The following is a 72,089-nucleotide window of genomic DNA, read 5'->3' on the forward strand; positions in this document are numbered from 1 at the left end:
GGGGAAAGTTTTCAATAAGGTTTGATCATTCCATTTGCATTTCTCACTTTGGACTTTGAGTCTTTTCCTTCATTCCATCTCCACAGGTCAATGATGAGCTTGTGCATGAAGCATCTTAGAGGTCCAACGTGGGTCCTTCCTCTTAATCCAGGAACCAGTTCCAACATTCAGAGTTATGTACAAGTTTGTCTAAGAATAGTTGCTTGTTTGTTCAGGAATAGCAAAGTAGACTCATTCTGGGTCTGAAACTTGGAAATGGTTAAATGATTAATACAGGACGAATTAGGCAGTAAGTGTTTATAATGTTTTAGAGGAATTTTTATTCAAGCAGAAAAATGTTCATGAGTATTGAGAAAAACACTTTAAGATGATAAATATACACATAGGAAGATCCTGGTAAGAAAAGAGAAATGTAGATATACACATCCTTGGGGAAAATAGGAACAGGAAGAAATAAATCTCAATATTTCATGTTCCTGGAATTTATTATATGTGGGTGTTTCTTTTGTTCATGCTTTTATCAACTTCTTATGAAATTTTAATGAGTGTGCAGTTTCAATAATCAGGAAACATGTTAAGGATTTTTTACCCTACCCAAAGACACATAGACACTTATTCTTAAGAACAAGAGTTTATTTCATATGATTGAAACTCCAAAAATCATTACTGGCTTTTGTCTGAGTGATTTTTTGAGTTGTACATAATTTAAAAAGAGGTGGGGACTGGAAAAACAAAAGAAAAAACAAAAGGAAAAGGTTAATACTAGCTGATGCTGCTATCCTAAAGCCTATCAATTCACTTTCACATTGTCTCGTGCCCCATTTAGCCTCGTTTTCATAAAGTGTTAGCATGCAAAAAATATGGAACTTTGCCACCCTTTCAAAAAATTAAGTTAGTCCAAAATAACTTCATCTATGTGGTAGGAAAGGAGTTAGGATATGCTCTCAGAGTTGTAAAAGAGTGTGTGTGTGTGTGTGTGTGTGTGTGTGTGTGTGTACTCATGTACACTTTAAATAAGACTTCTCTTAAAATAAAAAAGGCTTTTTCCAGTTTTAGTTTCAATGATGGTTTCTTAGAAAATAGCCTTCTTGGTTTGGTTCACAATTCTGAAGTCTTCCCCATTAGGGGCCATACTACAGAGTGTCCTGCCACCTGGGGACAGAAGTCAGGGCCTGTTCTGGGCCCAATCCATCCTCCACTTGCTTGTTGACATTCACATCTGTGTGTGCGAGACGGGATCCAATGTGTAATATGGGTTTTCCGGGTTCTTTTTCTCTTCATCCTTATCAAACTGAGCTTCGATCTCTGCCGGATTGACATAAGTATAGAATCGAGCCATGATGGCAAAGATGACACAGACAACCAGTAGCAATGCAGCAAACAGAATGTACTCGGCCCACTTTGAAGAAGTTGGAGTTGGAGCAAGAAAAAAACAGAAACAATACAAGTTATGTAGTGTATATGGCATGGGTATATTTTCTTGCTGTGTCCGGATGGAAGGTGCTTTTAAATTAAATTGTTATAGAAAATTGGTAGGCCACCGCCATAAATGTCATGGTCAGTTGTTGCCACAGATACAGAAGGGCCAGTTTTTCTTGAATGTGTGAGTTTAAAGATAACTTTTTTTTTTTTTTTTAAATAGCACTGGAATGCAGAAATACAAGACTTTGGGAAGATGAGAGAAAATTTCTGAAAAACCCAAGTCTTAAGGCAGGTAGCTGGCCCCCGGAAGGATGGAGACCAAGAGAGCACCAGGCAGCACTCTTGAAAGGAAAAGAACCTGATGGGACTGTTTGCAGTTGACTCCTGACTTATTTCTCCGCAGTGCCTTGAGGTCATGAGCATGCAGATGCTTTGGTGGGACCCAGCAGGGGAAGTGGTGAAATTGATGGGCTCAGGTAAGAGACAACTCCCTTAGGAGGTAGATATGTTAATGTGCTGAAGGAGGGAGCTTAAGTATCATAAAAAGCCCTTACTTTATTGTAGCTGGAAATATTACAACCACCTTTATGATGGCTTTAACTTTAGGTATTATGACAGTTTCTAGATAACATGTCTGGTTTGAGACCATTAAGTTGCATTCACTGAAGCTGGGAAAGTCTTTTCTTTGATAGTAAACCGCATTAAGGTGTATGCACGTTAACCCAATCTGGTTATGTTGTTTGTCAATTTGCAACTGTGTAACACAGTGAAAATAAGAATCAGCACATGCTTGGCCTGAAGACCATTTTGTAACTGCCCTATCTGGCTGGCCTGGCAGTTTTATTCAGCCACTAGCTGAGATGACTATGTATGTGTAGATGGCTAGGGAGGGTCATCATGATGACCATTAATAGCACAGAGATACATACAATCTCCTTTTCCAGCCCATACCTGTTCATTGAACTGGCCTGCCTCTGCCACGATAAGCACTATGATGTTGCCAACAGCCACTGTCAATAGCCATCCTGCTTGAAGCACCGACTTCATGTTGGAAGGAGCCTGAGGAAGCAAAGAGAATCCCAAACTAGATATCAACCTTAGCAGCAGTACACAACTCACCGAGGCATTCCATTAAACGGTCTACCCTAATAAATGCACATTAAAAGTCAGGCTGGTTTAAATGTAAAAGGGATAATTGCTCGGATAGTCAGATACCCCAAATGCTCAAGTTGCAGGAACATACAAAGATTCCTTTTTCACTCTCCACATACTTGCCAAGTTGCCGTCCTAGTTAAACGAACAAATCTACAGATGAACTGATTCTGTTTCTAAAGAAGCGTGTCCAAGCGAAGCCACCCAGCACGACACCTCTTCCCCACACAGGAGGCTGCTTTCTGAGCCTTGAGCGTGCTCTTCTGTGAGCTTTTTTGACACGTCTCCAAAACCTCTCTTTAAACTCTTGTCACCTATGTTAGAGTCATCTCCTTTATTAGACTGTGAGGTCACTGCACAAAGGGATTATTCAGTTCACATTTACAATCTTTACTGCAAAACTTTACTGCCAAAAAGGTGCTAGATATTGTGGGGATGCAAAACTACTATAACTGTAGTTCTGATAAAATCATTTATCGAAATTAAGAAATTAAGCTCTAAATCAGATATCAGCAAAATTTGCCTCATTAGTGTAATATACATAAAATCAACAATATGTATTTTTTTGTCTTTTAAAAGCTAGGCCTTAATCAGTGTTTATTAGAAGCTACAGAGAGACCTCAACTGAACCTTAAGGATAATGAGGCCACAGACCTGGAAATGAGCACTATTATGACTTACGACTCGCGGATACCATCTGGTTGTTTCAGAAAGCAGTCTACTGACTATTAGGATCTGGTGACAATCAATATAGTTTTTCCTACGTAGGACTATAAACCTCTGTTTATGACTGTGGGGATACAGACACATACGATATATGTACTCACGAAGCTAAACAGTACTATTCTTAGTCAATAAAGACAAGACTTGGTGATCTCAAAAACCTCGTTTGGTAGAACCTACCAGAATGCTTTCTAGAATTATTTAAAACTATAACTATATAGCTACCCCAGATTTACACGAAGTCCCAGCAGCATTTTTGAAAGCAGGGGTGTAGGGCGAGGCTGGTGAAAACAATGAAAAAGAAACCTGAGAATAGGAGAACTCCAATCCCGTGACAGAGAAAACGACCTCGCCACAGGTGAGAAGGAAATACTGTGGGATTTGCAGAGCTATGTTAACTGTGTTGGGTGAAATATCTTCAAACATCTTCGGTTCGGGGCAGCCATCACTCTAAACCAACGAGGCAAAAGTGAGAAGAAGACATTAAAATCGAGATCACTTCGAAAATAAAAATTGCTCGAACAGGCAAATTGAGTTTGGACTTCTAGGGTCACATCGTATGGTTACCAAGTATACATTTTCAATGTAAATACACAACACTACATTTTATACCCGTGATGGCCTTTGGTGAGATTTGAAAGTATCTTCACTAGTGTTTTCCTCTTAAATAAGAGAGTAGATTGGTAGTCAGGTATGTTTAAAACATTGCCATCTCTTTGAACTAAAAGCATCAGATACTGGTCCATGTGAACTTTTTAATAAGAGTTAAGTCAGTCTGTTCGGTCTCATTCTAATGGTGAACTTAAGTCAATGATAAGTTAAAGACTTGGCGATGAACTGAATTAATTCTAAACCTATTTAAAATACACATCCGAATACCACTCTAGTTAAATCATTACTCTAGCCTGAGTGTTTGAGAGGACTCAGATCAAGAAAGTCTGAGTAGAACTTCTGAGATGATGGAATGAGTTACTAACCTTCCTTGTGATTACATAGGTATTTGCACTACCGAATTCAAGGTTGGATGATTCAAAAGAATTTCTACACTGTTCTGAAATCCCTGCTAGGCTTAGTGTGAAGGTTTTTCTATGGGGGAAAAAAAAAAGAATATAGGTTAACATTCTTGTTATTAAAAAGCTTAAATGTATTATTCAAACAAAAAAGACCTGAAATCCTTGAACTTGGTACAGGGTGTCCAGTATAGGTACTTACTTGCCAGAAGAGAAAAACTGATATTCACTGCCAGTGTGAGGGGCGATGTTTATATAAACTTTCCCATCATCCATTGTGACATTTAAAGTCTCATTTAAAGCATTTACAAATCTGAAACAGAAAACCATGTATCTTGTGACTGGACTGTGGAATGATTTGTTCTAAGTCACATATGTGCACCGGAAGTTGGTCTATCAGAATGAATTTAAGGTGTTTACAGAAGATTTTTAGAGTAAAGGCAGAAAGTAAGCAACTCCAGACTTGCCCTTGCTCATCCGCTCATGAGAACACATCTAAAAAAGAATTTGTTTAACACGGTTAAATGCCAGGAACTATTCAAAGTACTTTGTAACTAGGAACTATTTCAATGATGTTTTGGGATGTTAAGTATGGACTGAACTAGGTGATGATTGGTTCCCCTTCAAAAAGGCAGCCATGCCTTTGTTCTTTGCTTCAGAAGCTTTAGAACTAAAGTGGTGAAGGACCAAAAACAGAAGTTGCTGAGAACCTAAAAGACAGCTTCTGACTGGGGCTTCTTTTTGGGGGTTGGTGAAGGAAGCCTATTTATTTCCTTTACCTCTAAAGAGGAGCCTGGGACAGGGAAGCACTCCAAGGACTGGCGAGGAAGAAGTGGACCAGCCCAGCAATCAGAAATGGTTTTGAGGAATTCCCTTCGGGTGGAGGAGAACAGTGCCTGCAGGTCCTGGAGTGACAGTGACCAGCACCACGCTGGAATAGAGCTAGGAATGGAATGCCCCAAAAGACTTCTAGTTTCTGCAAAATCCCCAAGCCCAAGCTTCACATGGAACCAGCTGAACTGTTTGCCTTCAAGGGACCATATAGGTGGTGACAGTGTGGACAGATGACTACAGATCCCTTCCTTAAATGTCCCAGGCTATAGAAGACCCTTACGTTCTTATACTACCCCAGGGAGAAGGGTGCTGCCCAAAATAACACCAGCTCATTTTTCCTACCAAATAGATGAGTGAAGGTTTACAGTAGACTATCCGATTTAGAGAATAAGAGGTACTAATAGAGTACATCTAAGTATAGAAAATAATAACTTAACTTCTATATCCTTAAAATGTGTGGACAAGTTTCATCAACTTATGGCAACAAGTAATGCCGGTAAAAATCTAAGGACTGGAAGAATATCTCTATGAATTAAACTCAGGTCATGATGTCCCTGGAAATTCAACTTGGTATAGTTTGATAAGTTATTAATATAGAAAACTCAAACTGACAGGCAGAATTAATACTGCTCCAAACTGTACAAGCTACTCTTGTCAAAGATTAAGATGAACCACTCAAAAAAAGACAGTGGGAAGAGTATGAAGTTAAGCAGTAGACCTTTCAGCCTAGGTCCTGGCTTTATCACTTATAAGCCATAAGACTCTGAATAAATCCCACTCTTAGACCTATTACTTATCTGACATCTCTCAGGCTGGTACAAATACCACAAAGGATGAAAATAATCTCAAAAAAAAAAAAAAAAAAAGCGCAACATCACACACATCACACGTGTTTTCATATGCACACACAGAAAATAGTAGAGCATAAGCAGCAAACATACTCTGAGTGCTTTGAAGGGTGAGGAGAGCAGAGAGTCAAAATCTATTGTGCTCTTATAGTTTTGGATCCTAGGGTCCCATTAAGGCTAAAGTTAGCTTAGGTCTCTTAGGAATATCAGGATCTAAGACTACAAAGTGATCATGGAATGAGGTATGGAGAATGAAAACCAGCTTAGAAAATGACAAGATGGGACCAGTTCCTTAAAGAACAACCAAGAGGCTAAGAGATTTGTTCCTTCTCATATTTACAAATAAAATGGCTTTGTGAGATAGATTCACATACTACGAAATTCACCCATTTAAAGTGTACAATTCAGTGGCTTTAGTATGTCCACAGGGTTGTGCAACCATCACAACAATCTAATTTTTGTCAAAGAGAAACTCAATGCCCTTTAGCAGTGACTCTCCATGCTGCCTGACTGCAGTCCTTGGCAACCACTAATCTGCTCTGTTTCTATGGATTTGCTTGCCATTTCATGTAAATGGAATCGTACTGTATGGGGTCTTTTGTGTCTGGCTTCTTTCACTTAGTATAATGTTTTTAAGGTGCATTCATGTTATAGCATATATCAGCCCTTCCTTTTTATGGCTGAATAAAATTCCATTGTACGAATATACCATAGTTCATCAGTAGATGGGCATTTGAATTGTTTCCACATTTTGTCTGTTGTGAGTAGTGATGCTATGAATATTCAACTAAAATTTTTTGGGTGGACATATATTTTCATTTTGAGGGGTATATACCTAAGAGTGAAATTGCTGGATGATATGGTAAATATGTTTAACATTTTGAGGAACAGTTTTTCACAGTGGCTACATTTCCACCAGCAGTTTATAAGGATTCAGATTTATCCACATACTCACCAACACTTATTATCTGTTTGTTTTAAAATTAGAGCCCAGTGAGTGTGATGTGGTATCTCACTGTAGTTTTGATTTGCATTAGGCGAATCATAGCCATCTCTAATGACTAATGATGTTTGGAAACTTTTCATACGCTTTTGGGCATTTGTGTATTTTCTTTGGAAAAATATCAATTCAAATACTTTGCCCCTTTAAAAAACTGGGTTATTTGTCCTTTTATTATTGACTTATAAGAATTCTTTATATATTCATCATGTCTCTTATCAGATATATAATTTTCAAATATTTTCTCTCATTCTGAGTTGTCTTTTTACTTTCCTGATGATAACATTTGTAGCACAAAAGTTTTCAATTTTGATGAAGCCCAAGCTGTTGTTGTTGTTATTATTATTTTGTTGCTTGTGCTTTTGGTTTCATATCTAAGAAACCATTGCCTAACCCAAGTTACGAAGGCTTACTCCTATTATTCTTCTATGAATTTTATTGTCGTCGTTATACTAGGTTTATGATCCACTGAGTTAATTTTTGTGTATGGTATCAGGTAGCGAAGGTCTAACTTCAGTCTTTTGTGTGTGGATTTCCAGTTGTTCCAGCATCATTTGTTAAAACCTTCACAACTTTTTAAATTGAGTTTTCTTTTTGAATCTACTTATGGCCAATTATGCCTCGCCCTCTCTTCCTCCTTAAAGTATCTTTATCAGTATGACAGTTATGAAAACCAAGATTGAAATAAACTAAACTTACAACCAGGCTCATGCATAGCTTTTTTCAAATCCTTAAACTGAGATTTCTTTTAGAAATGAATGATGCATACAATCACATTATCTACACTAATGATTTTTGTAAGACACTGGTGTTTTTTTTTACTTTTATTATCCTATTTATATTTCTTTTTTGTATTACTTATGATGCACATATGAATTTGGTATAGTAGTTTATATATAATTTATAAAAGATATCATAGTCATTGTGGGTGCATGCTCAAAATATTTTTATTGAATGTGATAAAAGGTTTAAAGACCACTTCCCTAACTTTCCATATGTGGACAAAGAAACACTTGTGAATGAGGATTGTGGCATTGTTTGGAAAAATGGGAATAACCTAAATTTCCTTGAGTAGAGAAATAGGTAAATAAAAATGTGGTATATCCATGCAATGTAATATTATACAGTGGTTTGAGTGCATGGATAAGGGATATATATATCAATATGGCAAAATATTAAAATAATATTTTATATTATTTATATTATTTCAGAATGACATTCACAGGATAACACATTATTTAAAAACATGCCAAAAACATATTTATAGATACATATGTATGGTGTAATATGTAACATTAAAAAAATGCGTGAAAAAGATCAATATTAAGTTCTCGATCAGTTTTTGACTGCAGTATTGCCACTTTATTTAAAAGGCTCTGTTTAGGGTAGTCTATTTAAATCTTGCAACTTACAGATACCACATAATTAAAAGGACACCATTTTGCTTAAAATTTTGTGTAATCATTCTTTAATTCAAGATTTCTCAGAAATCTTACTTCTTGAAATTCTTGAACTTGTTCTGTTTATCAATTAGTTTCTGACTAGTTGTTCAGAACTTCCCCTTTTTCTATGGGTTGTCTCCTGGATAGTACTGGAATAATAAAACCTTGGATCTATTAAGGATTTGATGTTTTAATGAAAAGAAAAAAGTTTCTGGTGTATCTTTTACCACGCGGGTAGGTTGGTGGGGTAGTGTTGCTGATTTCATGGGTCCTTCTTTCCCAAGATCTCAACAAAGACAATTAAAAAAAAAAAAAAAAGTAGTGTTAACAGCATCGGAAGAAATGATACTGCAACTCAAAGTGTCCAAAGTGATAAAAGTTAGGAGACATTTCTGAAGAAATCAAACAGTGGGTTCTGAGGCACGAAAGCACACTTTGAGGTACAAAGGAAATCCGAGAGGCACGTCCAGCTTTGCATTCAGAATCAAATACAAAGATCAGGAAAAGGCCCAGTGACCATCATCAGCGTATTTCCTTCCACAGCTGATGGGGCAGCGGTGGTATGCGCATGTGTATGAGACAGAGGAACAATCCAGAACACACAAAAGAAGGTGTTATAGACCGAACTGTGTCCCCCTTCAAATTCACGTGATGGAATCCTAACCCTCAGCACTTCAGAATGACTGTATTGAGTAAAATAAGGTCATTAGGGTGGACTTAAATCCTTTTGGTATTGTCAGTTAAAAAAACATATTATAGCCATCCACGAAACTCACTGTGGTTTTAACTTATATTTCCTTAATGGCCAATGATGTTGAACATCTTTTCACGTGTTAATTTGCCATTTGTATATCTTTTTTTGGTAAAATGTCCATTAAAATCTTTTGCTCTGTTTTTTAACTGGGTTATTTTCTTATTATTTGAGTTTTGGGTATGACAAATTCTTTGTCACGTATGTAATTTATAAATATTTTCTACTGGTATGTTGCTTACCCTTTCATTCTCTTAACAGCAAGATTTACAGAACGAATGCTTTTAGTTTGGATAAAATCTAATTTATCAAAATTTTCATATATGTAAAATTTTTTTATAACATATATAATTGAATTATATACACAATAGAATATTACTCAGCCATAAAAAAAAGAAGGAAATCCTGTCATTGTGACAGCATGGAGGGCATTATGGTAAGTTTATTTCACTTATGCTAAGTGAATAATAGCTCCCTTTTTTGGGAGCTATTATAAATATGCTTTTTCTAAATATGCTATTTCACTTAGCATAAGTGAAATAAACTTAGCATAGGGTATTGCTTATATGTGGAATAAAAAAAAATAGTTGAATAAACTCATAGAAAGAGAGTAGAATGGTGGTTGCCAGGGCCTGGGGGGTGGGAAATGGGATATTGATTAAAGGGTGCAAACTTACAGTTCTAAGACGAATAAGCTCTGAGGATTTAATGTACAACATGGTGACTGTAGTTAATAACACTGTATTATTGTATACTTGAAATTTGCTAAGAGATTAGATCTTAAGCATTCTTATCACACACACAAAAAAAGGTTACTGTGAGGTGATGAATGTATTAACTTGACTGTAGTAAGTACTTCACAATGTATACACATATCATCAAATCATCACATTGTATACTTTATTATATACAATTTTATTTATCAATTATAACTCAATAAAACTGGAAAATCATAAACAACAACAAAAACAATGCTATGATTTAATAAGAATTGCACTAAACTCGTAGATTGATTTGGGAAAAATTGACGTCTTTACTATATTAAGTCTTCTAATCAACAAACTCAGCATATCTCTCCATTTATTTAGCCCTTCATTGACTTCTTTCATAAGCCTTTTTCAATTTCAACTCATGAATCCTGTATATTTTTTATTAGGCTTATAACTAGTATTTCATCTTTTTTGGGAGCTATTATAAATATGCTTTTTCTACATCAATTGATATGATGATATGAATTTTCTTCTTTAGCTTATTAAGATAATGGATTATACTGATTGATTTTTTTGAATATTGAACCAGCCTTACCTTCTTGGGATAAACCTCATAACCTTGTTACAGTTGGACTTTATTATGGGTATGCATTACTTCCAAAAGAAGCTGATGTAACTTAATTCTTAAAGAAATATACACACCTGACTCCATTTTCTCCTTTTTCTGGTTTCTGGTTAAGGCCATCCTTCACCTGAGAAAGAAAATATTTTCAAATCTAATCCATTAGAATATGTTTAGATTACCATTTCAGGCTTTGAGAAGGAGAACGATGTTGACATTTATTCTGGGAGCTAAGGGCATAATGATACATTTGCTGGGCTCCATTCCTCAGCGCTGCGTTTGTTCATTTGTTTTTTGTTTGTTTTGAAGTTAATGTGAGTCTCTACAATTTTTGATATTTGCTTTCCAGTGGTTCCACAGAATACCGCTTTCCAAGAATTTAGAACAAGCCATTCAACAGCTCTCTAATTAAACACATGACCCAGAATTCTTAATTCTATATTGCAGTGCTATAGAAGCTCACCTTACACAACACCCACAACGCCTTCATTTAGTTCAAGTACACCTTCAGAGCTTCTTTATATGCTGAATGGCTTATTTAGATACCCATATTTTGTCATTAAATATTTTATATGTGTTTTTATTGCTTTTACTTGATATATTCACTATTTTTTTTCAGAAACTGTTCTAATTTTCTAATTACTCAGTGCAAATATTTAAAATTAATATAATTAAAGATATATTTTAAACTTTATCTCAAGAACTCACTGAAAATGCATATACATGCTCACATGCATTTACTCTGTGTGACTTGTGTACACACACACACACACACACACACACACAAACCATGCTCAAAAAATTCTTCTTTAAAAAAATTTTAAGATTAACTCTTCCCATCCACCAATAGAACTTTTATTGGCGGTCAATTGACTTGTGTCCTTGAAGAAGGAATTGAGGATTACCAAATGTAATACTACATAGGAGTAAAACAAAGTCACACCACTAAAAGACTATGTCTTTAACATCACAAATAGGAAAGAGTCAGATGTAGGTGTCCAGCTACTTACCAGCTGGTAATGATTGGGGGCCCACACTAGAAGGGTGTAGCGTTGGCCCTTCTCAAAGGTATTATTTACTGTAGTGACTGGCGATCCAGCAGAAGAAACGTTTATCTTGTTCAGTTTGTCCGTATCCAAAGTTATAAAATTATTTGTCTACAATGGGGGAAGAGGAGTCATAGTGAATACCACAGAGGCTTGCTCTGCACTGTGTAACTGAACACTGTCATGACATATGATTTGATATTCCCAGTGCATATTCATACATATCTAAAAATGCCGTGGGAGAGCTGGCATTAGTTTGTCTCCATCCCCCACCACCCTTATAGACTCTGCCATAAAGTTGTTTAGTATTACCACAGGAATTATACCTTTCATTTAGCATTTTACTTTTATTTTGTTTTATAAAATAAATGTCATTGGACAAAGTACAGCATCAGGGGAAAAGCAACAGCCCTAGAAATAATCAATGCTGGGCTACCCCAACCATCAGGAGTTGAACTTTGTTTCTTAAAAATTATTAGTTTGATGGAATCTAAGGTGGTGGTTCTCAACCATGTCTAAACAGGAGCGAGACCAGTTCAATCAAAATCTGTGGGGTTGGGACGCATATCAGAATTTTCAAAGTTCTCCAGGTGAGTCCAATATGGACTCAAGGTTGAGACCCTCTAATCCAGACCAATGACTCTCCATATTAGGGTTTTCCAATCTCAGCACTACTGACATTTGGGGCCAGATAATTCTTGTTGTGGGGAGCTATATGTCAGCATTCCCGGCTTCTACAAAGGAGATGCCAATAGCATACTCTCAGTTGTGACAATGAAAAATATCTCCAGAGATTGTCAAATGTCTTTTAATGGGGCAAAATTGGCCCTAGTAGAGAACCACTCACCCAGATCTTGCTATTTCAAGTGTGGTTCCATGTACTGGAAGCAGCAATATCATCTGAGAACTTGTTAAAAATGCAGCATTTCAGAACTTCTGATGAATAATCTGCATTTTAACAAGCTCTCCAGGTGATTCCTAGGCACATTAAAGTTTGAGGTGCACTGGTCTAGAGTGAAAATAAAAGGAGATCAAGATACTAAGACATTTCATATCTGGGCTCTCTCGGTATTTATAGAAAGACCAAGATTGGCTTCTGCAAATCTTATTATAACTCAGGTCAGAAGAGGAAAAGAAAATTGCATCTCCTTCTACTTACTTGAGACAGTGGGTCAAGTGTCACCGTTTGTCCAGGAAAAACTATAGTCATGTTATTATTTCCTATATTCATTACTTTAATTTGGAATTCATTTCCTTTGGGGAAGACTGGAAGAGTTTTCTGAGCAAAATGAAAGATAATTGGCAGTGAGGTCTTCAGTCTGTATTGAAGATAATCTTAAGCATGGCATTAGAGTCACTTTCCTTCCAGCCACAGAAAGCCGTGCTTGCTGAGAGATGCTAAATACCTCCCACAAAGCCTTTTTCCTACAATGCTCCTTCTCAAATCCCAGTGTCACTGAAGCAATCTATTTCTATTTTAGCCCCACGATTCATTTTCCACAAAGTTAGCTAGCTCAAGAGAAAGTGCGTACACCCATACTCACAACAGCCAAGGGGTAGGACCCAAGTGTCCATCAACAGATGAATGTATAAACAAAATGTGCTATATCCATTCAATAGAATATCATTCAGCCTTCAGTAAGAAGGAGACTCTGACACATCCTACAACATGGGTGAATCTTGAGGACATTATGCTAGATGAAATAGCCAATCACAAAAAGACAAATGGTGTATGATTCCACTTAATGTGGTATCTAGATGAGTCAAATGTACAGAGGCAGAAAATACAATAAAAGTGGTTACCAGGGCTTGGGGGGAAGGAGAAATGGGGAGTTTTTGTTGAATGAATATAGGACTTCAGTTTGGGAAGATGAAAAAGTCTTCTGAAGACTGAATGCACAACGGTGTGAATATCCTTAACACTCCTGACCCATACACTTAGAAATGGTGAAGATGGTAGATTTTGTTATGTATATTTTATCATAATTTAAAAACTTTAAAATAGAAATTAAAAAGAGAGAGAAGGAGGGAGGGAGTGATGGGGGGGGTGGAGAGAGCCCTTTTACCTCTTTTCTTACATACTACATAACGCCTTATTTCTAGGACCTGACTTCAGACTAAGGGCATTAGAAGTGTAGTTTAGCCCCGTGGTGGGCCCAAAGACCAGTGAATTAGCTTAGGAATTAATCATTATTAGAAACATTAGAATACGAAAGGGAAGACTCATCAAAGACAATTTACACATTTTTTGAAGTACTTTGTGAGTGCTGAACTTCCTCTAGATCTTTTAGGAGTTCATATTGCAAAAGAACAAGTTCTATAAACTTTCCTCCTACTATAAAAACTGAATTATAAATGGAAGCTCCTTATGTAACTGCCATCTAGTTTTTCTCTGAATTAAAGGCAACCATTTGACCCTATTTTTGGCTGTGTCCTTTTCAATGATAAGACCCTGCAGTGTACACTGTCAGAAAGGGACTGTTTTGCCCCGTGGTACACTGTCCATAGCTCCAGGACCTAGTTTATCAGCAAAGACCCTGGCCTCCCCTAATCATCTCAGTCTTGGAGAAAGAAGGCTTCTGAACACCCAACCTGAGTGATCTGGGAAGGCCACTGAAGAATCAGAGAGCAACTCACATCAATTTCCACCTGCACAATTGCAGCCACCATAAAAGCCATGGAAGCCAGGCACATTCCAACTGTCATCTTCTTCAAGGAGCTGATGGGACAAGCAAGAGAGTGACTCTCAACTAGCCTTATACAAACGAACTAATGATGAGCCCTGAAGGAAGCATTCCTCTCTCACCGTTCCCCTAAACAAAACTAACTTCCCCCCAAACACATGAGATCGAAAGCATCTCTTCATCTCTTACTCACGACCAAGTCTAGAAAGGATAAATGTAATACAGCTTCTCATTTGTATCTTTACATTTAATTTCTAGAAACTATAATTTGAGTGATATTTTGGATTAGAGTTAATATTTCTATTATCTACATTATAAGGGAGGAAGAAAATTATCTTTACCATTTTAGGTTCTTTCCGTTGATTTATCAAATCGACATGAGATAGATTAACAAGAGAAAGTAACCAAATATAATTACATATATTTGTATAGAAACCCTACATAAATAAGAGGTTCAGGGACAGAAAGGGAAAATGGGGTATATATGGCATCCTGAAGCAAAGAATGAGGTAAAATGCCTTGGGGCTTCATTGGGGAGGAGGGCAATTCACAGGATGATAAGAGCCTGATGTTCAGTAATTTAGATGTTTGCCCTGCCCTATAGAGAGGCCATAAAGTTATTTCTGGTAATAATTTATTATGGGCAAGGCCTCAAATTTAAATCTTTAAGGGAGAGGGCCTTCAGCTCAAGGTCCCCAATTTAGATTCTTCTAGGTAGTTAAGGGAGGGGCAGAAATTTCTCATGAGCCCCAGGGCCTTGATTGTATTCAGCTCAAAATACTCTACATGCCCAAGTGGCACTTGTTAGGGAAGCCTGTTCTGAACAATCTTCAACATATATAAAAGAGCCTTAATTAGAGGCTTTTTCAGGCTGCCATTAATAGTACTTTTTTAAGAGCAAGTTTACAGAAACATCAGCACACAGACCTTGAATTCAAATATATTTCTTTAAAACTCCATCATAAAGGTGGTGTTGTGGGAGGGAAGACAGGCATTCTTTCCACAGAGGCCTGGTAGCTGAGGGAGTGCAGCCTATTTGCAAAGCCCTAGGACTAACGGACCCTCATCCCAACCCCAACTTGCCAGTCACCTACGTGAAATTGAAACCGCATTTTGCAATCAGAGGATACACCACAGCATCTACAATGGGGACCATGATAACGATCAGGATGGCGTTCACAGTCTGAGGAGGAAGTGGAGATGAACTGTTACTGTGGTCTCAAAGGAGAGTCTGATCTCTGAGAACAACTTAAATATTGTCCTTACCTGCATCTGATCTGGCTGAATTTCAATACTTCCCTAAAGGCGGGGAGAAAAAAAGTCTCAGTGGTAAGTTCCTACACGTGATCCCACAGGGGGCTTGGGAATGTTATGAAAGGGAATAAGAAAAAGGGCAAAGGGATTAAAACAAAGCAATAGTGACCAGGGGAGGTAAAATATCCCGATGTCTCACACTTACAATTTTCCCATTCATAGTTGTTGCTTGTAGTGTCCACCTAGAGCCCTTAAAAAAAAGAATACATTTACTGCATCATTTGGGAATGTGGATTTTAAACATTTTACAAGTTAATGTTGACTTTTTTCCAAATCAGGAATGCAGTCTGAAATGTTACAGGCTTTAAAATTTATTTCAACATCAAGTTTATCTCTCTTCTCCACTGTAATACTGGGTGAGAAGAAACAACTTGCATTTCTGCTCTACGAGTTAGTACAACATATGGTACTCTCAACCCTCACGAAGGAGCTACCAAGTACTACTCCTAGATAAAGCTATCCTTGGGCAGGACAAAAGTGCATTCCTCAGGCTTCTTGGGAAACGTGACATCACTGCAAGCTGGAAGCAGCTTCACACTCTGAGAATATTCTTATTTACTGGCATCATAGTTTCAAGAACATTATTGCCAAGAGCCATTTTGGATAGCCTAGGCTGTCCTAAAATGTGATTCCATGAAGAGGGCGAGGAATTTAAACTGAGGCAGCCTTGTTACATTCAACTTATTTTATAGGAAAAGATGACTTACGACTGTACAAATATATATGGTTATTTCCATGGAAGACTAAAGATGTAAATGTTTCAATATAATCTATCAAGTCCACTAGCTGGATATCATAGAAAGCCAGAAAATGTGGTACTGCTTGAATTCTTAATATTTGTTAGTCCCTGATTACCTTATATATATTCTCTATTTTTTATCCTCACAGCCTTGCTGTGGGTTATTATCATTTCAGAAGGGTTATGGAATTTGCCCCATTAAATAACTAAAATGTGATGAGTGTATTTCTAGTGCCAATCCGACTCTATTCAACATGCAAGACTGTCTCCCTGGTCCTTAAGATGCTGGTCTAAATTCCATACTTGCAAATTAGGAGATTAATGTGTACACTCAATTTTTTTCTAAGAGATGGTTTACCCTTATAACAATCGTTCTTGCACAATAAAACCACGTTTGTAATTTTTTTAAAACTCCAGTTTCTAAAAGAAATAATATTTTATTACTTTGGTTACTGAGCATCATGCATTGAATTGTCCAACCCTATATTGAAAAACTCCTAGGCACGCATCTTACAGCTGTGGAATAAAGAGCAGGGTGATCTGTGGATCCCAAAAAAGGCAATACGTCCTTTTACCATGAGATAGCAGTAGAAAAACTCTTTTCTTGTTTTGAACCACAAGAGTCTTGGACTCTTCGATCAAGTTTTTCCTAAGGCTTTTTCACTTGACCTAATTTATACCTTTTACCTAATTTCTTCACTGTTTTGTAACAGAAATGTGGATCGAACCATCTAGGGTTGGTTTTTTAAAAAAAAGAAACTCAACGTAATCTAACAATAATCAAATAAATAAATAAATAAATAAATAAATAAATAAATAAATAAGAAGTTGGAAGAGAATATTTTTAGGAGCTAGGTAACTAACTATGGCATGGTACATAGTAGTGCTCCCCCAAATGTTTGCTAAATGAAGATGTACCAAAACATAGTTTCACATTACCTGCTGATCGAACAAGGCCCAGAACATTGGGAGTGGAATATACAGGAACATCACCCTGGTCACCATCTTTATTTGAACGATAAGCCGCTCCTGTAGTTGGAGTGAGAGAGGAACTGATCAGATGCAACTCCCGTCACTCACGGCCAGCAGCAGTGTTAGTTTCAGTGTAGACATATTCGCATTTAGAGAAGCTGAGTAGTGATTATGGATTCCAAAGAACCCTACCGTAGGTTTCATTAGGAAACCAAAACTTCCTAAGCTGTTTCAAATATGAGTGAACACATCTGTTTAGGAGGTAAATTACTTGAATTTAAATGTAAATTCCACCATCACCACTTAATGCTTCTATATTCGAAATAAAGTTATATGATCACAATTACATATACTGGTAGATTATAATGAATAAAAATCGATGGAAAAGTACAATTGTTTCAGATAAATTATATTCATTGTTTATTCAGTTCTTCTCAATATAAAAAAACATTCTCCCAGAGTCTTATTTAACATGCTGATAAAGGTTACGAAGATACAGATAATAACTTTGTCCATGAAGACTTAATAATATGAATTGCAACTGTGGATGTTCACTTTCTAGAAGGTCACTGGGGACACTGTGGTGATAATGATCACTCACGTCATACTTCTCTTTGGCCCAGTCCAGCCAGTGCTCCCTTTTGGGAAATTCCGTACTCCGATGCTTAAATCTATTTTTGATGGCAAACTGAAAGAAGGAAGAAAAAGCAAATTTCAAAACAGAACCAATAACTTTATCAGGGAAACACATTTCAATTAAACTCCTTTTAATGGAAAACCCATGAGAAAAGCAAAATATAAAGTTGTATACAGTGGTATGATGGCAATGTTAAAAGCCATAACATAAATTTATTTCTAATCTCTTATTGACTACGAGTGTGTGAGTTGGGGTAAACAAAGTCACATTGTTACTACTTTGCTCTCCAGAACCTCCAGAGAGAGCATTCAGGAGAAATATAATTGATGCCACATTTGCAATTTACATTTTCTGGTAGCCATATTAAAAGCAAAAGGGAAACAGGTAAAATTCATTTTAAATAATTTTATTTAATTTAACAAACTGAAAATATGATCTTAATATGTAATCGATATTTTAAAAAATTAATTTAAAAATTTTTACATTCTTTTTTCATACCCAGTTTTTGAAATCCAGGGTATATTTCACACTTACAGCACATTCCAATTTAAATGGTAAATTTTTACCAGATATATTTGATCTGTGTTTACATTTCATAAAATTTATGTTTGAAAAACTAGATTTACATAACTAAGTTGTTCCAAACATACTTTAAAGTCTTCTAATAACTGAATTGAATATTGATGTTTAAAGAGAACCAACTTCATAAAAATACATGTATAAGAAATTATAGTTTATGGCCATGCTACCCTAAAGACGCCCGATCCCATCTGATCTCGGAAGATAAGCAGGGTCGGGCCTGGTTAGTACTTGGATGGAAGACCACCTAGGAAGACTGGGTGCTATAGGTGTAAAAAAAAAATAATAAAAAATAAAATTATATAATTTAAATGAAGTGAAAGCCAATTTAAAATTTGGTTCAAGGCCATAGGTGGCTAGTGGCTACCATATTCGATAGTGAAGGTCTATAATATAATAAAATTAGAGGCTTCTAAGACTCCTTGTCTTAGGACTTTAGGAAAAGCAACATACATTCGTAAGGTATGGCGATGGTAGGGCTGGCTGGGGACAGATGTGCTGAAAGGCGATAACTCAGAGCGATGGGCTGATTTTAGGATGCTGGGAAACACAATTCTCATGACTTTAAATAGCTTAAAGTTGTTCTTTTGAAGTTTGAACTGAGTTGTTAATTACTTGGTAAGGAAGGACTTGGAGAGATCATTGGTAAGATCCCCTCCTAGTTTGGAAAAAATAGTGGTGGGAATCAATCCAATGAATGTTAGAGGAAAGTACAGGAGGAAAAGGAACAGCTACAAGGGAAGATAACTTTCTGGGTCCTGAGAAGACATGTTTATTTCACAAAGTAAAGTGCATATATATAATTTAATGCAATAAAGCCAGGCAAAGGGAGAGTAAGTGACCTAAAATTATCTTAAGATTGCCTTTACATCCAAAAGGTCATCTACACACATTATTTTTTTAAATAAATAAGTGATACATTTCCCCCCAATTATAGAATGTATGTATTCATGAAGAAAATGGGGAGTGAGTAAAAGAATAGTTATTTGACTCCATTATTTAAAGATTCCTATATTCAACATTTATTTCCTGACTTAAAATGTGCCTTTATGTACATATTCCATGTAGATATATAGGGAAGAAACCACATTCTACATGTTGCTATCACCAAATAGTCTTTGAAAATAAGACATCTGATGGCCGCATAATATGGCATATAGGACTGTAAGTTAGGCATCGTTTTCCTATTTTCAGCAACTTGGTGGACTTAAATTTTTGTTGTTGTAAATATTACACTGATAATCTTCGAATGTGAATGTGTTCATTTTGTGTGTTCACTTTTTCAGCCTTGAATCCTAGAAGTAGGATTACTGACACTTTTGGTGCTTTAGACTCTTGATATACAGTACCAAACTACACCTCTTCATTTTTGTTTCGCTGCTCCCTGACAAACATCAGACATCGTTTGCCATCTTGAAAGGTAAAGAGTCACTTTGATTTGATTTTCTTTGTCCATTGATCTTATTTTATAAGTCGAAGAGCCATTTCCATCCCTCTCTATACTTTTTCCTTTTCCATTAAGCGAGCCTAATTAGAAACTTCGATTTATTAAAATAGTAAAGAACACTAATAAAATGCATAAAGGAAAGTCAACATTTCATTGAATTATAATTTGAAGGAGATAGAAGATTCTGGGGTGACTAAATGACATTGAGAGAGAGCTCCTGAAATACTCACAACAATGCAATTGATGACTTTAGCTATGATGTTACCCTGGGGCTGGACCTTCTTGTACAATGTACTGCCAATGACAAACACAACTGGAGAGGGCAAAAGAAGATGTGTTAATGAAGCATCCTCAGAACTGACTGATCTAGAAGCGATCTAGAAGATATGCTTCTATTTGAGTTAGAACCCTGTTTCAGAAATATTAGGATTACTCACAGAATGGGTTTACCTATCTACCTCCCAATTTTCAAAGTGCTTTTGATTCTAACCATCATAGGAGCTTCTGAGTCATGTTATGTTTGTGTTCTCGCATACAAACAATGAAGCCTAATATATATCTGCTTCCCAGAACTTGGGACAGCATAAAGACAGTCTAGCTATTTAAGCACAAGATCTTTGTAAAGGGAGAAAAAAGGAGTAAGTGCTTTCACATAACAGATTAAAGTATCACTCTATAAAGACAAAAACTAGCTTAAAGAGATTCAGGCTGAGGAGTGGGGAGGAATTTGGAAGAGGTGAGCATCAGGGAAAAAACAGATTAATGTATTGTTCTAAAGACAAAAATCAGCTTTAATTTTCCAGTTGCAATGACAAGAGAAAGTTCTTTTTTGAATCTTCGGGAAAAAATAGGAACAAACCTGTCGAAGCTTTTATTTAATCATATGTGACAGAATTTATTCTATGGTCATGGTAAGAAACACAGTTACAATTATTTGCATCTGCAGCTACAGTTTTACAAAAGCAAAAGTACTTTTACAATGAGGCAATTCTTCCATGAAGCTTTTTAGAAAAGACATATTGCGAAAATAACTTAGGGGAAAAAAGCATTTCTGGAAGATGCTCTGAAAATACAATCCTTAGATCAGGATTTCTGATTATCCAATACCAGAATGCAATAATTTTAAAACATCAATGAATTGTTTGAATTCTACTTTTTTCCCTCAATTAAGAGGGCCCAAGATTTTGACAGGTGCCAATTCTCAATCATCTTCAAGTGTGTGCCTGTATTATAGATGTTCTTTATAGTTGAAGAACTATAAAGAAAAGTTTACCTGTATTCTCACCCAGTGCCAATCTTCCTCAATTCAGACGTGGATGGTAAGGTGCCCAATAAATGAAGTCTACATTTTTTGGCCAACTAATATTTTAATCTTTAAGCTTCTGATTAACTGAAGCTTAATTCATGAATAAGATTGTTGCAGATAGAAACTTCTAGAGATGGTGTCGATGCATAGGATTGGGCCTGTTTGCAATTCCTTTGCAAGAAAAAGCATAGTCTTTGATGTAACAATGACTTGTACAGACCAAATGACAATTTACCTAATGCCAACTTAATACAGTGTCTAGCCTAAAACAATTTTTGAAATCCTCTCTAATCTTCGTTTAGAGAGAAGGCATATATGAGCCTTTTAGGGGAGTGTGGCAGAGTTAAACAATTATGAAAGAAAATGGACATATACAGAATGCTGAGCTCTTGTATAAGCCTAAGAAAAAGCTAAATTGCTATGTCATAAGCAAAAGAGGTTAAAAAGGTGCATACTTGATATTATTAAGAATTGAAAAACATCAGAGACAGTGACAGTGCTGACTGCTACCTCAGTTGAGCAAAGGAAGAGGCTATGGAGGCTTGAGATCATAATTGTTTTTTTCTTGTACTACTGTAATAGGTTGAATTATACCCTCTATTCCCTGCCCCAAATGAGTTTAAGTCCTTATCCCCAGTACCTAGGAATGTGACTTATTTGGAAATATAATCTTTGTAGATGATCAAGTTAAGATAAAGTCATTACAGTGGCCCTACTCCAATATGACTGGTGTCTTTAAAAGGGGGACGTTTGGATACAGATATGTACACAGAGAAAAGGCCAAAGGCAGATTGACATCATGCTGCCACCGGCTAGAGAGGAAGGAGAGAGGCCTGGAAGAGATTCTTTAAGTGCCTTAAGTGGGAGCATGGCCCTTCTGACGTGTTAACCTTGGACTTCCAGCCTCTGAACTGTGAGACAAATTTCTGATGGTTAAGCTTCAGTCTGTGGTATTTTGTTATGGGAGTTCTAAGAAATGAGGACTCCTACCACTTTCAAGCTAAACTAACCTATGTAGAAATCTCTTCACATTTCCTAGAAGTGTGAAGCCAAGTGCCAAGTGCCTAGAAGCCAGTGCCCAGAGCTAATGTGCAAACAAATGTATCTAATATACACATGTATTCATCCCAGAAGGAAGATATTCTAGTAGAAACATTTTGAGATGACATATTATGGAAATCTAGATGTTTATTGGAAGTATTGAAATAATAGTTGGGCCAGGTTGCCATGTCTTCAAGTTGTAGATGAGCACATGTTGATAAGAAAAGCTTTCAGCCATGGGTTCACCTAGTCTAGCCGAAATCTATCACCTTCATCTTAATCTGCCTAAATAGTATCAAACCTTTAAACGTCCAACTCGATTGACCCCTTTTCATGTAAGCCCTTTTTAGATCCTATTCCCTCTGAAACAATATGCCAACTGTACTTTCTTTGAATTCTCAGAGCATACGTAACATACATTTCTTCATACTACTTATTATTCCAATTTGTTACATAAACTTTAAAAAAATTGGTCACAAAAATTAATGTGAGGGCCTAACCTGATCATAGGATTGTATTAATTCAACCGATTTCTACTTACTCAGAGCTATAGCCATGAGAGCAGCAGGAACCCCAAATGCCAGTGGGTAACAAGCTTGTTTACTGTGAATTCCGCATTTTTGAACTGGGGAGATAGTACAAGATTAAAATTCATTATGGCATTGGTAATGCTCATATAGTTCCTATTTAAAAAAATCCCTAACTGGTCATTACATATTGTTTTCACTTAATATTTTAGACTTATTCATTTGACTTACTGATGTCATTGTCAGCTAAGCAAAGCAGTTATGTAGAAGAAAGGGCAAGAGATGGAGACAGGTTCTAATCTTAGCCCCTGAATAGATGTCTGCTTCTGGCCAAGTTAAAGTCAGTTCTATGTTCTGTAGATTTTCTTAGTGAGGGAGATAAAAATGATCTGGGTGCTCAGTAAATAAAATTGAAAGTGCCATGGAAAATCAAGATTGGATGTTCCTGAATTCATGCCAATTAGAAAATAATTAAATGACCCAGGGCAGGGGTCAACAGACTTCTGTGAAGAGCCAGACAGTAAATATTTTAGGCTTTGTAGACCATTTAGTCTCTGTCCCAACTACCCAACCTGCTTTTGTAGGGTGAAAGTGGCCATAGGCAATACACAAATGGATGGTCTTGTCCACATTTCTGGATTTGTCTCACGGGCCATAGTTTGCCAACCCCTGTCTGAGGATCTATTTTAGCTCTGAAATCCTAGGATTGGTATGGAAAAAAATTAAAACGTTGGAAGGGACAACAGAGAATTCTGGAAATCTTTTCAATGGAATGATGGAGCCTCCAGGAATCTGATCCTAAAGCAGTTTTAAGTTTGTCTTTGACTAGCTATTTCTCAATTCCGTAGAGAAAGAAGATAACCAGTAGAAACTGATAGTCATGCCGTGTTTCCTGTCCATAGCTGTACAAATGATTCCTGTTCATAGCAATGCAAAATAAATTCTCCCCCAATAAAGAATATAAATATATCTGTTAGTAAAATCCTTATTTGAGCTGACTATAGTAGCTTTCCAGTTCCCTCTTTAATTAATACATTATATACAATCTTTATCACATACTCATTTCATATTTGTGTGAGAGTCATGATTTTACTTTAAAAAGTTATCCTTGAATACATTCTCTAGTTCAAACATGCACAGTAGATGTTCTAGGAAGTGGAGACATAGGTAGAGGAGTTGAGAATGAAAGTATGAATAAAAGCTATTCGATTTTTATATAAAATAAGTCAGAATGTGGTTTAAGTGTCATCTTCAAACTATCAGCCTATGCAGAAATATGTAAATCTCCACAAAATATTTTATTTCACAATTTAATCTGATTCAGTAGGCACATCATGATCTTGTTTTGGTCTAATTTGTCCTCAAATATTCCCTTCCATCTGGAAATTCACAAACTCAATGGATTGTTAACAAGCACAACAATCTGCGTGCTGTTGACATTTGCTGTCTCATCCTCTTTCTTGAGCAGTTCTTTTAGAAATATCTGAGATGATAGGAAAGTAAAGAATAAAACTTTGCCCACTAAGTTCTTCCTAACTCACTGAACAACACCGGGGAGCAAAGCTGGAAGGCAAAAATGTATGGTTTTCACAGCTTTTCTTGTCTTATCTCTTATTATGAATGAGGACTCCGCATTAGTAATAATTTAGGGAAATTGATTGCTATGATAAGGATGTTATAGATTCTTCAGTGGTCATTGGGATAAGGGATTCAAATATGATTAGAAAAGGAGATAAAACTAGAAAGAAAAAAACCTCATATGTTGGATTTCAATGTGAACTCCTGTATGTATCTGGTGGCTGAAATATAATGGGAGAAGAGAGGAAAAAACAAAACAAGGACTTAAGACTTTTCGCCTGACTTTCTCCCCATAATTAATCTAAAAAAAACTCAAAAAACAGTTCCCTTCAGATATTCTTTACCTCTGAGAATGGGAGTGATGATAGTAGAAAGCAAACTTCCAGCATTAATGGCCAAATAAAAGATGGAAAAAAATCGATTTCTTTGTTTTTCCTATAATAAAAAAGGATAAAGTTAAAGTATGACCTTGGCTATGTATCAACTGATTATGTGCAGCTGATGATCTGACCTTACTTCTAAATCAGTTTTGGTCAGTATCTTACTTTCTAGTCTCCTTGAAAAGAATCAAGTGGAGAACAGACTTGTGTCAGTGGAATTTGATTTCTGGAGGTTTATAGTTCATTTATGTGGTTTCTGTAAAGGCACATCCTCTTACCTGGCCCTCTTCAAACTGATCTCCACCAAATGCAGATACGCAGGGTTTGATTCCTCCAGTACCTAGAGCTACCAGGGCCAGGCCGATCATGGACAGTGCCCTAAAGAAAGAAGGGGAGTTATTGCCTGAATGGGAGAATCCTTAAAAGCAGGAGCCTCCTTTTTCCTAATTTTCCTCAGGGGACCAGGTACAGTGGTAAACATAGAGAAGGGACTCAACCTATATGAGAAGATGATGCGTAGGAATGCAGTCTTGACAGGTGAATGGAACTTGATCTCATGAGCCTTCAAGTTTATATCATATTTATATAATGATAAGTTTATATAATAATTTACTAGCTAGAAAATTTAAAACAATAGCTTGAATATTGAACAAGAATTTTTATATGGAGTCTTATCATTTTCAGCAAAAGAATGAGTAAGTGAAATGTTTAAGCATTGTTTCTGGCACAATCATAATAGACCGATAAGCAACGTTATAAGACACTGGAAAACATGATTTAATTGTAAAGCAGAATATCAGGTTATCGAGTATGACCTTAACTTCTTTACAAAGTACAGAAGACTGGAAAGTAGAGAAAAATATTTATTATAATCTTTTACAATATTAAAAGGATTGTTTATAATAATTTAAAGGGATTAAGGGTTATTTATTCTTATTTGCTTTTGTATTTTCCAGTTATCTATAAGTGTTTTACTTTACAAATTGGAAAAAAAAAATCACTCACAGAATTTACTAACCCTCATTTTGTAGTTTTGCTAATTTATAGTAGGTACTACAAATTTTAGGTTTTATAAGTGTTTCTTCCATTTCTTCTTGGCTGCTAACATTGCTTTAAAATGCTAAAAATATTTTGTGAAATAGAAAAGTCAATGAAGATACTGCTCAGAGAAAGAATTCTTTAAAAAATCATGCTCATCTTCCTGGTTTAACTGGTGGAAGCCTCTCTTTCACTGTTCGCTTCTTAATACAACTTGCATTAAGTGCTGTCACTAAAAGCATTTTAAAAGACAAAAAGAAAAGTGGCCAATTGAATATTATACACCATGCACTCTTGTGAGAATTGTAGGTATGTTCTAATACTAACTCCATAAAATAAAATAAGCAGCTAAGCTTTCTTGAGTACTTATCACTTACCAGTCAATGTTCCAGGTGCTCTACCCGGATTAATGTATAACAGTCCCATATGAGGTATGTACCATTACAAATGAGGAAATTTAGGCACAGAAAGTGAGAAACTTGCTTAAGATCACACAACAAGTTAGGAGCACAGCCGGAATCTGAACCCACATACCCTGGCTCCAAAGTCCATGTTCTTCATCGATATTGTGGATTAGAAAACTAAGGCACAGAGAAGATAAGTTGCCCCAGGTCTTACAGCTACTCTGTGAGAGAGCTGGTAAACAGATACTGAAAGTCTAACTGGGCTATGCTTATAACTACCCCGCTCCACCAACACAGTTCCCTGCAGGCACTAAGGGTGTTACATCAAGGGCCCTAGTCTGAACAGCAATCTAATTGACGAACAAGTCAGAAACACAGTGACTGCAGATACTAATCTGAATTTTAATAATATTTTCCCATCCCACAAGGTGGTTTTACTCAGAGATTAAGGAAGCGAAGCACAAGAACAGGAAACAAAATAAATCTTTGTAACTTGTCTACTAGACCAGACTGCAGTAAAGGGAAATTAATCTAGCAGAGAAGCATTTGTCACTAGCACATTCCTTCAAAGACTCAGAACATAGGGCATGAACAAATGAAACCGCATTATTTTATGAAACTGCATTACTGAAAAATCAGCAAAAGTATAGTACAGACAGAAAACCGAATATATAGAGTCTTGAGGAAACCCAGCACAGTTTCCTCTCAAGAAGGAAAGATCAAGATTAGCAGAAGTATCCTGTGCAGTTGACCATGCATCACGTAAGATGTACCCCAGACAAGCCTTCAAGTGAGCAATGACTCCAGACAACTGTTAGGATGATGACAGACTGAAGACTCAACTCTAGTCAACTAAATGGCTTTCTCTATACTGCTGATGAGGGAAGAAGGGCCTCCTTACACTTAGGGTAAAGCTCAGTGAAAAAGAATAAAAGTTAGAGCACCAAACAAGCAACCAGTGGGGAGATGGAGGTAGGGCAGAAGTTAACATCAACTTACACATGTACAGAAATTCTGTCAGGGGTTCCGTCGTGGTTGAAGTCTGATAGGTCATTAATTGAGCTTATTGCAGTGACTACCTGTCCAATCGTGTAGACAATGGATAGTGACACAATTGTCCTGTGTTTAAAGAGGTGAAGAAAATCCAAATTAATTGTACAATCCACCACAAAAAGGCCCCCTGCTTCAAACTTTCAAGAGCCCAGTCATGAATATATTTGTTTCTCAAATTTGAGCAAAACTGGTAACTCTTAGAAAGGCAACCTGCCGAAGAATCTGTGACCCAGAATGCAAGTGCAAAGTTTTGGCTGGAGGAGCCAGGGGAAGGGCAAAGATCAGTTTTATCTTTGAACTGAAAGACTCAATGTCCTATTTTACCTAATTACTGAAATCTGTACTTATATCTTTAAAAAATGACAGATACTTATCTTGTGCCTGGTAACACTTGGCCAGAAGTGGACCACTGGTTATTTTTGTACTGTCTTGAATAATTTTTAGAGAGTGAATTTTCCTGCTTTTGCCTATATCATGCCTTTGGCTTGGAAGAGCCTCCACTTCCTTGCTCACTAAGTCCTAGGAACTTCCTGTTAGCTCCCTTACTGGGTGCACTGGTAGACCTCTTCCTGAATGCCACATGTCCTCTCTGATCATCCAGCGGTGTGAGCCTTTCAGCAGCTGGGACATAAATTAGGGAGTTTCCTTGACTCCCAGCCCTAACATCATTAATAATAGACAGTATCCCCACTACTATTTCAAGATGAGACAAAGGTGTTATCACTTTTTGGAGGAGGGGAAAAAACCCTACTAATGCTGCTTGCATTCACTGCTAAATGCCAGGCACTGTGCCAGGCTCTGGGGATAGGATGATGAGCAGAAACAGGGTCTAGCATGCTCTCCTAAGAGTTTTATGTTTTTGATTCTTTGTTCCCAGAGCACACCATCCCAAATCACAAAACTAATAATTATTTTTTGGCTTCCTTGCGAACAAGAAAGTTGCGACTACTCACATGAACTTTCCCAGCCAGGAGTCGGCAATGATAGCACCAAGAACTGGCGTCAGGTAGCACAGAGCAACAAACGTGTGGTAGATGGCGGTAGACAGATTGTCGTCCCATCCAATGAACTGTGTGAAGTACAGAATCAGGAGTGCTTTTCAAAGAGGGAACGGGGAGGGCAAGAAAAACACAGTTAGGAGTGGCTGCGGTAAATCACGCTCTTCACGCAAAGGGGCGGGGTGTCAAAAATAGTTACCTCTCATTCCATAGTAGGAAAATCTTTCACAGAATTCATTGACCACGATGAAGAAGATGCTCAGGGGATAACCGAAGCAACTCTGACAAGAAGAAACAGTTTAGGGTTAAAATGTGCTCCTCCCTGGTCCGTATTCACAAATCAGTGCTAACGGTATGAAAAGTAGCCCATGCCTATTTAGAAACTTGTCAGTGACTATCCAGAGGTGAAACACAGAATTAAAACAAATTTATTCCCTTCCACTCCACATAGAGACGACAATAAAATAAAGCACCTAGTTTTATTGTTAGTCTGAGAAGGACTCTACATAGCATTTCCTAAAGAGAAGGAATGTCACATAGAACCTCAGGATTGTCCCCTCATTCATGTTAGATGCATGATACACATTTGCTATGTGAATGAAGCACGACTGACTGGGGCAAAACGGACTGCCAAGTTTGTAAGATGAAGCTATGCGGAGAGAAAAATGAAGACTCACCGGTGATTTGGACATTCCTGAAAGAAAAACAAAATGCCACTATTAAAGTCAAGTAATTAGAATATTCTTTGCTGTGTCTGAACTCAAATCCTCTGATTATTCCTGGCTGTCATATGTATTGCCCAGACAGCTCCAGCCCTCTCCCAGATCCCAGACCGAGGCAGTGCCTCTGATCCAGAATGGGGCCTGGCTGCTGCATTTTCTTTTAATTAGCTTCAGGCACTTCTCATGTGCGGTCAGAATTGTGAACCAGAGGCTCAGAGACTGGTGCCAAAACCATCTCCTCCTTAAAACACTTCAAAGGCTGCTCATCGCCCACAGGATAAAATATAAACTTTTAGCATGTTCTTCACAATCTCACAAAATCAGCAGATTTAGGGAGGATTAAATAATGGAAATATAAAATGCTAAAGAGTACCTAACACATCACAAGGATTCAACCACCATTCCTGTTACCTGGGCCCGCCCTCCTTCCAGCAGCTTCCCCATGCAGAGAGGGACTCCCATGACACGTAAATATTTATTCACTGAACATACAGTGCGCCCACCCAAAGTCCTTAATGCACAAGACAGTAAATCCTTCGCCAGCAATACTCCTTTTAATGGGCTCCTTCCCTTCACAAAACCTTCTCTGACCCGTTACCACAGTGCAATAAAAGTTTATATACTTGCCCCACTTTCGTGGAAGAACCATGTACTGTCCAACTCTGCACCCCTAATATCTACCACACAGCAGGGTCTGTTGCCAGAATGAATTAGAAGAACAAGAAGAAAAAGGGTGAGAATCCAAGTGAGTTGATATAAACCAAGAGCCATTGACTACCTTCTAAATCTTAGGGCTCTTCATCCCTACTGCCCAGCCTCTGCTCCGCTATCTCCCCTGAATTTCAACAAGAACTGACCCATAGTCTTGCCTTAAGTCTTAACACTTCCTCATGCTGCTTCCTACACCAACCGGTGAGTGCCCAGCACTCACCAGTATCAGTCACTCACTAGGCCCCTTTCCATGGGGAATGATCTCCCTCCCCTTCCCCAGACCACACTGAACACGGCTTAGAGTTCTTTGTTGTCAGGGCCCCCTGAACACCCTCCGCCTCAATTACAAATTAGTGACCCCACAGCAGTGGTTCTCAAATTGGAGTGTGCCTCGGCATCACCCGGAGGGCTTGTGAGAACAGGTTGCTGGACCCCATGCCCAGAGATGCTGACTCTGCAGGTCTGGGGGGCGCCTCTTCGGTTTGCATTTCTAACAAATTCTAAGGTGATGTCGATGCTGCTGCTTCAGGGACCACACCTTGAGAACCTCAGGCAGGTTGTTATGTTGAGTTGCTTGATTGATTCCTTGGCCCCAAGTCCGAGAGGGGACTTCTAGTTCAGTCCAGAGCAGGCGCCAAATACAGAAGCTGGACAGCACTCTGAAGTCTCTAGCACGGCTCCCCACCTGGCGCTTTCACAGGTCCCCATTTGGGGCCCTTCCTCTCAGATTTGCCACCTTGTATTTTTATTATGTGCAAGTCTAGGGCCCCATCCCACAACAAAACTGCAACTCTGCCTGAGGAACCACGTTCTCGGTCCAGACTCACATGGTCTTGCAGCTCCCCCTGCACCCGCCCCCCCACTGCCGCTCCCATCATAGGGTGCTTCTTGATTCTGGTCACGCTGTGCTGCAGGCATGCTTGGTGTGCCCCCCAAACCTTATCTCACACCAGATGGTCTCACTCTTGCCCACTTGAGAACAGAGATGCTATTTCAGTCGTTGTCCTAACGTGGGAAATGAATGGTCCTGGTCTCACGAAGGTCCATTTCTCAACTCTACCTGCCTATAAAAGTTTTGGAAGGAAATTCTGCAACACTAAAAGACCGGTTTTCTCCCCAGTTAAATTTCCTTGCGGGAAAGGGCTGCTTTGGAGGATGACACCTGAAGAATGTCGGCATGGGGTCAGACATGTGATCAAATTTCAGCCTTGTTACTTTCCAGCTGTGACCCTGGGCAAGCCCATCTTCCCTTCAGACATCCCTTATACCAAGAGATAATGCCACCCACTGCGTAGGATTGCCGTAAGAGTTCCTTGTGAGAAGCTCAAGCCCAGGGATTGATGCATCATTCAGTGGGAGATGCTACTGCCTCAGAATCCTCAGCACCTCACATGGTGCTTTTTTTTTTTTTTTTTTAAGAGTCAAAGGGAAAGTTTATTAGAAAAGGGGTAACCCTCCACAGACAGAGTGTGGTCTCCTCTCAGAGGCAGGGAGTGAGAGGGACCAAAAAAGACGTGGAAAAGCAGTGAGTAGGGACACACAGTGCTTTTTGCAGAGTAGAAATTAAATGCTTTTTGAGTGAATATATATTCCAAAGGACCAGTCATATCAGCGATCGAGTTCCATGTTCAGTTACTGGCTCTGCCACTCGATAGTTTCATTTGCCCCTCCAAGCTCACCAACCTCTTCTCCCCATGAGTTTGACCTGCACAGGTTTCATCGGTTTCTCTGTGTCTTCCCGGTTCCCCATATGTTTTGACCAACGCAAAGCCCTGGGCAGGGCATTCCTTTTCCTGGCTCCTTCACTAAAGGTCACATTACACTGCTGTGTCCTTAAGCGACAGACAGTGCTCCTCTGAAGTTGGCACTTTCCACGTTGACTCTCCCCTTCCAGGTTTTGGTCACTGTTTTGTGCCACTTTTTACAGGTGGTGTAACGGTGAGGCCACGACCTCCCCATTCTATTATTTATGGTTCCCAATCTCTCACCCTTTTCTAATTAGCCTTTTTGTAAATAAATGCTCCTATTCTGAGCATGCCATTTATTTTCTGATGAGGCCGTGACTGATACAGCCCACAAGCCAGGTTTCATCACTAGACTGGGGAGAGTACCACCCTCTTCAGGAAAACAAAAGGACACGTGCTTTTGTAAAGCCTGTTGGCCGTCTTCAGAGACCCTTTTCACTGGAGTGGTTCTCCATCTTCTTGAGGACACTGCAGGACCTTATGATGCTCTGCCTACTTAGACTTCAGATAACATGGTCTTATAATTTTCTCCCAAACACCAGATAAAGCAGGGGGTGACACTCACCCAAGGGAACAGACTGGTCTTTGCAATGGGCCTTCTACAGAAAAGCAAGAGGGAGTTGTGAACACACAAACTCGACAGAGATAGCTTGGAGCTTCACTGAGAACATATCATTAGTCTGTTTCTCAGAATTTTGGTTTGCAGGGAAAAACTTCTCTTGGTCAGGGTAGCACCTATAATTTTTCGCTAAATATCATTTAGCACCAATTATTTGCTAAATATTAATGGCAAAGGCTTTGTTTTTACTTCGAACATAAATAGGGTAATAGAAAAGATACCAAAACACTCAGAAAACTTAGGTCTTGTTACAACAACACTCACACCGAGAACGACATTATGGAAAATGACATTCCTAAGCTCATTCAAGAGAAAATCTGAGGTTTAGTATCCAGTCATCATTCGGGAAGCTTTTTACTTTCTGACAGGTGTGCATTCCAAGGAACTACTTTTATCATTGCAGGGGCAGAGGTTGCTAAGCTTCGTCTACAAAATTCAGAGCTATTTGCTGGATATAATGTTACAGTCAGCATTTCTTATCTCAATACACCTGAGTCAACAGGATTGCTATCTTAGAAAGCTCGAGTACAGAAATGGTGTTTACATTGCGCCTTAAGTATGAACTAAAATTTCAACTGTCACAAAAGTCTGTTTACTTTGATACATTTCTGTCTGTCCTTGGTGCTTGGTCATCTAATCAGAATATCGGAGTGGTCTGATGTTTCTGGCATCATTCGTGGATCACTTGGATTTAACTACTAACCAGAGTAAAAGAGCTTAGAATCAAGCTTGCCATGAAGTTCCTTTGGTTAGTAACAAGCACAAAGCAATCACTAATCAATGCTGCTTTTATTGTTATTCTAAGCCTACAGTGCTTTTGTCTTACTTTTGGCTAGAAAACTTAATAAATGTACATTACGCATTTCTATGATTACTGACTTTGGGGGACAGTGGGAAAAAACAAGACTCTACTATTTCCCAATAACTTCATGAAATCTCTCCATAAGGTGGATATTCCTGACTATCTAACAAAGCGCATTCCATATTTTGAACCATTTAGGGAGGGAAATGCAAATGTTTCTTTACCTGTAAATTAAGAACTCCCTCAGCAGCATGGTGGGTGGACAGTGTGCATTTCTAGGACTTGGACTTAGGAAGGGGAGGAATAAGGCATTTTGCTGAAGTCCGAGGAGCTCTCACCTTCAGGCAGAGAAAAAATTTCCTCCCTATCATCACCAAGAGTGAAAATGAGTGAATAATTTAAGTGCTGCATGATGTATTTGAGACAATATTTCTAAAGTTGTATAGTGTGGTAGGCAGAACAGTGGTCCCCCAAAGATGTCCATGTCCTAATCCCTGAGCCTTGTGGCTATGTTACCTTTCATGGCAAAGGGACTTTGTGCGTGTGATTCAGTTAAAGACCTGGAGATGGAATGCTCAACCTGGATTACCTGGGGGGAGGGGCCCAGTGTATCTCAGAGTCAAAGGAGGAGACACAAAGGAGGAAGCAGAGGTTGGAATGATGGCAACTGCTGGAAGGCCGCCATAAGCTAAGGAAAGTGGCGGCCTCTAGAAGCTAAAAAGGAAATGGATTTTTTCCTAGAGCCTCCAGAAGAAACACAGGCCTGCTGACACCTTGATTTTAGCCCGATGAGACCCATTTCGTATCTCTGACCTCTGGAACTGTAAGATAATAAATCTGTGACGTTTTAAGCCACTAAGTTTGTGGTAATTTGTTATGGCAGCAATAGGAAATAACGCCTGAGTTTGCCCTGAGCTCTGTAAACATAGGTTTTTATCACTATTTATATAGAACTAAGACTCAAATTTGCCAGCACATTTTATTTGACAGCAAAATACTCTTTTTATATTTTTTCTTAAGCTACATGTTCTACCTGGGGGCTTAGAAATCTGTACTTGGCACCTGCCTTTTTGATGTGATTTGGCAGAATCTGTATTTGCTCTGCTACCTTCTGCAGGCTACTGACTCTTCACTATCTGTCTCTAACACGGAGAAGCTGCTTTCTGGGGTTGCTAAAAGGCAAGAGGTGATCTGAAAAGGGTTTTGTAAACCAGGGTTAAAACGTGTTAAGTTGATCATGGTTCTTATAGGCCATGCCTGTGCCTCACAAGGTAGGTCATGTGAGACCCCAGGGAATGCAATGATCTCTGCTAGAACACACTTAGCCTCACTCTTAGCTAAAGTGGTTTCTAAGTTAAAGTGAGAACTCCTCTCTTGTAGTGGGGAGGACATGGAACTTTGGAATTAGGAAGTTGAACCACAGCTTGAAGACATTCTTCCTAGCCATGTGGCTTTGTTCAATGCACTTAACCACTGGACCTCCATTTCTCCATCTAGAGAGGCTAACATCTTCTTTGCAAGTTGTAAGATCAAATCTGTATCGATAAAATGAGGTTTGTTATTCACTGCCTCTCATGAAGACAGCTGGATAGTATGAATGGATGTTTGCAATGGACTGACTTGAAATGAAAATATGAACAAGAATTTGCTGTGAGGACCCCTGGCAGGGTTGAGAAGGTTGCTCTGAAAAATAGAGGCAGTCCCCTCCAGGGTTGCTCACACTGACAGAAAGCCTAAGGTCCTTACGATGTCACCTGGGGAACTTAGGCCATGGAGACTAAGACAGATAAAAGTCAGTCTTCTGACTTTTACAAGCCACAGTGGCAAGCACTGACTTTCAATCAAGGTGCTTTTCTAATGGGTAGCACTACAGTGTGTGACGCGTGGGGAGCTATAGGAATTTAAGGATCATTTTTAATTCTCCAGGGCAGTGGTTTTCAAGTGTGGTCCCTGGACCAGCAGCAGTACTCATTAGAAATGCAAACTCTCAGATCTATCCTAGACCAACGGAATCAGAAACTCTGAGGTCTGCATATTATCAGCCCTCCCAGTGATGCTGATGTGCTAAGTTTGAGAGTGACTCACTGCTCCAGAGTGATGATAGGTAGCATAAAGGAAAGGGCCTGGCACGAAGGTGTGCATGCTAGGTGGTGGCTGCCATCCAGGTGATCAGATCTTTTGATTTGATTCTGGCCTCTGCTTCTCTTTCCTACTCCCTGAGCTTTATCCGCCCTTCATCAGGACGACCGTGACAAGCAGACACTTTGTCTTACCTTCCCTGTCCCCTGTCCACCCTACCAACCTGAGCGTCCCTACATGGAGCATTTCAAGGCTGCTCTCAAACCTTGCTGGCTCTCTGCTACCTGTGAGGTCAGACCTGCTGCTCAGCATAGCATTCAAAGCCCTTGGGGATCTGACTTCCATCCTCCTCCACCCAATGTGGAATGCGGGCACAGGACTTCTCTCTCCATGCCAGGCTTTTCATAGCTTCCCGTACCATCCGGGCAGTTAGTGCCTCACCACCCCCTCGGCCCCCCAAATACTCTCTCCCCATCTTAGGTCTCTTTAGCCTCTTTACAACTGCCCCTGACAGAGAGAATTTTTCTGACTTTTGAGAAATGTTACAGAGTCTCACATGTCATTTTTCTTTTTTTGAGAAAAGTAGTGTGTGCCACTTCAAAAAGAGCCTAGCAGGATCTGTACCAGGCATAACTGCGGTTGATCTGAAGCAATGCGACGGGAGGCCTGGGGGAAGGGGAAGGATGCTGAGTGTCTTGTGTTGCACACTTACCTTGATTTTTTCCCCCCAAAGGATCAACTTTGATCAAGAAGTGAAACGTGTTTTTCTTTCTTTAAATGAGGGATTCCATAACAGTAGTCAGGTTAGCCTTAGAACAAATTCTGTGCCTGTAACCCAAGGCCCTTGTTTTTGGAGTGAGTCTTTTTGAGGTGGTTTCCTGCCTGACTTGTTTTGCCATATTTCCCATCCTCAGAGTCCCTGCTGGTCCATATGGCACTTTTTGCGCACTAGAAAATTATGATCTTTCAGGCTGGATGCTGCCTTAGGAGGCATGGTTTGATGAGTAGAGAGTGGCTTGGCTCCTATAAAAAAGGTGTCCCTGGGTGGATGCATTGCTCAGCAATGGCGCATGGGCTGCATTCCAGCCCCTAGAGGCCCTCTGGCTGGGGCCTTCATGCAGGGTGCAGCCTGCACACATGGGCTGTGGCCCTGCCCATCCATTGATTTTTTTAAAAATAGAAATAGTGTCTTTTCCACAACCACCTTTTTTTGCACTAAGAGAGCACTTATTTTTCCTTTGACATGTTAACAAATAGCTACATAAATATAGAACGCCCTGGTCTGTGATCTTCAGAATGCCACTTTAATCAAGCCACTGGTCGTCTTGCCTGCAGCACTGCTGAAAGCAAATGAGTTACCTGTCCTTTGAGCGCTAAGAACATCAACTAAATGATGATATCATGAAGCTACTTTAGAAATGTGGAGAAACCGGTGCTAATGAGACAACATGGGCTTTATTAAGTTACTTTGGCACAGTGCCATCGCAGGGGATAGCTCAGCCCTGGAGCACTTGCCCCCTTGCTCTTATCCGCCCAGACAAAGGCGTGAGCCCAGCTGATATGGAATATGGGGTTTTCTGTCTAGCCCTCTGATAAGAGAGATACAGAATATAAAACTACTTAGCTACCGTCTGGCATTGGCTCCTCAGCAACAAGGAGTCTCACAATGAGTGTTGCCATCATTCTCAGTGTCTATTGTTGGCCCTTTTTGCTGTGGGAACAGAGACCACAGGAAGCTGGCACCTTTGGCTAGTCTTCCTTCGCTGTCTGTGGGAGTAATCAACTGCCCTGTTGTATCTTTATCCATCTATCTGCCAGGCCTTGTCCTCGCCTTGTCCTGAGTGTGTCTGAAAGCCATGCTTTCGCTTTTCTTTAAACCATCACCTTCCTCAGCTTGGGGGTAAACTGGTCAGGACTGAGAGAGGCAGATCTTGGTCACTGCATTCGTTTGCTGCGGCTGCCGTAACAAGGTACTACAAATGCAGTGGCTTAAAACAACAAAAATTTATTGACGCCTAGTTCTGGAGGCTAGAAATCCAAGATAAAGATGTCGGCAGAGCTGATTCCTTCTGAGGGCTGTGGGGAAAAATCTATTCCAGGCCCCTTCCCTAAGTTCTGGTGGTTTTACGGGCCATCTTTGACATTCTTTAACTTGTAGGAGCATCGCCCGGATCTCTGCTTTCATCTTCACACGATCTTCTCCCTGCGTGTCTGTGTCCAAATTTCCCCTTTTTCTAAGGACACTGGTCGTATTGGATTAGGTACCCACTCTACTCCAGTATGACCTCATCTGAACTAATTACATCTACAACAACCCTCTTTCCAAACAAGGTCACATCCTGAGGCACTGGAGTTAGGACTTCAGCCTGTGAATTTGGCAGGGGGACACAATCAACCCGTAACAGTCTGAGAGCATTTGTAGCACATCGCCTATTGCTGCAGGTTACAGATATTCTCCTACCTTTAAAAAAATTTCCACACATGATTGTCTAAAATCATAGGCATAAGAGGCCCATATTGGCTGCCTCTGATGGTTCTATAAATAACCTGTGACTTTTATCATTGTTTCCATGACTACAGATCTGCACCAATGACTGCCTTTCTTGTTCTCCTTCAGAAAGAAATGATCTCTATGGACCCCAGGATCCACTTGCCTTCAGACGTACTCAAAGACTGTGTATGCCTCAATTTCAGGGCAAGGGCAGCCAGGCCAAAGGGTGCTACAGAGTTCATAGGTAGTTACGCAAAACAGAAAGGTCCCGAGACAGGTGAAGGCAGGGAACAGTTACTCAGATGGTGTTAGGAAGGCAACCGGTGCTCACCAAGTTCTTTTATCTATACCTGGACATTCTTTTATTCTAGAAGGATACCCTTTATTCTGAACTTTAAGTTAGGCTTCATTTAAATGCTATGACGACTGACAGGGAATAAACACATGTAATCTCAGGTTAAAGAGAAGACAGACCTATCCTCAGAGCAGACTCCGAAAGGAAATAAGAGGACAGAACATGAAAGGACGCAGCTATCGGCATCCTGGACAACACCCTCCCAACACAGTGAACTGTACACACCCAACAGGCCACACTAGTAAGTATAACGGCATCAGCCCTGATAATATTATATGCTGTCATAGGAGAAAACAATGCCAAAGACACACAGGTTTCACTCAATTAAGAGGAACCAGTCTCTTGGTCCTTTGGGGGGTTTGTTTTGGAGGCAATTAAGTTAGAGACCCTAAATTTTAGACACAGTGATTTTTTTACTCTTCGGTGTTAAATTATGACTAGAAAATTTGCTTTATGATCACAGTCAGTGTGAAATTAGGCTACAAAGCTATGTACAGAATGCACATTTCCCCTTGCTACGTGATATTTAGATTGCATGTGCCTCATTCCTATTGTGAGACTATAAGAAATTTCTAGGAGTGCTGGACAAATGTTACACATATTTTAAATTTTGTTAGAGATTACTTAACAACTCTCCATAGAAGTGTTTGGTGACTTATTTTTTTCTAGTCTTGTATTTTAAAATGAGCATGCATAGAAGAAACAGCTATAAAAAATTAAATATTCATAGCTAACTGCTGCCTGGAAACTTTATCCACACAGGCCCACAGTTCAATATCAGTGGAATATGGACATAATTTTTAGAATTAATTTGAGGTAAATTGCTTGAGTCTATGACATCACTGAGCATTTCTGATTCACCTAATATTATGCACAGGGGGTGTTTTCTACATACCAATTCTATTAGTAAATGAATGGTTGTTTTTGAATTGATATGACCAGAAAATCCATCTGCTTTGCTGGGGAGAAGACACTAGTTACCAAGCGTTGCACCTGAGCTGAGGTACAGACCACAATGCAGTCATCTTTACACACTAAGAATATTTTCTACTTAAAGTTATGTTTAAGCGATGTACATTTTCTATTGCCATGTGTACTGGGTTGAATAATGTGTCCCCCCCACCAAACTCATTTCCTTCTCAGAATCTCAGAATGTGACCTTATTTGAAATAAGGTCATGGCAGACATAATGAGTTAAGATAAGGTCACACTGGAGTAGGGTGAGTCCTTAATCCAATAAGACTGGTGTCCTCACAAGCAGATAGCCATGTAACGGACAGACACGCCCAGATGGGAGAGGATGTGAAGACAAACAGGGAGAAAATGGCCATGTAATCATCATGGAGGCAGATTAGAGTGATGCGTCTACTAGCCAAGGAATGCCAAGGGCTGGCGGCATCACCAGAGGCAAAGAGAAAAGCATGAAACACATTGTCCCCTAGAGGCTTCAGAGAGAGCATAGCCCTGCCAGTATCTGGACTCTGGACTTCCAACCTTCAGAACCGTGAGAGAATACATTTCAGTTGTTTTAAATCTTGTCACTTGAGGCAGATTGTAGAAGTTGTAAATGCTTAGTTTAGAGTTTTCAATGAGTCCTCTTATGTGAGTCCATTTTGCGAGTTTTCCAGTCTTAAGTCTGATCCTTAAACCAAATTTTCCTTTGGGCACTGTGCTCAGTTCCACACAGCCCCGCACAGTTTCACACAGCCCCGCACAATAACCCATGACTCTAAACCTTAACCCAGAGAGAGTCTCCTTTCGGCAGCCCAGTAGGAGGCCTTGGCTGGTTTCCAATCTGGAGGAACTAAATCTTCCTCCTTTTTTAGGAGTGTCTATCCCTCCCCTTTGTACTTTCCAACTGCCGAGACTGTCCTTCAGCTCTGTACCGCCTGTGGATGGTAGCTGTGCTTGCACCCCGTCTCGGCAGCGAGCAGAGGCATGGTCTGGCTCGTCTGACGTAGCCCCATTCACATCAACACCATGAAATGACCTTGCCATCCAGTTTCCTCGGTGATATATTTCTGTCCTCTGACACCAAGGGACAAAGTTATGAAACAGTGATAACCTGGTTCTTTATGTTGCAACACCAGTCTATGAGTCAATGGTCCTCTTTCATCTGCTGATAATACTTCTCTCATTCTTTCACCATCCTCAGATTCCACCCTTGTTTTTATTTCCTTATAAGCTCACCCGGGACACCTACCCACTTTCCATCCTGCTGGAATGAAATCAAGATGCAGCTGCATCTCAAGGCAGGATGGCTGGGTGGTCCCACCCAGGGTTCCATTCATTCCCCTCATTAGCAGCTCCATCCTGGAGAACCGATGCTGCCGCATCACTGGTGAACTTTCCTGGTAGCTCAACTAGCCAGCTGACTAATCCCTCAATCTGTTCTCTGTTCTTTAGTAACTCAAAGGGCAGCAGGAAAATTACTAATAAAAACATCCAGGTATATAAAAAATAAATAATTCCACTCAGGACATGTTGCAGAGATGTGAAAGACTATGCAAAAATTTAGCATTAAGATGGCAAATCTTCCAACTTTGACAAGCCACTATTAGCTGCTGCTTCTGCTGGTCTCATAATACTTTATTCACCTCAACTATAACTCAGTGTGGAAAAATGTTGTTTATGGGCTTGTGTTCCTGCCCCTGAGAAAATGAGTTTCTTCGAGGCAGGACTATTTTATGCCCTCACGTGGTAAGTGAATACCTGCATAAGTAAGCGACTTAGGCCTGCCCCCTGCCAGCCTCAGCTGGACAAAGCGATTCATCTCTTCTTTTTCTACCCTACATTCTTAGTCTTTATAAGCTAATTTTTCAATTCTAGATACAAATTTACCCAAAACTTGATCATCGTGGACAACATAGGGGCCAGACTGCATTAGATCTTCTACCCCTGATCTCATCTGGGGGGCACTGTAGCAACATTTGAACATGACATGGGTCAAGAGAAAGAGTCTGTCATTTAGAGCAATGGTTCTCAAACTATGGTCCTGGGACCAGCAGCAGCAGCATCACCTGGGAACTTGTGTAAATGCTAATCCTTGAGCCCTGCCTTAGAGCCTACTGAAGTAAAAGACTCTAGGGATAGGGCTAGGCACCAAGTTAGAAAAAGCCCTCGCTCAGGTGATCCTGAAGCATGCTGAAGTTTGAAAGCCACTGACTTAGAGTAATGTCATCCTGAAAGAACCCAGGGTCAGAAGTTCTCTCTTCTTGCTCTCTGGGAGAAGATTCTTCCAAGGATCTGATGCCTGAGGCCCCTTTCGTGTGGAGCAACCTTAGCTTCTAGCAGTACACTTATAGCCTGTAGCAGGAGTACCAGCTTCTCTGGGACTTCAGCATTGTTCTTTGGTTTACCCAGGAGCTTTAAGAAAGAGAGAATACAGAGGGACTTTTAAATGGCCAGGTTTGTGACATCTTTAAGGCTAGTCCATCATTTTTTGCTCAGGCAGGAGGCCAACTTGAAAAACTCATCAGAATCCCATACAAAGCCAGCAGGAGACTTGGGGTTGAGGAGACAGAAATATAATAAAGTGTCCTTCATTAAGTGAATAAAAATTTCAAACCAGCCTGGAGACCCTGGCAGAGGGAGATAGGAAAGTGCTTCATAGAACTTAAAGCTTCTTTATACTTAATTTTCAAAGTCAAATATGTGGCAATACCAGAGCAGGATCTATGGTTTTTCAGGAACAAAGTGATTTGTGAGAGCAACAACTTAAGCATAGATACCTACAAAGCTCTGGGTAAGGGGGTGAGGTGGGGTGAGAGGAGAGAGATGGACTATTTAAAATCTTCAGTCAAAGCATCCCTAGCCCTACAAAGGCCTCAGAGGTGACTCTCCAGCCACTTGAGAGGTTCTTAGACATTCTGAGACCTAACTACACAAGACAGCCTTGGGAAACTGGCCTCCTCTCCACCCCCAACTCTGATCAGCACACCCATACTTTAAAGCAAGAGTTGACAAACTATGGTTCAAGGGGCAATTCTGGCCCACATCTGTTTTTATATGGCTTGCAAACTAAGAATGGTTTCTACATTTTTAAAGGATGAAAAAAAAAATTTTTTAAGACTATTTTGTGACATTAAAATTATATAAAATTCAAATGTCTGTGCCCACAAAGTTTTATTAGAATACAGCTCCACTTATTTGTTTACATATTTTGAACTACAAAGGAGGAGTTGAGTAGTTGCCACAGAGACTGTATGGTCCCCAGAGCCAAAAATATTGACTCTCTGGCTCTTTACAAGAAAAATTCGCTGACATCTCTCTAAAGCAAAGGGTTGGCAGTTCGAGATTCTAACCAGATACTGCATCCAGGTTAAGCTATGCATTGCTATGTCCAAATCAACTTCTTATCCAGTTTATTCTTGTGGATTTCTGTTACTTATGTTACTACGCCTAATTAATGCCTAATGACACAGTTCTGACTCTCATCACATCCCTCACTTTCCTATGCAGTCATAACTTCTGCCCCTCCATTCCCAGGGCAAGTAAAAGAAACTAATATGAAAATCAGTTCCAATTACACATGAGTTGAAATCAGCTCAAAGCAAACATTTCTCTAAGAACATTTCCTTATTTCTTTCCCTCCTGCTGCATTCACCAACCCTTCCAAGTGTCCCCCTCTTCAGTCACCAGAGGATCTGAAACAATTTGACATAATCTAAGTGCCAATGATTTTGTTCTCAAGAGGAGAGTTACTGCTACTTTTTTATTGAAAATATTTTCTAGTTATTTGTTTAACTTACTAACTAAACTTAGATATTGAAAATTTAGGATGAGTAAACAAAACTAGTATCTGCGTATAACTTTTGTTGCTATTTATACGCTATGCCAATCTCAGGTGCAAAAAACAAAAAACAAAAAACCCACTTAAGGACCAATTTGGAAACTGAGAAGGGTACATTTTGGGGGGACTATGCTTGAAAAGTTGTGTTTATTCATCATTCATCAGCTACCCTGATTGGAACCATTTTAGGGAAGTTCTAGCTCAGCACAGATGCTACTCAGGTGTTTGCCATCTGAAGACCAAAATAAATAACACAGAGCACCTCCCAGAAAAGATGCCATGAATAACAAGCAAATGGTGTTTGAGGTGGGATCCAGGGCTCCAGCCCAGGAGTCTTTAGTCTGTGAATCACACATACTGTTGCCGCTTCTTTCTGGAACAAGCAAAGTTGGCCACAACTAGAAGTCCCACCCGTGAAGCACTCAATACTGCTGCCTCAGAACCATGACACTGCGTGGGGCAGTGAGACCACGCGAGCCAACTGGAGTGCTACGCACCAGGTGTTATGCACTTACACACCTCAGTACAGCCACTGAGGCCGCACTCATATTTTGGTCTAAAGGCTGAGGAAGTAGCAAGTGGAAGAACTGCGAAAGCACGTGCAGGTAAGCCAAAGTCAGACCCGGTTCTCTCAATCATGTGGTTGCACTGCGCCTGCCCAGGCCCATCCTTGGTACAACTCAAGAGGATTCACTTGCCCCACCTTCCCTATTTTTAAGGGGGAAGAGGGCTGGGCTGACCTCTGGTCTCTTCCAGAACCTGCTCTCTGCTTCTGCATTTATTCTAGAGTAGTTTATTCTGAAGCAGGCAGGATTTAGTTTTTTCCTAGATGTCCTGCTAACACTTCATGCCTAAGGAGGACCAGCCACTTTCCTCTGTGAAGCTTGAGGACAGTGGCAGAATGATAAGAAGGGCCACAAATGGCCAGGCTCAATTCCTCTTGGGCCCCTCCAGAGCTCTGGGGCCACCTCTCCAGCCAGGCGCAAGAGAAGTGCAAAGGCGGCCGCTAAGTGCCCACAGGCAGGCGGAGGTTTTGCTGGCCCTGCCATGGCACGCACCACCCAGTCCACCTTAGAGCGCACTCGCAGATCGCAGGGTCGGAACCCGAGGACCGAGGATTGCCGACAGGTGGGCAGGTGGAAGATACTGCGTTCATTCTTGTAACCTCTGAGTCTGGGCGCCTCAGAGCCCTCTGCCTCTGCGCCCCGGGAGCGTCAAGACCTCCCGGCACCAGAGATCCGGCGCCCGACAACTTCCCGGGAGCCCGCGAGCCCCGGGTACCTGACTCCCTAGTCATTTCCCACCAAGGTGACATGTCTCTGCCCTTGCGCCCACCAGCGGTGCCAGCCTTCCCGGATCTGCGTGCAAGTCCATGAACCTCCGGGACCAGGGTCTCAGTCCTGCCGAATCCCTTCCGTCCCTTCCGTCCCTTCCGTCCCTTCCGCCCCTTCTGCCCCTTCCGCAACACCCCAACCGCGCAGACCCTGCTCCGCCGCGACCCCGCCCCAGCCCGGACACGGAAGCCTACCCATGGTGGTGGCTCCGAGGGCTTCCTGCGACTGGCGAGCGAGAAGTCCAGGCGGGAAGACTTTTTTTTTTTAAGGTGTTGCTCCTATGACTTTGTTTCCAGGCTCTGCCCAGCTACCTGTACAGCTGGAGGTGTGCAGGCGTGGTGGCCAGGCTCCGCCCTTGCAGGCGCTGGAACAGCAGAGAGCAGAGGTTAGCGCACCTTGAGCCCCAGCAGAGGACTCCGCTGTTCTGCCCCAGGCCCTTAGGGGTGGGAGAGAAGCACAGCTGAAGGTGGCAGCGGGAGACCTGGGCCAGGGACGCCCCAACGTGAGCGCACAACTGAGCCACAGGGAAGGCTTGTTAAAACGCAGGTTCCCGGGCCGTAGCCCAGATCTGCTGATGCGGTAGGTCGGGCGAGGCCCGAGAATTTGCTTTTCTAAGAAGTTCTAAGGCAATGTTGATGTTGCTGCTCTGGGGACCCCACTTTGGAAACCTCTGTGCCGAGAAAAAAACACATCTGTGTAGGGAAGCAAAAGTGGGTGAGACGTTGGTCAGTTTCACGTGCGCCTGCCTAGATGTGTGGCTTCACCTGGAGTGTGAACCCAGAAAAGCATTTCTGGAGGATTCTACCTATTCTTCCCTTAAAAATACAACAACGACAACAACAACAACAAATAACAACAACAAAAATAATATAGTGATAAACTCCAGATCATTTTTCTGTTTCCTTGTCTGACTTGAGGGGTTTGTGCTCTGCAAACACTGAGAGGAACATTAAAAAGGGAAGGGAAAGCAAGTGTCTATTGCCTTAAAAAAAAAAGTGGTAAATATACATAACATAAAATGTACCATCTTACCTGTTAAGTGTACATTAAGTGCCCTGAAGTACATTGACATTGTTGTGCAATCATCTTCAGAACTTTTTCATCTTTTCAAACAAACTCTACCCATTAAACCACTAACTCTCCATCCCCCCTACTCTGACCCCTGGCACCACCATTCTACTTTCTGCTTCTATGAATTTGATTATTCTAGGTACCTCATATAGCTGGAATCAAAAAGCATTTGCCATTTTGTGTCTGGCTTCTTTCACTTAGCATGATTTCTTCAAGGTTCATCCATATTCTAGCATATGTCAGATTTTTTTTTTGCCTTTTTTAAGGCTGAATAATATTCCATTGTATGCACATACACACTTAGTGCCAATTCATCTGTCTCTTAACTTTTGAGTCTCAGCAAGTCTCCCAGGTTAACGGGAAGACTGTGGTGTAGAGGGAGAAACCCTGGTAGCTCTGCCCTCTTCCGGTTTTCGTCATTGTGCATGAGGAAGAGAAACCTCTTCAGGGAAAGGCTCAATTGATAAAACACAAGGCAGCAGGTAATGTTACCTAAAGGCATGGGGGCTGCGAGTAAAAAGATTGCATCAGATAGAAAAACGCAGCATTGATGAAGGAAAGATAATTTGCTCTGGAAGGATCGAAAGCATGCTTCATAGTTGTTATTCCTGTCATCAGATAAGCCAGGGGTGGAAAGGGAAGCTTGTGATAGTTTATTTTGATCAAAGCTTTCTCGATGGAGTGGTATTTTCATGAGTTGAACTCATGAAACAGAATCCTGGGCGCTTTTGTTCTAGGCCATGTTAACCTAAAAATAAAAGGTCTTTCAAAGTGAGAGGCAACTAGCATTTATTTGAGATCAAAGAATAGCTATTGGAGAAGCATCGATTCAGGCAGAAGCCCAAATAATATTCTAATTAGGAAACAAAGACAAGGGGAGAAAGGGAAGGGGAACATTACATCAACAGAAGGAAGGGATTTCTATTGGTGCAGATGAGCTAATGTAGCAACGCTAATTCCAAGCAATATTATTAACTTCAATCTTGTATCATAACTGCTTTCTTGTTATCTTTGCAAATGGTTCTTCGGGGCACAATATTGCCTTAGGCCCAGTCCAACGTTTATTTTGCTCTGTTTTAACATTCCAAAGGTTTGAGGCAGAAAATGTGCAAGGCAGTTCCCTAGGGTGGCAGCTCCAGCTCCATTTTAAAATGGTTCAATTTATTTTTTATTTATTTATTTTTTTTTACAGCCAGTGGTTCTCAAAGTGGGGTCCTTGGACCAGCAGCATCAGTATCACCTGGAAACCTGTGACAAAGAAAATTCTCAGGTCCCATCCCAGATCTATTGAATCAGAAACTCTTCATCGAGGTGCAGCCCACTCTTCAGTAGTTGTGAGGCAAACGCTATTTCTTCCACATGTTTAATTCTTCACTCAGCCTTTATTTATTTATCACCTCCAAGGGCAAACTACTGTGCTAGTGACGGGCATTGGGTAAACAGTCTTACACTCGTATTCTATGTTATCTTTTAAGCATGACAACATAGCAAGTTACTCAAGATGGAGAAGCAAAAAAAACAAAACCCAAGGAAGAGACAAGCTCTGCTGATTCTGGTACATCAGCCAATCCCTGGAATCTGCTAGAATTCTCAGGATGGTCTGGACTCGGAGGCCAGGTGTTTCTCGCCAGGTGCTCTTTGGTATGTGGTGTTTATAGAGGAATAACTTGGACTTGGGCACTTCCATGTCCTCTACCCCATCTCAGGAGAGAGTAACATTATTCCTTATGCAACAAAAATATTAAATATTTTTTCCTCCTTAATAAAAAGATAAAAATTGTTCTCAAAAACACAACAAAAACCCAACAACAACAACAACAAAATAGAGACAGTAACACCGCATAAGCCTCTATTTCACTCTGTCTTTCCCCTCAGCCCTCCATGTGTTGACTTCCTGAGGCGGCCGTAATCTATTACCACAAAATTGAGCTTCAAATTGGTGGCTTAAAATAACAGAAATTTATCCTCACAGTTTTGGAGGCCAGAAATCTGAAGTCAAGGTGTTGACAGCGCATTCCCTCAGAAGGCTCCAGGGGAGAATCCTTCCTTGCCTCTCCCTGCTTCTGGTGGTTCCAGGTGTTTCTTGGCTTGTGGCAGTATCACTTTAATCTCTGTCTCTGACCTCAGGTCACCTCCTCCCCTGTGTCTTCTCTCCCTTTCTTCTCTGAGGGCACTTGTCATTAGATTTAGGGCCTACCCTAATACAGGAGCACCTCCTCTCAAGATCCTTAATTTAATTCCATCTGCAAAGACCCTTTTTCAAAATAAGGTCATATCCACCAGTTCCAGGTGTACATATTGGGCAGGGGGCGCTCCACCGAACCCACTACACGTCCCCCAAAGTACCCCATGTGTGGCACTTGAATGTGCCGAATTGGCAAGCTGGTCCTGGATTAACAAAACTGTTGCTTGGCCTCAGAGGACTGTCCTCATGAAAACTACTAGGGGAGAAGGGGATGTCAGTGGCAACGATGAGATCAGCACAAAATGGTTACGCTGAGTCATTCCCATCTAGATCCCTCATCATTTTCTTTTCACTGAAGAATGGTACAGAGGTTTCAAAGCAGTCTATTTCAGTAAGAATGCTGTCTTAAAAGGTGATTTGTGAAGTTTTTCCAGTAATAGAGTGTTATTTTCTCCAGCTCTGTCCCTCAGATTGCTTAGCTTTAAAGACCTTTTTATTTGGTCTCAGAGTTAGATTGAGTGGTTTTTCTATAAAGCAACGAGAACCACAATGGAGATGCTGATGGTTGAGGGGCGAACAACAAAAGTGGGTCCCACAGTCATCTATTTGAGAAGAGAGAGATTCTGCAAAATGGCCTGGAATAGGGGAAGGAAGAATTTGAGGTATAAAAATATGACTAAAGGTCATTTGGAAAACAGGTTCCAGGAGAAGAGAATCAGCAACCAATTTAAATTCATTCGAAAATACTTGTCTGGTTTCACAACTCATGCCATCTCTGATGGACCCGAGTGCCTTACACTGGCTGCTGAGAACTAGTCTGCAGAAGTACCTTGTTGAGCAATGTGGAGAATACATACAAATGTATAAGATGATTTCCTCTTCTTTAATATACTTTTCTTTATAACATTTCAGAATGACTTTAGCTGTACATATTTATATCTGATCAAACTCTTCTTTAAGCAAGGGAATGATAGTCCCACAATTCAATGGTGCCTTGGTTGAGAGGGCAAAGACTGAAGAGGGGGTGAGGAAGACCATGGAAATGCAAGCTTTCAGCAACATCTCAGTGCAGAGTTGGGAGGTGGACTCACAACGTTTGTTATATTACGAGGAAAAGCCAGCACCACCCAGAAATGTTTCCTGATCATCCTCCTTTGGTCAGGGAGTGGTACAATTGCAAGATTTCAAGAGCCTCACAGATGATTCGAGAGTTACTGGCTTAATAGTGTCACCCTGTGTGATGTTGGGGCAAGTCACCTTCCCTCACTGGGCTTCATTTTCCTGTCTTGTCAAAGAGAGATTTGCCCTCTAAAACTGGGCTCAGTTTTTTCACACAGGTTCCAGAGTAGAAGCTGGTTGTGGCATTAGGTTTATTGTGAGGGAGAGACAGTATTGTCACTATTGGAAAGCAATTATTTATGATCTGAATCATTATCACAGATAATGTTCATGTTGTCTTATCCTCGTCTGTTCCCAGCTGTAAGTAAAGTGTCTGGCGCTTAGTAAAATGCTCAATAAATATTTGTTGTGTAGCCAATGAACTCATTTGTATAATAACATGGGTAAATCTCTTATTACATTAAAATATATATGTATATATTAAATACATATATAGTTTATAAGATATACCCACTCTAAATAAGAATCTTTTCTTTAATAAAACCTTGTTAGCTGAACTTCAACAACCACACAATCACGTCTATAGTATCTGGTGGTAGGGATTGGAGTCGGGGTGATTCACAGGTCGCTGGGTTAGATGCCACCTGGATTGGTGAGATTCTCTGGAATCCTGGGGTACTGTTGGGGAGCAGGTAGGGGTCAGGATCAGCATCTCTGGGCTGATTGAGCTCCAGTGGGAATTTGCGAATTCCTCAGCATGGTGTGTGGAGAGAGTCCAGCCTCTGTGTCATGTTACTCTTTCCTTTTTGTAATAGCTTTATTGAGACGTAATTCACACACCATACAATTCACTCATTTAAAATGTACAGTCCAGTAGTTTTCAAAGTTGGGTAGTCATTGCCACAATCAATTTTGGAACATTTTCATCATGGTGGTAAAGGGGCCCCATACCCATTAGTAGTCACTCTCTTCCCACAGTTCTAGGCAACCAGTACTGTTTTCTGCCTCTGTAGATTTGTCTATTCTCGACATTTCATCAATGGACATTTGGGTTCTGTCTGCTTTTTTGCTGCTATAAAAATTTATGCCCATGTTTTTGTGTGGACATGTTTTCATTTCTTTTTTATATATATCTTGGAGTAGAATTTCTGGGTTATAAGGTAACTCTATGTACAATCATTTGAGGAACTGCCAGACTGTTTTCCAAAACGGCTGCATTATTTTACATCCCTATCAGCAGTGTGTGAGGGTTCTATTTTTCTCCGCATCCTCACCAACACTTGTTATTATCTGTCTTTCTGATTGATTATAGCAATCTTAGGGGGTGTGAAGTGATGTTACTTATTTTTGTTATTTTAACATATCTTTGCATTATGTTTTAATGTATTTATGTAAAATCTAAATATATTTAATATATTTTCATATTAGTAGAAGTATTTAAAATATTTCTTCAATCTCTTTTCTTTAGAGCAAAGTGGGCAACTCCAGTTTCTTCTAGCTGTAACGACAGTGTGGTCATCGGTGTGGGCAGAGTTAGTGCTAGGTTATGTCCTTACTGGTTGGGGTGGGGAGGTAAGGGGAGTAGAAGGTGCAGGGAGAGGGCAGTTATGGGTGTGGAGAAGGCAATGTCCCAGGTTTAAGGATGAGGGAGGATAAAGAATGGAAAGATCATTATACTTTGAACAAAAGATCTGTTTTAGGATAATCTATAAAATGTTGATTCCCTGTGAACAGCCTGCTCTTTCTGAATCATTTCCTTCCACAAATGCCTACTGTTCCTTAGCTACCGAGGTTTTCATGTTCTCTCTTTCCACCAAAATCTACACTCAGGAGGAAATCTGGTAACTTACCCACACTATGAAATAAATGCCTGATAGACCTCAAGGTGTTAATTTTTCTTGGAAATCTGCATTTTAACAAAGAGAGGGAAAAGCCACCTATTTAAAAGAAACAGAGGAGACTGTAGCTGTGAAATTGAGAGAAGGGAAGATGTTTTCAGAAGCAAGTCTTTTCCCAGCACTTAGGAAATTATACCACATGGGCCAACTCCTACTACGCACAAGACTGGCTTATCCTGGGACACTGGGTTAGAGTGGCTGCGATGCAGTTCAAGTCATAGTTTCTCCATGGCTTTGTCTTTCATCTTTACAGCACAGCCTGGTTTGCCAGCTGCTGAGTGGAAAGCTATGGGAATTAGGGACACAGGTATAGCCTGGGGAGACGAGACCTATAACCCAAACCTGGTACTCTCAGGTAGACCAGCAAAGAGAGAAAATGGGGGGACTGCTCTAGGGACACTGAATAGTCTAATCTCTGTTATCACCTGAGGGGCATACCACTATCTTACTTCAAATTAAGAAAGAAAGAAACAAAAAACTCAAATTATTTTGATATGAAAACATATCACTTTAAGAAGGAAAATAAAGGCCATCCAATAATTCTTCACCTCCATATGCTGAGAGAGCAAATAACATATTGGTCATTCTCAAATAAAGTTTACTTTCCTTAGGCACTTGGAAGAAACTGAAAAGAGGCCCATACGATAGCAATACAAGCAACTGTACACATTGCCTAAATCAGCAGTAGATGCTGGTGGCTTTTCACTATCTAGAGTGTCGCTACTTCAGAATGTATTAGAAAATGTATTTGGAAAAACTTCTTCCAATTAATTAATATAAAATCCCTGGGACATGTCAAAAATAAATAAGGAAGCAGGAATCTTTTTACTTTCTCCCGTGCTCTCTTCACTGCTCTTTGGGGAAAAAAAACCCCCAACTCATTAGCCATTGCTTTTAGAAATTATCCCAAACTTCCAGGCATAAAAATGGTAATGTTGCATGTATTATGTGCCAATAATATTACAATTTATTTATCATCTGATATAAGAAACATAGACGCAAATGCCCTATTTATTCACTTCAGCTTTAATTACGCAAAACTAGAATTTGTCAAAGTGCATCTATCTAATGAGCTGCTCTAGTCAATTACTACAAATTAGAAATAATACAGGTGATGGAGTCTTGGGAATTTACTGTGAATAAATATATAATTTTGGTGCCTGGTTTACTCATATATGATTATTCAATTTTATTTTCTAGAATTAATAGAGATGTATCATCTCTCCAAATGCCATGAATAGCACAGACTGAGAAAATTCAGGTATTTTTATAGTAGGTCACTTAATTTATCTTTCCAATTTTATATCACTCAAATCTATATTATTGGCAAATAAAAAAAGGATAAATAATTTTTTTGAGGCAATATATTAGTTTTTTATTGCTGCTTTAACAAATTACCACAAACTATGTGGCTTAAAACAACATAAACTTATTACAGTTGTAGAGGTCAGAAGTCTCAAATGGGTCTTATGGAGCTAAAAGTCTTATGGTGGTATGGGAGTTCAAGTGAGCCCCCCACCCCACCCCCAAGATGTGCCTCTGTGATATGGGAATTGTGCTGAGCTCAAGGCAACTTCAAGAGAAACTTCTGACCCTTCCTTAACCACCTAGAAGAATTTGAATTAGGGTCCTTGCCCATAATAGTTAATTATCAGAAATAACTTCTTTTGACCTATCTATAGGGCAAGGCAAACTTCTATTTACTAAATGTCTGCTCTTATCATCCTGCAATGACCTTTTGAAGCTCCCAAGGCACCTCACCTCAGCTATAGCTCAGAATGCCTTATATTCCTAAATCCCCCTCTATCTCTGAACCTTTCATGCATGTGGGATCTCTGACTCTCTTATGTATGTGGAGTCCCCATATATACATATGTATTACATTTGGTGATTTTCTCTTGCTAATCTGTCTCATATCTATTTGCTTATTGGACCAGCCAGAAGAACCGTGAGGGTAGAGGAATGTGTCTTCCTCCCTACACTGGCAAAGCTGAGTTCCTTCTGGAGGCTCCAGGGGAGAATCTATTTCCTTGCTTTTCTGGCTTCTAGAGGCCACCTGGCATGTGGCCCTCTCCTCCATTTCCAAAGCCAGCAGTGTAATATCTTCAAACCTCTCATGCCTTGGAAAACGTCACAGTTCCAGTGGCCTCCCACAAGCTCTTGCTGGCCCTTGCTCAGGTATTCTCAGGCGACTAAGAATCTTCGTGGGGTTGCCTGAGGAAACATTACCTCCTGGGTGTAAAACAGTCCTACAGGGACATTCACGGCATTTGGCTTGCTCAGAGACGAGCATGTAAGGGAAATGGTGCCTCCCAGGCCAACAAGCCCATGGACCATCAGCCTCCCCTTAATATCAAGATGACCAAGAGGAGGATCCTTTGATATTTTTAAATTAATTTTTTTGAATGCACAATTAGAACAAGCCACCTAAAAAATTAGACAGGTTGAATGAAAACAAACAAACAAACAAACAAACAAACGAACTACTAGAAACTGTCTCGGAATTTAAAAAGGTCTTCTCCCCTAAGATAAAGTAAAACTACGTAATACTATCAGTACTCTGTTAAATATGTTACCACCTTTAATTAAGAAATGACCTGGGCTTCTCAGTCATCATGGTAGAAGCCAACATTCTAGCCTTATTTTGACCTATGAGGGACAGCGAAAATACCCTCCGCCTGCACAAAGTTATCCATGTCCAAATCCCCAGAGTCTGATTGATATGCTACCTTAAGTGGCAAAAAGGACTTTGCTGATGTGATTAAATTAAAGAACTGCTACTTAAAGCAAGGAAGCTCTCAATTCTGAGAGAAACTTACCCAAGTCCACCTGATGCAATGCCAGTGGGGCACGGTGGTTCCTGGTTGGCAGGCTGGTTCTGGCGGGCTTCTTCAGAATCCTGCTAGGCTGAGAAAATGTCAATTTAAGACACGTCCAAATCTGTACAGAATTTTTGTAAGAGTTTACTTGAGCCAAACTGACTACATATGCCAGAGAGCAAGAAGATGTCAAATGCTCCTGAGAATGACAGTTTTGTATCTCTCATGCATTTGAAATTAAGGAGGGAACATAAGTAAGATTAGAGAAAGCAAGGCGGGAATGGGATTACAGGATAGTAACAAAATTATGTGCTCTCTTGAGGGTAGTTTATTTCAAAGGTGTGTCAACCTAGATGCATAGTAACAGAGAGCACTTGCTTAAGGCAAAGATTAACCTTTTGCTAAAAAGCTATAGTCTGGGGCATGACTGCCCACCATGACCTGCCCAGTTAGGAATTTATGATCAGATCACTCTGTGAGGTTATTTTCCATGGAATCGCCCCTTCTCCCTTTTTTCTGTGCATAAGGAGAAGACGGGGTAAGAGTATATCATAACTCTCTGTACTATTTTTGCACTTTTCCATAAGTCTAAAGTTATTTTAAAATAAAAATATTTTGAAGATACGACATCTAAATAATATATTTTTTGATGGATGGTCGCAATTAAAAAATTTTATACATTTTTCTTTTATATTAATTGTCTCATTTTTCATCCTTGACATTTTACTTAGCAAAAAATATTTTACATTTCCAAGAGCTATTTTTATTATGTTTGAAGATGGAACATCTCCTTGAATCTCTCTGAGGATACAAATTGAAATTTCAAAATAAAATCCCCTCTTACCTCTAAATCATCTCAGGCCCCCTCCAGGGTCTCGTTCACTCATCCAGGGCCTCCTCTTTTAAGTTACTGGATTTTGCCCTCGGTTTGGTGAGCCTTCTTTATTTGTTCGCTTAAAGAATAAAGGAATATATGGACTTTTCTAGGCAAGGGTATGGGTTTCCCTTGCAGTTGGGCAGATAGATAGATGTCCCCCATGGGCCTTTCCTCTGAATGGAGAGGTGATGGTGGCAGCTCTGGCATGTAAGGAGCAGTGGTGCATGGGGGGCGGCTCACCCTGAGCTGACTGTGCATATCTCTTCCCGACTCCACCTTTAGACGTCAGATGGGTGGCTGGATACCAGCCACGGTGGGAGTACTTACACCAAAGAGACTGGCAAATGCTACTAATCAGGGCTGTTTTTTCCCTCAGAGAGCTGATGTTAACTATTTGCCAACACATTACTGATAAGGAAGGTTCACAGGAAGATTTTGTTTTAGAGGCGTGTGGGTTTTAACTTGCATTTTCCTAATGATTAAAAACAATGAGGACTTTTTCAGGTGCCTAATAGCTATTTGTATATCTTCCTGGGGAGGGGCAAGGAAAAGGGAGGAAAGTAACCGGCAAGCATATCATTCTGAATACTATTAACATAATTTTAAAAAATCAAATTATCTAAAGATCATAAGCTTTTGTTTCCTTTATGTTTTAATGATATAAAATCTATTATTCATATGAAATTCTACCAGAATCTATAAAGACCTACTATACTAAGTGTTGTTCTCTTATATCTGCTCAGACTATGTTGTGTAGATTTATTTTTTGAAAGAAGAAAACACAGAGTAAATGATATGAACCTAACAAAGATACAGAGCACTCAGCAATTGCAGGGTGAATCAACTTCTTGAAGGTGCAAATCTATGTACCGGGCAGTGAGTAAACTATATGAATAGAAGACAGTAAGTTTAACAGAAGCAAGGCTGTAAATCAGTAATGTTAGAGGTGGTGTTATTTTGTTACAAGGGTCATGATACACATTTCTCTCTAATGGTTATGTAAGTCCTATAATCACAAAATTATTTATAAAATACATTTATGAAACTCTGTTCTTTATAAAAACTATGTCTTTCTAAATACCAATGTGCTTTAATGAACGACTTGAAGCTTTTCTTTGTGATGACAAACTATCAGGGATAGCTTAATATGACTATATAAAATCGTGTTTTGATTCTCAAGTTCTGCTACACGTGGTCCATGAGCTTTTGTGGACAGGAAGAGACAAGACTATTTTTAATGGTTTTTCAGTCTCCATAAGGCCTTTAAATAATTTCCTTTAACTCTCTACTATTATAGTCTTAATTTTCTACCTTAAGAGTGAGGCTTTGTTTTGTTTGTTTTTCTTTCTTTTTTCTTTTTTTTTTCTATGAAGGAATAAGTTAATTACCAAAACTTGGTGGCTTAAAACAACAGAAATTTATTCTTTCATAGTTTTGGACACCAGAAGTCCAAAATCACAGCGTCAGTAAGGCTGCTTTCCTGGAGATGCTAGGGCAGAATCCTTCATTTCCTCTTCTAACTCTGGTGGCTACCAGCATTCCTCAGCTTGTGACCACATCATTCTAATCTCTGCCTCTGTCTTTACATGGCCTTCTCCTCTTTTGTGTATCCTCAAATCTCCCTCTGCCTCCTTTTTATAAGGGTACGTGTGATTATATTTAAGGCTTACCCTGTAAATCAGGCCCATTTTAACTCAACCACATCCTCAAGGACTGTTTCCATATAATTAACATTTACAAGGTCCAGGGATACAGACCTATTTTGGGGGAGGCCATTAGTCAACCTACCATGCCTATTGACCTACTTTTTTTTTTTACTGTTGTTGGTCAGCCTCTAAGACCTTCACCTCCTTTGAGCAAGGTCACTGGTAGCACATACAGCAACTGAGATGTCACCTCAGCGAAACACGACAGAGGTTGCCACATTTGGCATAACAGACATGGTCTCAGTTAGTCAGTGGCAAGAAAAACTCATCCTAGGTGCAAAATTGTGTGACTATGGAATGGAGTTGAATTGATGAGCATTGGGGATAGGTCTTTCTTTGAAGGTGGTGATGTTACTGAAAGCTCTAGATCTCAAAATATTTATAATGTAAATGTATTGGTAAAGTGGACAGTTGTTTGTCAAAAGCTCATGTTTACATATATGCGTGTGTGTGTGTGTGTGTGTGTCTGTGTCTGTGTGTGTGTCTGTGTGTTTGATTAGGGCCAGCAACATAATTTATGGATTTGGGCCTGGTGCAAAATGAAAATATAGGGCTTCTTGTTCAAAAAGTGCCATTGAAGGTACTGAAATATATAGCTTTTTCTTTCTTCCACAGTTTCTCTCTTGACTTGTCATAATGTTCATTTGCTATTTAATGTCATTTTAAGTAAAGAAAAAATTTTAATTATTAGCATGAACGTTACTGTTCATTTTTGTATTACATGATGCTTATTTTAAATGCAAGTATAAATACATTTAACTCATATGCAAAATCATAAAAATTACATAATACATATTTCATAACTTATGCATGCATTCGTATTTTGTTCTCACAAGAACAGTGGAAACACCATGTGAAACTAACTTACTGTTTTTATTTCATTTCTTGCTACACTCACATTCTACCAATACTCAAACTTTGGCTTACTAATGAGTAAGGAGGTCTGAAAGGAAAAGGAACTATGAGTTGCCCTATCTTCTTTTTTCCTTGTGTCATCATTTTCAATATGTCATTGGCTAACACAGGGAATAAGAGTACAAGTATAAGAAAGGATATGGTAGGGTTCCTTGGTTGTGTTTCTTAGAGCAGCATTGCCTTCTCTCTGCAATGGAAGCAAATTCTGGTTGGAAAGGAAAGTATGGCCTCTCGGGGCTGTCAGCACCCCTGCTTATTTAGTCATAGATACAACTCTTTACCTTGTACCCACCCTGGGTCTTGCTGAACTCCCACACATCACGGGTCCACTGGAATCTCACAGGCTGTCGTGAAGGCGATATGCAGATGAGGCAGCAAGGAGTGGTGGCAGATGATGCATATGAGTGTGTCTCCACTGCTCATGCTTATGCTCCAGTGTCCTATCAAACTTCATTTGCAAAACACAAATGCAAAGATAGAATTAAGAATTTCAAGGCGGTACAGCAGAGAATTAAATGAAGTACATGTCCCTTCTGAGCTCATGGCCCTGGGCGACTACACAGGTCATATGCCCATAAAGCCAGCTCAGGTTTTATTTGCGTTTACAAAGTATAAAAAATAAAATGTTTAAGGATTGGTTGTTCAGTTTGAGTTCTTTTATACCTTCTCCGTCCCAAGCTTTGCTAACATCACTTTTAGTAACATACTAGAAATCCCTCAAGCTCTGGAGTTAGGCATACCTGATTTGGAATCTCAGTTTTGTTGCTTATTTTTTACTTAACCTTTCTAGCCACAAATGGAAAAATGCAGATAATGATATCTAATTTATGGTGGTGTTATGGGGATTAAGGGCATAACATATAAAATGTCTAGTCTCAGGAGTCCCATAGAACAAGGAAATGCTGAAAAATGGAAGCAATTTTTATAAAGAGAGAGTATTATTTGCATATGTGTAACAGCGTTGAAGAAATGGCATGAAATGAGTAGACCTGAATACCGAGGACTGATTCCAGCTTAATCAAACAATAGCTAGGTGAACTTGGGTAAGTCACTTGACTTTTTATGTCTGGGTTCCCTGTCTGTAAAACAATAATAAAAGTACTTTTCCCATTAAGTTACAGATAGTATACATGAAAGTACTCTGTAAAATAGCATCAAATGTTAGTCACTATTCTAGCAGACTGCCACATTTGTTGAGTTGTGACAGATGACAATCATTTAAAAGAAGCTGGAATTAAGAGAGAAACTTTGCTTGTTCTTCTATTTTCAATCTTTCTAAATTACCTTGTTTTAGCTGTGTCTCTTGCAGACAGCATAGAGTCGCGATTTGCTTTGTGAGCCAATCTGAAACTCTTTTATTTAATAGGTGAGTTAATCTCATTTACAGATGTTTGACTTTAGTCCTGTCATATTATTTTATTTCATATTTTATGTTTTCATAGTTTAAAAAAGGCTTTTCATTATGTGGTCATTTCCTTTGCCTTTTTAACAGCTTTATAGAGATATGATTTATATAACATAAAATTTAGCCACTCCAAGTGTGCAGTTTGATGAATTTTAGTTCTTTGTATTTTGGGGGGTCTTAGTTTTTCCTGATGTTTAAAGAGAAAGATTTGTATTTTTACACAAGTAGTTTATAATTACAATTTTATGTAATACCCTTCATCCTCTATTTCTTCAAATGTTATCAATTGTTCCCTGTTATGAAAAATAACATTAAAATGTTTCTTTTCATCTTGCATCCCTTTCCTCTTTTTCATCACCCAGTTTAAGGGTGCTCTCTTTCTTGGTGTTTACACATTTGTACTGATATGTACACTATACTTCTGTTACTTGATTTGTCAGCTTTAAGGATATTTTTGACTCCCGGCTAGTGTAGATGAGGTAATCAACAAACCAACCTGTTCTTCTCTCCACCCATATTCCTTTTTCTCCAATGAGTTTTATTTGTTGTGTCCTTTCTAGCTTCTCAAGGCTCAAAACATTTACATTTTGATGTCACTTTATTCTCACATTTGTTTTAGTCTCAATTTTATTTTTAAATATATGCAGTGCTTACCATTGGTCCCTTTGCCATAATTTCCCAGTTATCTTTTGGTGAATACGTTTCATTCATTCATAGTTCCTGTGGGATTCATAGAAACAATATTACCTGAAAAATGTTCTCTGGGCAAGATAAATTATGTCACTTCAGTGGGGACAAAATGAAACCATAAAGCATACTTTCCCTTTTAATGCAAGAATCTGTGCCCAGCCAAGAAAAACAGCTTCCATGAACTTGTTGTGTTACTGATCTCAGGAAATAAGGTTTTCTGGAACAAATGTTAGAGTCTTGTATTACTTTGGGGATTCTCTAAATAGCCTACAGACAACCAACAAGGTCAACACAGTGGAAAAGAATCTCAAAGAATAAGATTTTATTGAGCTGCTAAGTCTAGAGAAAAAAAAAAATTATCTATGTAGAAGTTTTTTTTATCTGTGAGACAGATAATGCTCATTTCTCATTGTCCAGGAGATTGTCTCTGAAGATCCTAAGAGATTATTATGGATGAGAACAGAGTGGATCTACAGAGTTAGATAAGCGTTAACCTTCCCTATCCCAGTCTATTTAATAATGTTTGCTCTGCAGTAAATGCACGGGGACTTTCTCTTTTTAATTGTAGAAACAATTTCTCTAAACCTACTAACCGAGAAGAACTAACATCCGTCTTGAAGAAAGTTATTTTCATGTTATCAACATCAAGCGAACAATTTTTTTAGATGTCTTTTTCTCTCTCTGAATGTAAAAGTAATATATTTTTACTATAAAATTTGTTGGAAAGTTCTGAAAAGTATATTAAAAATCTAGACATAGCTAATATTAATATTTTATTATATTTCTTTGCAGGCTTTCTTTACATATAAATAAACTCAATAATATTGGATCACATTATACATATTGTTTATAACCTATTTTCACTCAATCTTATGTCCTGGACTAAGCAGTCTTAAAATTATTTTTTTAATGGCTGCAATTATTTCAAATGCAATTATTTGTAAATAGATACCATAAGTAATTTAAGTTTTTCCCTTTTATTTGGGTCCTTAAATTGGTTCCCTTTTGGGGCTATTTTAACAACACTGCAATAAACACTCTAGCACTGAAATAGTTGTGTGTCTCTCCAGCGATTTCCCCAGTATAAACTCCTAGAAATTGGAATTTCTTGGTCAAAGGGTATGACAACAATTTTAGGCTCTCTTTAAACGCATTGCGAAATTGCCTTCCAGAAATATTTTTCTCTCCCTAGCAGTGTATGAAAGTAATGAGCCAATGTATTGAACATGAAAAAATTTTCATAAACAGAAGGAGAATATTTAATGTCATTATTTTAGAAGATCTTTTACCAAGATTGCTGATGGAAACTGCCTGTGCAGCATTATATAGGCAACTGGCCAATGGTTCCCCATCTTGAGTTAGAATCCTTCTGTAGCTAGGTGAGGCTCTGCTACCATTTGCTTGCTTCTTCCTTATTCCTTCTCAACTTGCACCAACCAGCTGCTCTCCACTTCCCCTGAAGATGCAGCCCACACAATATTTTCTACAATTTGTGCAGAGCACACAACTGCAACTACATGTGTCCTCATGCTGATAACCTCAGGACACTTGGGAAACTAGTCATTGTTTGTTGTAATAATATGTGACTCAGGCTGAGGAACGGAGGCCACTGATGGGAGGACTTCAAGAGGAATCCATGTATACCCTTTAGCCCCAGGAAAATGTTTTTAAATAAGGAAAAGATTAGATGGACCACACATTTGGCTGGAATGAGAGCACGTAAGCAAGGCCTGGTTACTTGACTTCTTTAACCCTGAGTTGCTCCTTTCTGTAAACAAAGAAAATTATCTTTCCTGGTTGTTGTAAAGAGGAGAGGTAGTCTGTTTAGTGTGTGGCATATAACAAGAGCTATTTAGGAGCTGTTTTTAATCACTATGATTAGTTGAGTGACGGGAATATACAGAAAGACAAGTATAGAATCTAAATTGAGATAAGCATCAGTTCTCAGAGGAACTGAACTTCTACTTGTCCTTTTGCCAACTGTATTTCACCAAATCTAACATGCCAACTATTGTGAGAAGCTGCATAGATCACGAAGAAAGAAAAAAATTACAATTAAATAATGACACGATGCTTTCTTATCATTGGCTGTATTAAGCCTCTAATTTCAGAGATGCTTTAATGGGAAAACACATTTAGAATAGGTGAGTAATGATTCACTGTGTTTCAATAGATAACCTCTGTGACTTTTGGACTCTAACTGGAGCAGGGAGCAGGGGAAGAAGACGGGCATAGGCAGGTGAGAAGCCTGAGAGAATAGCCAGGACAACAGTGTGGGAGCCGGAAGAACTTGGTGGTTTTTAACCCTTAACACGTGCACAAATGTGCCTGAGCACGAGTTGTGTATACACAACTTATACACAAATTATATTTCCCAGTGACACACCTCTGAGAAGGCTGTGTGCTTAGAGATAGAAGCAAGAGGCTGTCAGAAAACTTCAAGAGATTAATAAAAAGATCAGAACATTCTATAGAGTCTCTAACCTTTTGAAATGTGTTTTATGTCTTTTCCAGGGTGATATGAGGAAATACAGATTTTACACCACAGTGCAAAAAAAAAAAAAAAATCCAAGGATTAATTATGTTTTTCAAAAATATTTACTGAGCATCTATTATGTGAGTCATATTAAAAATGAAAAGCCCTTCCTCATAGAATTTACAGTCTTCTGAGACAGGCTGTGTATACTAACCAGTGACTTCTGTGTTCAGAGTGACACATGAAGAAGAGGAAGCTGTGTATGGTGCCACATATTATACAGTTTTTTATGAGCCTGGGCCCCAGAACTGATTTCCACCATTTACTGGCTTAGGAGTTTTGGACACCCAGATTTGTGGGGGTCTATGTCTTGGTTTCCTCATCTATAAGATGGGGCTTAAAAAAGTACTATATCTTAAAATTATTGTGAGGACTCAATGAGTTACAAAATGCCTACACATCATGAGTACTTATTAAATGTTCATTATTGTAAGTTATAAGGCTTTATCTAAATTTCTTTTCAAATATGAAAATTCCAGAGAGTATAAGAGAGTAAAAATTCTTCCTCCCACTCCTATTCCTCAGCCATCCACTTCTCCCAACAACCACACTGTCTTCCTTAGATAATTTAGATACATACATGTAAATGGCAGCACATATATAAATGGTAGTACACCATATATACCATTCTGCATCTTGGTTTTTTAAATTTAAAATTTGATCTTAGACATCTTTCCAAATTAGTACACACAGAAGTTTTTTATTCTTTTTTTAAATGGTATCGATTATTTTCTATTGCATATAGCTGTATCATATATTACCTTAGAAACTCCTTTAGAAAAATACCTTTTTAAAAATAATGAAACACTTTACTTCAAAATAGAAGAAATTTTTACTCTTTTACACTCTTTTAAGTTTTAATATTCCAAAAGAAATTTTGGGTTCTCTGAGTATATGGCAATAAATTTAAAAAAAATATATGAAATAGACAATTCCAGAAAAATTAAAAATGACATATGAGACTCAGAATAAAAACTAGAATTCAGAGTTGCTATAATATATTATACAAAATGTCTAATTTTCAACAACAAAAAAATATGAGACAGGTGAAGAAACAGGAAAGTAGGACCCCATACTCCAGAGAACACAGTCAGTAGAAACTAATTCTGAATGGGCCCAGATATTGAATTTTTTGTAGAAAACTACTTTGCAACTGGTATAATTGTGTCCAAAGAATTAAAAGAAAATATGTGGATAGTGACCTAACTTATAGGAAAATAACAACCAAGAAATTGAAACTACATAAAAGAATCAGGTAGAAATCCTATAGTTGAAAAAAAAAAAAACAAAAACAAAATGAAAAACTCATAAGATGGGCTTACCAGTAGATCTGAGTTGGCTGTATCTAGCAAAATTACTCTTCAAAAATAAAGGCACTAAAAATATCCCTAGCAAGACAAAGACTGAGAAAATTCATTGCTAGTAGACCTGCCTTACAAGAAATACTAAAGGAACTCTTTCTGCCTAAAACGAAATAACACTAGGAGATAACTGGAAAGGATATGAAGAGCTCTGGAAATGATCAATTTGTGGGTAATTATAAAAGACTGTACAAGTAGATTTCTTTAATTTTCTACTCTTAATTTATTTAAAAAACAAAATTATATAAATCAATAGCTATAATATATTGTTGGGCTTATAACATATAGATGTAATATATATGACAATAATAGAGCGTCAATACATTTTCCAATAATATATTATAAAAGGGAGGGAAGGAAATGAAACCATATTTGAGCAAAGTTGCTATATTTTCCTGGTGTTAAGTCAGTATCAACCTAAAGCAGATTGTGTTTATTGTAATTCCTAAAGCAACCTCTTAGAAAATATCTTTAAAAAATCAACAGAGGAATTAAAATATTTGTTTAACACCAAAAAAAGGTGGTAAAGGATGGAAAGAGGAACAAAAAAGAACCTGAGCTATACAGTGAACAAACGGCAAAATGGCAGATGGAAATCCAACCATATCAATAATCACATTAATGAGAATTGACTAAACACTCCAACCAAAGCCCAGAGATTGTCAGGTTGAATTAAAAAAACAGAATCCTGCTGTAATTTTGTCTACGAGAGACATACTTTAGATTAAGATCACAAATAGTTTCAAAGTAAAAGAATGGAAAAATATATGTTTTAGAAAATGGAAAAAATATAAGAAAGCCAGAGTGGCTATATAAATATCAGATAAAATAAACTTTATGACAAGAACTATTTCTAGAGACAGAAGGACATTTCATTATGATAAAAAGGTCAATACATTATGAACGTATAGCAATTATAAATGTATACATGTGTAATAACGGAGTTCCAAAATATATGAAGGAAAAACTAACAAAGTTTAAAAAGAAATAGGTAATTCAACAATTATTGTTGAAGACTTCAATATCTCACTTTTAGTCATTTGTAGAAGAAGAAAGAATGTCAGCAAAGATATAGAAGATATGAACAATGCTGTCAACCAGTTGGACCTAACTGACATCTAAATAACATTCCACCTAACAAAAGCAAAATATCAATCTTTTCAAGAGCACATGGAACACAACATATTAAAATTTATGGGATGCAGCTAAAGCATTTCTTCAAGGGAAATTTATAGCTGTGAATTTATATTTAAAAAATGGAAAGATTTTAAATCAATAACTTAAACTTCTACCTTAAGAAACTAGAATAAGAAGTGAACTAAATCTAAAACATGGAGAAAGAAATAATAAATACTAGAGTGGAAGAAAATAAAATGAGAATAGAAAAATAGAGAAAATCAGTGACACCAAAAGTTGGTTCTTTGGAAAGAGCAAAAAATTGACAAATCTTTAACTAGTCAGAGATAGAAATTGAGACAGAGACAGGTGCGGGGAGGGGAGAGAGAGACAGAGAGAGAGAGAGAGACAAACACACAAACACATCTTTAGAAAGAGAGAGAGAAAGAGAGAGAGAGAGATTAAAAGAGAGCATTACTACTGACCTTACAGAAATTAATAGGACTATAAAGTAATAATATGAGCAGTTGTATGCCAATGAATTTGATAATCTAAATGAAAAGGACAAATTCTAGAAAGACATGAACTACTGAAACTGATTCAGGAAGAAATAAACAGTATGAATAGACTTATAAGAAATAAAGAAATTGAATTAGTAAATCAAAACTTTCCCCAAAGAAAAGCCTAGGCCAAGATTACCTCATAGGTGAATCCTATCAAACATATAACAAAGAATGAGTTCCAAACCTTTACAAACTTTGAAAAAATAGAATAGGAGAAAACACTTCCCAACTCATTCTATGAGGCCAGCATTTCCCTAATACCAAAACTGAAGGTATTACAAGAAAAGAATAGAAGTAATTTCTCAAAAAATATTAGCAAACGGAATCTAGCAACATATAGAAAGCATTATAGGCTGTAACTAAGTGGGATTTACCCAGGAATGCAAAATTTAACTTACAAAATTCAACATAATATGCCATATTAATAGAATAAAGGACAAAACCACGTGATTATCCCAATAGACACAGAAAAAGCTTTTGATAAAATCCAACACTTTTCATGTTAAAAACACTCAACAAACTAGAAATAGAAGAGAACTTCTTCAACTTTATAAAGGCTACCTTTCCTCTAAGATCAGAAACAAGGCAATCATGTCTGCTTCAGACACTTCTACTCAACATTATAATTGCATGACTAGGTAAGTCACAAGAGACTTGAAGACACAAAAACTAATACAGAAATATTTATAGCAGCATTATTCACAATAGCCAAAAAGTGACAGAACCCAAGTGTCCATCAACTGATAAAGGATAAACAAAATGTGGCCTATTCATGTAATGAAATATTATTTAGTCATAAAAAAGAATGAAGTACTGACATACGCTATAATATGAATGAACCTTGAAACATTATGCTAAGTGAATGAAGCCAGATGAAAAAGACCACATGTTGTATGAATTCATTTATATAAATGTCTACAACAGACAAATCCATAGAAGACAGAAAGTAGATTAATAGCTCCCAGGAGCAGGGAGGAGAGGAGTGGGAATGACTGATAATGGCTATAGGGTTTTTTGTGGAGTGATGGAAATGTTCTGGAATTATACAGTGGTGATAGTTGTATAAGGAATATACTCAAAACTACTTACTTGTATACTTTAAAGGGTGAATTTTATGGTATGTGAATTATATCTCAGTTTTAAAAATACATAAATTCAAAAAATTGTACTGGAAGTTCTAATCAGATCATAAGCATACTTGGGGGATCACAAGTTTGAGGGATTTTCACCCAAATGAGTGCATCCACATACCCATTAGGTTATTGATTTTAAAAAACAGAACATTCCCACCATTTCAGAAGCACCTTTTGTGCCTCTCTGTCAGTCACTACTTCACCCAAAAGTAACTACTCTCCTTCCTGCTAACACCAGTGGTGGTGAATTTTGAACTTCATATAAATGAAATCATTCGGTATGTACTCTCTGTGTCTGGCTTCTTTCATCCAACATATGTTAATGAGATTCATACATATGGTTGTGTACTTGAACAGAGGACATCACCTGCATGGAACTGCGTAGACCACACCTGCCTCCTTCAGCATCTTCGGTCAATCTTCTCATTGTGAAGACGAACTTCTAAGTCTTCTTCTGATACTAACTATTTTTATATTACCTGTGTTGCCAGATGGTATTTGTCTTATGTAGGATATTTTAGCTGTGTCCAGTTAATCTCCAAGTGTTTACGGGGCTCCTGTTTTGGTTTCAGCACCATATCAGGAACCATGAGTGATCCAGGCAGGAAGAGTCAGATGACATTTGCGCCCTTGGCTCTAACGGGAAGCTATGACCAAGAGAGCTGGTTGGCAGAGATGAAATAGCCTAGTGGATGGTCCACTAACTGTCCTAGGAAAGCCTTCTGATCTGAATTTCTCTGGGAGCCTCATCTTTGCCCCATTCTCCAGTATATGAGATGAAGAACAGGACAGAAAATGTCACACTCTAAACAGGTATGAATAAAGGTGAACAAGATACATAGGCAGAGAAACAGTATTTATAAATGTGCACTGGTTCAAACTGTCTGAAATTTTCCTAGGAAGGAAATATGTCTTTCTAATGTCTCTGTGTATAGTGATCAATTTTTGAGAGTCCACCCTGGGCCAGGTGCTATGACAGGTGGTTTCACAGATACTCTCACACAAGCTGCCTGTGGGGCAGGAGCTATCACCTCCATCCTACAGGTTAGTACGTGGAGGACAACAACTGTTAGGACAGCCAGTTGAGATTCCTTAGAAGAGGACATTAGCCTCCCCTCCCCTCGCTCCAGCTTTACTGAAGCAAAATTTACACACAATAAAATTCACCCATTATAAGTGTGCAGTATCAGGAATTTTAGAAGATTTTGGCCTACGCCTCCAGGATAACCACACTAATGAAACATGCACTAGATGAACATCTCTTTTAGTCATTCCGTAGCAGAGAAGTTTTTAGCAGTTGAGTCTTAAATAAATAGGTGATCTTGGGAGAGTAAGGACTGTAAGTGAAATACCTGAAGTTTCCTTGAGACATTATTCATTAAGATAGATGTACTAGGGCCCTCCTGCTTTTAAGACAGGATCGCCTGGTTGAGGGACCAAGTGAATACTCTGTAGCTGGTAGCCTCCAATTCCATTTTGCTGACTTTTGAACCCTCCTGTTCCAACGCTTACAGATACTGCTGTAGCATTTTGGTAGTTCAATTCAAGACCTTCTAATGACAAATCTGAGCAATGTAAATATTTCAAGCGCCTAACTTAGACCTCAGATTTCAGCTTCAAGCACAAAGCAGAACTATTTCTTCACCTGATATTGTTTACAGAATGAGAGCTCTCTAGAACCCTAAAGTGCACACTCTGGGATCAGTTAGTCCAAAATAACACGCTAATAGAGAAGGTGTTTTACTTTCTGAATAACTATAATGTCTTTTTGGCTATTTATTACGACTAAGTCATTCCACGAAATGACTCAGGAAAAAAGATTGAAATTTCATGATGGATCCAGCCCACGGCCTCTCTACAGTCCGTCCTCTGATCTGCTACTCAAGATATTTTTCAAACCTCAGAGATGGTCATGTCTCCCTATTCCCCATCCACCACCATAACAAAACCTTCTGGGACTTCTCATTGGTCACAGGATAAATTCCAGATTCCAAAGTGGCGCATGAGATCCTTCAAGTTCAGTGTCAGCACTGGTTCCTGTCATCTCAGACTCCATGTGTGAAGTTCCCCAAACATAACCATGTTTTCTAGATCCTTATTAGTGCACAGGCTGCTCCCTCTGCTTGAAATACTCTTCTCTACTTTAAAATGTCTGTCTTTATTAAGTTGGTCCAATTCTCCCCTGGTGCTGTATACACTGTTCTGGTTCAGACCATAATGACATGGTATTGTCATGAGGGGGTCCCCAAAGTGCAGCACATGGTGTGGTACATAGTGGGTGGCCAGTGTGCGTTAGAGTAACGAGCAAGAGGACCTGGGGAGATTTCCGACATAATTTTGTGGTTAACTTGTGACTGCGCTAGTGTGGGTGGTTCAATTTCACAATGCCCCAGGTTTGCTTCTCCCAGCTTCCCTGTTTGCTTTGTGAGAGGGTGGTAAGAAGGGAGACATGCCAGAATGGAATGGATTGATTTCAGAAGTGTTCCTCTGGCCTTGATCACATCGTGCTTCCCCCTATTACCCTAAATGCTGAAAACTTGCTACATTAGTTACCATTTATTAACGATAAGGTGCCCAGGCAACCGTGCACCGAGCAAATAGAATGACTTAAAGTAAATAAGCTCATATCCAAAGTTGCAAATTCAATGTTTATGGTGGCCCATAGTCCTGCCAAAGCTTTACGGGGCTATTTATTATTTATTCAAGACCAAGTAAATAGATTACACACAGTGCCCTGTACTAACATGGTGAAGTTCAGATGCATTGGCGGCCCATACGAGGAGGAGCTAGTACAGACTTAGGAGTCAGGAATTTCTGCTCAGGAGAAATAACATTCACATTAGGTACACTTTCAAGGGAAGGAAAAGTGGCCAGGCACAGGTGGGAGGGAGGGAGGCCTCCAAGCAAAAGGGTTGGCTTGGGCAAGACCCTGGAGGTGAGGGCAGCACAGGGCCTAGTGCTGCCCCAGGTTCTGCACTGCTGCAGGGAAGACACAGAGCAGGGGAGGGTGCACAAAGGATGGGCAGGAACAGTTAAGGAAGCCAAGAGCAGAAGGAAAGATTTTGCATATTGCCTTAAAGCTGTTAAGAGGGAGGCAGCTTTTCTAAACAATCAGGACACAGTATGGTCAAATTCACATTTCGAACACTGAGGTAGCTGTTTACAGAATGTCCTGGAGAGAGGCCTGGAGGTATAGATGAATTAGGAAACAATGGTAATATTTAAAGAAAGGGATGGCAAACCTCAGAACAAAGATAGTGTTCATGAAGAAGGAAGAAAAGAGATTCTGAAACTATAAAGGAGATAGAAAATACTTGATTGGATATTTTAGGGAGAGGAAAATTATGGAGCCAAGGATGCCTCCTAGCCTTCCAGGTGACCTCTCTTCCTGGAGAGACACACAGGTAGAACAGTCTGGAGGGAGGTGATCCAGTCCTGCTAAATCCTTGTTTCACCATACCTGATATTATTAATTTGGTTGCTTTAGGCAACAGGTAACAGAAGACCTATACTAAAACAATGAAGAAATTTATTTTCTTGCATCAAAAGGAGTCCAGAGAGAAGGGCTGGTTCTCAGGGCTCGGCCCTGCTTCTTAGTATCTCCTGGCTCTGCAGTCATCTTAGGTAGCTTCCCCCGTGGTTTGGGATCAAGGCAACAGCAGCTCTTCCAGTTGAAGAGGAAGCTTTTCTAGAATTGCCCAGCAGCCTTTCTCTTGGGTCTTACTGGTCAGAATTGGGTCGCATGCCTGTTCCTGAAGTCCTCACTTATCAGAAGCCTGGGATTGGTATGAGCAGTGTAGAATAATCATGATCCTCCACTCACCAGGAAGCAGCGATGTGGATTACCTTGCACACTTCACAGGGAGAGGAAGACACCGGAACACAATCCGAATTCCATTGACAGGTAAGGAGGAGGAGGAAACAGATGTGGGGTAAGCTCCAGCTGGGTTGACCCTGCCAAGGGGAGTCTCCCTTGTCACATAACCTCCCCAGGTCAGAATGAGTTCCTCTTCATGTCATTTAACACCTTCAATTCATCACCTGCTTATAGCATGATGATTTGTGCTATGTTTTTCTCAGATTTTTGTCTCCTCATGGGGATTGTAAACTTTGAGAGCGTAAAAATGGCTTCAGCCACCTCTCCAGTGACATCATTCCAACCATTCACCCATCTTCATTAGTCACCTGACTGAAATAAAGAATTTCCCTGTTACCACCATCAACTCCTCAACAGCACTGGGACAGCTAACATTTCTTAACTATATGCCAAACACTGTTTGACACTCATAACGGGACTGTAAGATCCACAAGAACAATGTATCCCAAAGGCCTAGGACAATGCTTGGCACATAATAGGAGCTCAAGAAATATTTGTGGAATAACTGGATCATTTCATTTATTCTTTACAGGAAACCTAGTTGCTAGACACTATTATTACTCTCCATTTACTAAGAGAGATGAGTTAATGGCTCCAAGCCACACTATCAGGCAGTGGCAGAGTCAGAATTCAAGCCCAGGTCCCTTGCCTCCAGAGTCCAAAGACTTTACCTTTACAGCCTCTCACAGACGTCAGCCATACTTTTGCTTCTGAAGGCAACGGTGTGAGGGAAGAAGGGATGCTGGGACCCTGAGAAAGATAAAAGTTGAAGGAAGAGCTCTTGTTAGTTGGAAAATCTGGCTTTGCCAACAGGCTCGAGAGCAAGGCGCTGGGAGGCAGTGGTGGTTATGTTTGGAGGTGGCCCCGGACACGTCAAGGCTACCCCTGGAATGAACCAGATCTTTAGAGATAATATGCCAGGATTGTGTGGTGATGCCTTTTATAGAATTTCTTTTATTTAATTGCCATTCCACATGCCACGCTTGCCTTTTTGATACAAAAGGTCTGAAACCTGTTGCCAAAATGACTCTTCTTTAGGGACTATAAGGAGAAGTTCATGTCCTATCTCGGATTTAGGACCACTTACGTTTTTTTTCAGCAATTGTTTTACTCATCTGTTTAAAACTGAGTTTCTTTTTACACTGGCAAATATAAAGCCAAAAATGTGTGCTTTCCTGTGGGCAAATGTCTATGTCTTTAATTACAAATCTATATGTCGGCTCCACTCTTGCCTCTAGTTTATGTTCCTAGTCTGGTTTTCTTTTTTCCACCCACCTTCTACTTTCCACCAGAAAATATTTATAAGACAATGTAAAATATAAATAAATTGGTTAAAAATTAGTCAAAATCTTAATATTAATAAGGAAAGTCCTCTCTTTTCTTGCCTTGTCATCTCTTTACTAGCTCTAAGAGCCACTGTTGTTTGTACTGGCTCAGAGAACACTGGCATAGGGGACTTGCAGTTTCGATCCTGACTCTGCCAGCAAATCACTGTACCCTTTGAGCCTCCATTTCCTGTTAAGGAGCTCACTATGAAGGGCTGAAGAATAACAAGATAAGCACAAAACACTTGAGTCAGGTGCTTTATCAGCACAGTAACAGGCATAATGGTGGCAACAGTTCTCTTATTGAAACGAAACACCAGCCCTTTGGTTTTTCTCACAAATATGCACGGAAGGGCAATCAAGAGCAGGCAGACAGCTCAGGAGCCAGGTCCAAATTCTAGCTAGCTCTTGAACTCTTGGCCAGTCACGGAGATTATCATTCTGGAAGTGGTGTGTTGTTGTGGGTGCATCAGGAGAAAGTAAAGTCTTCAGGCTGATGACTTTCAGATAGAAGAACATTCAGAAGCAATTCTGAGGCCTGAGAGGAGACTGGTGGGAGCTGAGCAGCCCTGGCATCTCACTGCTTTCCTCAGCCCTGCTCTCAGTGGCGATGACCTCCATGTGATTGCACTTTAGGGGGCTTCATTCTCCCCGACTTTAGATTCTGGGTTCAGAATGTCTCGTGGAGGGGGTGTGTTTAATTCCTTCCTTCCTTCCTTCCTTCCTTCCTTCCTTCCTTCCTTCCTTCTTCCTTCTTCCTTCTTCCTTCCTTTCTTCCTTCTTCCTTCCTTCCCTTCCTTCCTTTTCCTTCCTTTTCCTTCCTTCCTTCCTTTTCCTTCCTTCCTTCCTTCCTTCCTTCTTCCTTCCTTCCTTCCTTCTTCTTCTTCTTTTCCTTCTTCCTTCTTCCTTCCTTCTTCTTTCTTCTTCCTTCCTTCTTCCTCTCTTTTTTTTCCACTTCTCTCAATTCGATAATCCAACATGTGGAATACAGTCATCCCTCCAGATCTATGGGTTTCATATCCACAGATTCTACCAACCATGGATCAAAATATTCAGAAAAAAGAAAAAGTAATGTTGTTACTGATATGTACCATGTAGTTAGACCTATGATGGTCGTGCCTGTACTGAACATTACAGACTTTTCTCTCGTCCTTATTCCCTAAGCAATACAGTATAACAACTATTAACACAGCATTTACATTGTATTAGGTATTATAAGTGATCTAGAGATGATTTAAAGTATACAGGAGAACGTGCATAGCTTATATGCAAATACTACATCATTTTATACAAGGGACTAGAGAATCTACAGATTTCGGTATCTGAGGGGTCCTGGAACCGACCTCCTGAGGGTACCGAGGCATGACTGTATTTACCAGTTCCCCGGCACTGTGCTTAGAATGAGGAGAAATGGAATGAGAAGGAGACTTCGCTTCTTTCTTGTGAAGCCCACTTTCTAGGCAGGTTATTCTGATTCTGAGGAAGGGACTGGGGCTAGGTTGGGCAGGGGTTTCAAAGCTGCATCCTCCGTAACTGACCAGCAGATACTCCTACCAAGAGTCTTAAGGGAGCTTCACATCACTGGA

At 39.3% G+C, this 72,089-nt stretch overlaps 1 protein-coding gene and 1 pseudogene across 1 annotated transcript; one reads left to right on the forward strand and one right to left on the reverse strand.

Moving 5' to 3' along the window:
- Nucleotides 1-967: 967 nt before the first annotated feature.
- Nucleotides 968-58,806, reverse strand: SLC15A1 (solute carrier family 15 member 1). Its single transcript, XM_039849155.1, has 27 exons — nucleotides 58,557-58,806; nucleotides 56,779-56,945; nucleotides 53,844-53,952; nucleotides 53,000-53,087; nucleotides 44,102-44,271; nucleotides 28,935-28,951; nucleotides 28,457-28,538; nucleotides 28,213-28,354; nucleotides 27,206-27,325; nucleotides 25,043-25,142; nucleotides 24,729-24,819; nucleotides 22,821-22,904; nucleotides 20,163-20,245; nucleotides 17,871-17,957; nucleotides 17,237-17,326; nucleotides 15,704-15,748; nucleotides 15,511-15,543; nucleotides 15,339-15,427; nucleotides 14,198-14,279; nucleotides 12,720-12,839; nucleotides 11,525-11,671; nucleotides 10,595-10,644; nucleotides 4,510-4,620; nucleotides 4,275-4,383; nucleotides 3,604-3,747; nucleotides 2,374-2,481; nucleotides 968-1,399 (listed from the first exon to the last, which is right to left on the reverse strand). Exons 5-27 carry the CDS (start codon nucleotides 44,103-44,105, stop codon nucleotides 1,214-1,216), a joined length of 2,124 nt encoding a protein of 707 aa, XP_039705089.1. The 5' UTR covers nucleotides 44,106-44,271; nucleotides 53,000-53,087; nucleotides 53,844-53,952; nucleotides 56,779-56,945; nucleotides 58,557-58,806; the 3' UTR covers nucleotides 968-1,213.
- LOC120592107 (uncharacterized) lies at nucleotides 18,639-18,757 on the forward strand (annotated as a pseudogene).
- Nucleotides 58,807-72,089: the final 13,283 nt, after the last annotated feature.

Source organism: Pteropus medius, unplaced genomic scaffold (genome assembly GCF_902729225.1).
Source record: "Pteropus medius unplaced genomic scaffold, Ma_sr-lr_union100, whole genome shotgun sequence".
Classification (NCBI taxonomy): domain Eukaryota; kingdom Metazoa; phylum Chordata; class Mammalia; order Chiroptera; family Pteropodidae; genus Pteropus; species Pteropus medius.

What these genes read in the sequence shown, in the direction of transcription:
- SLC15A1 (XM_039849155.1), bottom strand. An exon ending in ATCAGTTTGAAGAGGGCCAG is followed by an intron (nt 24,820 to 25,042) that starts GTAAGAGGATGT and finishes TTTTTATTATAG; the next exon opens with GAAAAACAAAGAAATCGATT. An exon ending in TTCAGCCAGATCAGATGCAG is followed by an intron (nt 15,428 to 15,510) that starts GTAAGGACAATA and finishes CTTCCTCCTCAG; the next exon opens with ACTGTGAACGCCATCCTGAT.